Raw genomic sequence first — 72,089 nt, forward strand, 5'->3', positions numbered from 1 at the left:
AACAGGAAAAGTAAGAAAATCTCTGCCTCACCGACAAATAGAGTTCAGCCATAGAGGGCAGAACTCTTCCTCGAACGTGACAAGAGGCTGAGTAACACAAGGAAAAACACAACTTCTCAGACTCATCGGAGATTTTAAAATAATTTTGTTGGATTTTTAATTGCTTTCTAGGAAGAAGGTAAGCCTTAATAAAGTATATTCGTAGAACTTTCCAGTTTTACAAGATTCATATCTGAACACAGATTCTAGAAATAATAGCAGTCCTGTCAGGGAATGAAGCTGTGTCACATGGTCTCTGGTTTGTCCAAAAATAAAATTAAGGCAAATAAGAGGGATGACTAATTAACACTTGCACAATAATGACTAGTAATAATTTGCAAAAGTACCTGTTCCTAATCATAATCTTATGACAAACTTCAGATTTAAGAGAGTACCTTTAAATGTCATTGACTAAATTCAGATAATGAAAATGTACGTTAAATGATCTTATAATCTGTTCACAGACATTCCATGAATAGAAACAGAATTTTAAATTAGATCAGTAAATGATGTGTTGTAAATTATTTGTTCAGCTGTATTTATTATTCACCCAGTATGGCTCATTATCAAAGTTGTTGATTTTTTTTTCTTTTTTAATTTAGGAAGACTATTTTGTTGTCTTAACCATGCTTTAGAGCAATTTTAATTATTTAAAAAAAAATACGATTAGAATTTTTCTGGAAAAAATCGTAAAGCAAATAAATCAACCTTTCTCCTATTTTTACCATGTCCACCAACATGATCTATTTGATTTGAGAGTAACATGTAAGATAATTTTCAAAGTTTGAGTAATAATAACAGTAATAGAATTGAATTATTTAATTACTGCACATGGACAGCATCCAGGTTTAACTTCTAGAGATTTTTATTGCCATACAAATTTATTCCTTAGTCACTCATGATTGGTTTTTTTTAATCGTTTTCGGATGTTTCTCTTGTGGTTTGCTCCTGATGTCTAGGTAATAGTCGTCAGTGTTAATTATAACATCCAGCCTGGACTTCAGGCATTTGTATGGCTTCCTATTGGCAGATTTTGTCTCTCAAATGAAACTGAGTTTTGAGTGGTAGAACTGGCCTGTATGGAAATCATTATGAACCTTAGGCATTTGGACTAAATACCAGAGTTCATTGTGAATGGTATCAAGAGTACTAGTGGATGATTTGTTAAGAGTGGGAAGTCTGAGGAACATTGGTCAGCCCCTGAGCTTGAACTGGAATCTGGTTTTGGCAGTCCTGTGGTTTTCAATCATACTGCTGAGTGTGTCTGCTCATCAGGGTAATTTTATTACTTACCTAGTAGTCCATATCATTACAATGTTTTATGAGCTAATACCTTTTTTTCTGGTTTTATTAGGTCAAATACAGGCACATCACTTTCTCTGTGGCTTAACTTTTTGATGGGTTGTAAATGTCAAGAATAAATCAAAAAAAAAGCCACTGTTATTATCTTTTCCACTTGATATTGCATACATTACTTTTAAAAGTGTTATTGCTTTTCTCAGAATAGATGTTTTAACATCATCACCTTTTCAAGCTCCTCCTTTTAATCTCATTAGGGTCTTAGCAATGCTAATTCTGCCACCATCCAGAAATACTGCATCTTTCTTGAACAATTGCAGAATTCAGAATAAACAGTCACTGTCCTAGGCCTCTATTAAGGAGGAGAGGAGACTTGTATTTCTGTTATATAGATCTTTTTTTACAGACATTGAATGAACTATCATGAAAGAACCTGCAAAAACAGGATTAGTAGGTCTGTCCATGAGTGCGGTGTATGGCTGCCATCTAAGACCCACCTGAGGAGAGAGTGGAAGAAAATGCCTGTGGGTTTGGTTTTTGTTCTGTGGTGCCCAGGTGTGTGTATGTGTTTCTGAAAGATAAGGGCAGCAATTTCCAAAGTCTGCCTCATATCAACAGCCTGCTGGTGGGGTTTTAACAGGAGATTGCCTACATGTATTAAATATGCTGAACCTCTTTAAATCCCAGTGTTGGTTTGTTGGTTTTTTTTTTTTTTTTTTTTTTTTTTTTTAAGAAATGGATCAGTTTTACCAATAGCATATATATTTTGACATATTTGAGCTAAATTAATCCAGTACTTCCTTGACAAACCATGAAATTCAGTTAAAATATGTGATGTAAGAGGACATATTCCTACGTTTTTTGTAAAATAATGAGAAAAGGAGAAGAGGAGGATCAGAGGAGAGGTATACAATCTAGAAATCTGCAGAACAAGTTGTTTCATGGTTTGCTACATTCGTAATTATTATTAATGTAGGTATTCTTTGTTTATTCACAGATATATTTATTCTGGTTTTTGAAACTTTTTTTGTTCTTGACTTAGAAGTATTTCATGATAATTCATAGAGTAACTTAATATAGCACAAAAATATTTCCATTTATACATTCTAACCTTTCGGGCTTTCAGTTTTGTTGAATAATCCTGTGATCTTGCACTGCAGAAATGCAGAAGGAAAGTGCCTAATTTATCTTCACTATACTGTAATTTATTTTGTATACATTCATCAAGTCTTGTCTTCTAAATTTACAGTGCAGATCTTTTCATTTCTGTCATATAGAAGTTCTTTCGTGTCCCTAATCATTTTTATGCCTGCCTCTGAATCTGTTTAATTTCTTGCGGTTTTATTTTTATTTTTTCTGTTGAAATAAATTATGCTCTTAATAATGCTTAGAATATGCAAAATTCTCACTAGGCTGTAAGTTATAAACTATCATGTATTGCTGTTTTCAAAATTGTCTTTGGAGACTTACAAGAACACTGTATTTCTTCTTTTTCAGCTCTTTGTCCTTTTTGCTTCCAGTTCTTTCATGTTATTAGTCTTACTCTGAATTTGAAAATTGGAAAACAAAGGCCCTGCAATATTTGAAAAGCTCTTTAGTTTTAAAGATCTTGCACATGAATGGTTCACATAGAATTCTAAAAGATGTTCCCATGGGTCTTTTTTTTTTTTAATCAAATGCTAATTTGATTATTCCTATATGTGTACAGCAGCTGATTGTTGGGACTTATGCTCATATATTTTCAGATGCTAACCAGTTGTGTTTTTAATAGGACATCTATTTCAGTAGTACCACCTTTGGAAAATTATTCTTGAAATGAAATACCTCTGACACATAAAAATTACGTTATTTGTTTGAGAAATCCTCAAAGTCCGTGGATCACTCCCATCTACATGAAAGACAGTGGAGTAAAAATCTCAAAAAGTGGAATTTATGTTAGTTGACCAAATGACACGGAGAGCAGCCAAATGGAAAAGCAAGCCGAGACACTCATCAGAAGAGAAATAAAACGAAAAGAAAATTTGAATATTCAGAAGTGTAGAAGGCATTAAAAGCCGTGACAGGAAGGCTGATAACTCATTGGGATGAATTGGTTTGTGAGAAAAGAAGAAAGATTTTGAAAAAGACTTGTGGAAAGTGGTAGGTGGAGAGGCTAAACAATGAAGTAGCTGAAGAAAAATATTCAGCAGCCTTGACTACTGCTGGTGAGCGCTAAAATCCATAACTGAAGAGCTCTACTGCAAACAAACTTGAAAATCCATGCACACTTTTTCTGTCTTCTAGCCCACAACAATTAAGCCTATATGACTGATGGATTTTTTTTACATAAACAGTGTTTAAAAAAGAAAAGGAAGGGTGGTGAAGGATGTCCACATGAGAGAACAACCAGATATTCTGTCAGTTGCCCTACAGTTCACTGCGTACAGCTGCTTTCTTGTAGAATACTTCTGTCATCAGCATGAGCAATTCCTTGCCATCAGAAATTGTGATTGGTTTTTAGTGTCGTGAGCAAAAGTTTAAAAGGAAAAGAAACTTTATAAATTATTGTTAATTATAAAAAAAAAAAAAAAGATTAGTCACTGAGAAGTGGTTGAGCTGGAATAGAAGGATTCGATGTTGGAAATAACCTTTTTAGAAACATAAGGGAAAAAAAGTAATTAAATATCATAAATCTGTCTCAATCATGCCTTTTGCCCTCAGTAAAAGTTGTTCTTGTTGAAAGCTCCTGACAGATATAGTACAAAATGATTCTTTGCTTTTATTATGGATAGCCTATCTGGATGGAGTTGTGCAAGATTTGATGGAAGATTGCTGTTACACGTCACAACACTAAATATGTGGTATTTAGTGCTTCTTGTCTTGCCAAATTTCCTTGTTAGAGACCTGACAAACAGCACTTGTGTTCGTTGTTTGTTCTGTGAAACCAGTAAAGTTTCCTCAGTGTGTGCAATTAAAAAAAAAAAAAAAAGAAGGCCTAACATGTCACCAGTTGCTGTCAGGATGTATATATGTTCAGTCACGCTGGTGCATCTAATTCTTTTGTTATTCAAATTGTTATTGTACCTAGGAATTTCAGACATTGTTCAGCACCATCTCATTACAATGGACAAACTTAGAACAAAAAAGCTCTTCTCCAAATAGACTGTGGTATAATACAAGAAAGAAGGCATGGTTCTATAAGTATCTTGCATTTGCATACGCCAAGCAGATCTGCCAAAGGAAGCAATCACATGCGTCCCCTGCCTCCAGCCGTTAGTTTCTGTCCATTTGCTACCCTGTCCTTTCAGCTGGCATGACTATTTGAATGGTGGCACAGTGAGCTGAATCAAGGAACTGGTTTAGTTGAAAGGTAACCTAGCAGCAGGAAAGTGTTCAAATTTCAGCACCCGGTTCTGTTTATTCTCCACGGGAAGCAAAATCAAATTAATCACAGAAAAGTGCAACTACGCTAATTCTCAGCATGTTTAATGAACTTGTTCTTAAAGATCCTAAGATGAAGTTATTGATGTTTTCAAAGGTAAACTATTCCATTTCTTACTCATTGTTCTATTAGTAGGTTTTTTTGTATGTCTGATTTTATTTTTCTTTGCTGCATTATTAACTTTTTATTCTTGTTCTACTTACTATGAAAGTAGATAAAAAATTATTCCCTTTCTCCTTCTTTCTTGTCTCTAGTATTTGAAGACTTGTATTTGCTCTCCTCTGTCTCTTTCCAAGCCTAAGCAGTCCCAATTTGCTTATACCTTCCATTTTGCCTACTTTTTCTAGCCTCTGAGTACTCTTCTTACAGTTCTCCACTGAACCTTTTTCTTGAAAAAAATGTCCAAAGCTGTACACGATTCCAGCTGAGTACACACCGATTTTGAGGAAAAGGTCAATAACATCAGAAAGCAGAACAGGAAACCTGGTTCATTTTAATCGCTAGAGAGTAATCCTTTCCTTCCTTGTGAAAACCCCTTGTCTAGCTTTAAGGTGTTATCTATTCTTTTCTTCCACATTTTTGAGTCTTTGATAGGACCACTAGCATTCTCAATTGTCTTATATAATATATCATACTTCGCATTGAAAATCAAGCCAAATTTAATTTATAAAACTTAAGTGTTCATGTTGGAAAAATCTCAGCTCCAAAATATGGATCCCAGTCCGTCTCTTTACAATAATATGAAAATATATGATACAGTAAATGCTCATTTCAAAGTGAAGTTGAAGTTGAGAACAGTTTAAAAGCCGTTGCTGTATTGTTGGCAGTATTACTAGTGTACAGCACAGGAACCAGCTAGAAAAAAAGTTTTACAGTTTATTTTCCATTTTACCTCTCTTTTGTACCCATTTGTTTTCCATTATGCTATAAAATGGTGTTAACGCAGCATAAAACTCTGTTAATGCAGCATAAAATGCTATAATGAAATACAATGCCTGAGATTCTGGAAACAAAATTATAAACCAAACATCCCCTGTATACCTGCTTTAAATTCAGTCATAAAATAATAATAATCTGAAATTGTTGTCAAGATATTTCTTATAACCATTCCCATATTCTGTTTTTTGCAGTTGAAAACAAATAAGCCAAGATAAAAGTCACTTTGAGTAGCTTCACTGGTGATTCTTTTCTATTTATGTATTTTTCAAAACATTCTTTTTTTAGGTACAGCTACTGCAAGTGTTGGGATTGAAATGGAAAATGTATTGTCCTATATATCTAAAGATCCTTGAGTAGAATATTATTAGCTTTTTCTTGAATTTTGTAAGGACTTCATGTTATCTGGGTGGAGATTTTCTCTGGATTAACTTTCTCTGGGCTTAACTTTCTTATATTTGAACAACTAACATTAGAGAAGCTCTGCTGGAGATCGTACAAGTATGCAGTGGCATGAAATACCCAGAATCGGGCAGTCCTCTGTATTTCGTAGAGAAGGTTCACTAAGGAAAGTCTGTGTTTTAAAAAGAAATTGTATCGTCAGCATTTAAACTGTTTTTTAATCTCTGTAGTCACTGATGTTTCTAAAACCGGTAAATTGTTCTCTTAAAAAAACAGCTAACATAGATGCCTGCACAATACTATTCACTGCAGTATCTAAGCATCGTGCAGGACCCAAGAGGCCCAAAAATATGAGGACAAAAGCCTATTCTGAAAGCTTGCACAATGCAGTTCAGGAAGTAGGAATTTGTCTCTGTAAATTCATGACCATATCATTTTAAGAAATTGTTTCAAAGTCTTAACTTGAGACACCTGCATTAACAGAGTTTGCAGAGATATATGAAACACCAAGGGTGTATTTACGGAAAGACGGCCCTGAAAAGTGGAGCATTAATCTAAGAGCCAGAGATCTCCTCATCGTCAGGGAAGCCCTGCACACAACGTGAGCAGGGAGCCAACTGCTATACAGATGAAAAGGAACTCAGTGGTGCATGAATGACTTGTGAATTGAACTCACTGTGAATTTGATGTTAAATCCACTGTGTAAGTGTAGGAAATGTGGTGCACTGGATTTGCTAATTGCCTGTTATCTCCGCAGTTAATTAGCTGATCACCTATGTAATTCCAAAATTCGAAAATAACAACAGAATATAAAGTGGCAATATCTGATTCAGGAAAAAACAATAACAGGCATCTAGTTATAGCTCCTGAATAAAATCTCCTTTGTGACAAATCCAAAGGCTTTTTCAATAAAATAGCCACAGACACTAATGGTGCCTCTCTAGCTGAGGCCCAAAATCAGTATTCAATCCAATTGTTAAGGACAAGCAAACTGCACTTTCTCAGTTGCCCAGTCTTTGGGAGTCCTCTCCTGGTTGCCCTCCAGATTCTGCTTTTTAATTTTTTTTAATTTTAGAATGACTTTTGCAGTTCCTGCCATGTTACACTTTTATCCTGACCCCCTTGACATTTCCAAATGGCTTTGTACATGGTCTCTCCCTCTGCTGCAAATCTCAGGGGGATCTTGGTCACAAACATGAACTCAACTTGCGTCCCTGTGATGATCTGTTGCCCATGATGCCACTCTCTACTTTATCACTGGAAACTACAGTGCCAATCTACTATTTGCATCTCAATCATCCATAAAACATTGATTTCCGCCCCCAACAACTGCCATTGCCTTTGTCATGATGAAGACCAAAACCTATATACAAATTCATATTAGTGCAACACTAGCCTAAGTACAATCTTTGTTCATGAAAGTGATCAATATTGCCTCACCTTCCATCTTTCTGTATATATATATATCTATTGTCTCAAGTGTATGTATCTTTTCTTATGTGTATGTGTGTTTATGCACAGCACGCCTATGATAAACAGTGATTGCTGCCTGTTGTGGAGTAGGGCATGCTGTATGTGCTGGCACAGCCCGCAACACCAGTTTCTAATTTTGATCCTCATCTAGAAAGGGTCCATTAAACTATGAGGCTATTACTTTTTAAAAAAGTCTTAGTCACTAAGGAATGTTTGTATATTGAATGGATTCATTTATTTTTAGATCAGTCACAGTGCAGGAATGAATAGAAATATCCCATGTCACTACCGCAGCTAAACATTTTGAAATGTCAAACCATAGCCTGGGGCTGTTAGAGCAAATAATAAATAATATATCTGCTTTCCTTGAAGTGGCATGCTGTATACAATTTTGGTGACTTGTCCAGTACTTGATAATAAAGAAGGCAAGGATTGTGAGTATTTGGTAATAGTGTGAAGTACAGAAAAATCCAAATAGTAATTCACTTACTAACAGATTTAAAAAATTTGATTACGTATTGGTTTTCCTCTGGATCATCCTTAAGAAAAAGCAGTTGGAAATTGATTTTCAAACTTATGAAATACCTAAAGCAATTTATGAAATAATTTCAGTATCACAGTAAAGAGAAATGTAGTTTTAGCTTCACCCTTTCTAATTTTGCATTTATTCATTTTAAGCAAGGAGCAATGTATCATGGAAGCATAGACTGTGTAGTACAATATTAGAAGATTCTATCCTGTGGAAGGAGAATAATTAACATAATTCAGATAACTAATCTAAATACATCTGAATATAACTCATCTAATTAATGTATGAGTTAGAACAAATCACGTTCTTCTACATTCATGAAAAATATATATGAAAAATATATATAAAAAATATATCTGTTCTGGTTGTTTTAGTTTTTACAAAGGCATAAATCTCATGGCAAAAGTTGTTGCAATAGGAATAGTATGTCTCTGTGTGTGTATTTCACAAACTGTTCTGTTTTTCCCAGAGACTAATATAGTACCTACTCCTATCCTTTTTTAAATTTTCTCTCCCCTCTCCCTCCCCAAAGGTAAAATAGAAATCTGTATTTTTCTGGTACACATTTAGTGGACAATTGAAAAAATGGAAAATTTGAGTGGTAAAGACTTATTTTTATTCTCCCAAGAGAGGTATGGTTTTTACCCAAGTTTGAAATGGGCTGAAGCATTTAACTTCTAAAACAGACCTAATACTCTGCTCAATTTGCATTCTTGTTAAGCCTGATTAGAAGCAGAGGGTGTTAAAAATCATGAATAAGAGTTTGACCTTATTTAGGTCAACAGCACTAAATTCAATGAAGCACAGATTTGTGTAGCATATGGAATATTATGTTAAAGAAGAGCCTAATGATGTTGTTTAGTTGATGACAAAGGATCCTTATCCACCAAGACCTGCATAATGCATTTACAAAGTAATGTGAAGGAATGAACACTTTATGTAATAGAATTATTTAGGTAGGAGGCTTCGGTGTAGATCCAGACGCCATTTTGTCGGGATTTCAGTAAGGCTCTAGATCTGTGAGATCAGATTCAGTTCACAGATCTAAAGGTCTGCATGCAAGTGGACCAGATTTCTAGGAGCACAGGATTTCTAGATTTCTAGGTCATTACAATCATGAGTACGAGTAACTATTTATTTGAATTTGTCCACATAGTTGTCATCGTTCTTCCTCAAATACCATCATGAACTTTTACTCTTCAGTAATTGTTCCAGTAGTGAGCAATGGACTCTCCCTGTTGAGTGGATTGAGAATGTTAAATTTGGTCTCCATGTCTTTTCTGTCCAATATCAGACTGAAGCCCTTTGGCTGGAGGGGAGGAAACGAAGGGAGAGACTGGGCTTGCCTTGAGTGCCCTGATACAAATACTAAACTTCCCAGACATATTTTTCCATACCTGATTTAACAGTGCAATAGCCCAGTATGTATGATTTTCATCTTTCATCTGACAGGCAAGTTACAGAGGCTCCAGAGACAGAAGAAGTTTTTAATTAACCTCTTTGACTGGACATGTGGTATCTAGGCAGCTATAACTCACAGCATTTGAAACAAGTTAGGCTTTGCAGAAGGTTAAGGCAACACTCCCATGTAGTAAGGTATTGAATCAGCATATTGCTTTACTTTTAATCTTTCCATCCTGATTTATGATGCGGATGCTTTGTCTCCCAGGAGATGCCAGATACCACAGATTTTCAGCTGTGAGAGTGTAGGTGCCCCCTGCTAGTTCTGTTTGATTTTAATACTAACTGCACTGCCACGGGTGCTGGCAATAATTGTTAAGTTCACTGCTTCATCTTTATTTCATTTCTCTGTGTTACCTCACCTATCTGTTAACATCTGATAGTCTGAGCAAGGTCCTGATGCTGGGAAGCACAGACACCCCTTCTAGCCTCTTTGACTTCCATGGGAATAAAAGACATTCATTGTCTTTAGCAGAAATGGCTACTAAACTAGCATGAAAGAGCACTCTGCTTCACTCAGAGCTTCCCTCTGAGTCCTAAAGCAGGGTTCGTACCTTCACTTAGAGAAACAGAATAAAAGGGGAGATTTTAGTCTTCAAAAAATTTCATTCTCTTATGAAATTTTGTATCAACTGTGATTGAAACAGGTTCCTTTGATGTTCTACTTTCCCAACTACGTTCTTTGAAACTGGCATCCAAAACAATGACTTTAGGCTAAGGTGTTGGTAGGACAGAGAATAGTACATTATCTAAGACATATTTTGATAGTTTACAAACAAAAAAAAATTTCATCAGCCTGGCAGAGAGAAAATACACATTGAGGATGACAAAATGTCATCTTTTGGGTCGCTGCATGTTACAGAATTTGAACAGCGTTTTCAGGTTATGTAGCACTGACATTTGTCAAATTGGCAATTTTGTGTGAGTTCACAGAGATCGACATAGTATTACAGGGCACATTTAAAAGATTGAGAGTTCATGAATAGAATTTCAAAGCACAAGCAGTAGAGAACACTTTTATGAACACTTTCAAAGATTATCGTAGTCTCAGTAGCCCTTTTTCTGTGAAAAAGTGAAACAAAGAGGTGGGTAGAAATATAAACTAAATCTTAAATTTCTCTTTGTATCCCAAATGAACAAACTGTAAAGTGCATGAAGACGAATACACTAAACACTTGTTCTTCAAAACACCTAGATTTCAAGTGAAATTAAAGGTATCTTAGGCAACGCCTTACATTGTTCATTTACTTTTTCATATTTTCAAATGAGATCTACCATCAAGCCTGTGATTCAAATGAAATCACTCATCGTGTAATCATTTAATCTCCTTACACTATACTGACAGATAACAGGTTTGCGTTGTGTAGCTTTTTACTCTGTTTGTGTAAAAAACCCAAATATTAAAACCAGCTAGCTGATTAGCTTTCTCTGCTGTGAGTAGGAAGAGGCATTATGAGATTTGCCGATAGTGATGGGCCTTTTCTACAGGGAGCAGTTTCTGTAAACCTTTGCTGAAGGGGATAAATTCAGTTCAGTTACTTTAAGAATTAAAAATGAATTAAAATAAAAAGATCTGTATAAACAATCCATAACACTTTGGATACTGCTTATTAAAACAGAAAGAGGATAGTGGATTATAATCAGTAAACAGAAGAGGAACATTCACATAGCTCAGATGTACAAGAAGAGAAAATACGAAAGAGGCCAACTTTGTCTTGACATGCCTGGAAACCAGATCTTAAGGTTTTCTTCAGTCATTTCCTTTGATTCCTCAGGAACTGCTCTCAATTTATTGGTATGAAATTTATTTTTGCAGGAACTATGGGTTTTTCTTCTGATTGGTGAACTAGATGTTACAGAGCTTCGTTCTCTCATACACTTTCCTTAGAATTCTGTTTCAAAACAGTATTTCCAAAGGGATTTCAGTCAAACTGTCCATGACCTCAGGCCACCCAGCTGATCGATGTGGCTTTTTGGGAGTAGGGTGGTCTCTAGGAGAGCCTGTGCCTCATCGGGCAGGGGTGAAAAGGTGGTATCCCAGCCCAGCTGCCTGGCCCAGTCTGGTATCTACGAAGTGCTGGCAGATAAGCCTAGCACCTGCCTTCCACCACTTCTTGTATGTCAGTGCTGCGAGGCCAGAAAATCCTGGCCTAGGGCTAATGCTTCTTTTGAGCCAGTACTGTTTTGCTGTACCTCTGTAGCCGCTGCTTCCCATAGCCTAAAAACAGTTCACATGGTTGCACAACCTTGAGTCACAAGCCAGAGGGCATGAGCCAGGTCTCTGCATGCCAAGAGGAGAAAAAGCAATTCTAACGATGACTCCTTAAGTGGATAAGGTCACTAAACATTACAGTCCTTTGGCACTGGGAGAAAAAAAAACCTTCCTAAGTGACAGGGTTGTGATGTATTTTTAAGCAAGGTGTGGAAAAGCATGCTATCTGGGAAACGCTGTATTTCAGAAGTGATAAAAAAATGTTTAAATGTCGGAGAAAAGATTTGTGAACTAATTAGCCACAGCTGAAATACTCAGAAGGGGAGCAGAGCAAATATGACTTGTTTATGTAGAATACTGATTGCATGTTGCCAAAACCATAGAGCAATATATCTATTATTTCAGTTTAGCTTATTTTTTCTGTGATGTTAAGCAGATTTTCAAAAGATAATGTTAGGTTTAAAAGTGTTCAAAACCTATGAGGAAGACCTCATTTTCAAAAAAATCAAGTTTACATTTAGGTACTAAAGCAAGTGTTCTTTTTCTTTATTATTAGCATTTTTGTTATAATCTAGTCATGTGATTACTGTTACTGTGTTGTCTTGGAATGACTTGAAAAGACAGCCTGTAACTGGCAATAGCTTTGCTAGCCTTAAGAGCTCATGTCAAACTTTATTGTACTGAAATTCTCTTCCTGAAGCTGTAGGCTTTTTGTGAATATAATTTCACTAACTTCTTGATAGTTGATGTTTTCATCCTTTTGGTTCTACTATTTATTTTTCCCTATGAAGGCATACACACATGCTCGTTATAGTAGGACTAATGCACTATATTCTTATTACCGAAGACTGCTGGATGTCCATGACTGATGCACAGAGAGTAGATTGCGTATTTACAGAGGCACTAAAGCTGAGCATCCTGTACAGTACTTCATATTGTTCCTTACCAGTGAGTTAATAATATCTCTTATGAAACACAAGGCAATCCTTTGTTCAGCACTGACACTGATAAATGTGGTTTTCAGTTGTTTTGGTCATTTCCTCATTTGGTCTCTACTCCTTAGGGAACAAACAGTTAAAATTATTGCCAGCCTTTCCTTCTGATGATATTGGCTCATTGTTTGTTTGCCACCACCATTTGGTCAGGATGGAACTACTGGGAAAAATAACCTTCCTGAAAATGCAGAGTGCTGCCAGCTTTGAAGAGAAATGATACACGGTGGATATTTGCTGTTTAGTGTTTGCATTTCTAGGGTCTTTTAGAAAGGACAATTTTTTCTACTGCTGTTCACGTAGCTGGCATATTGCTGGATGTGAACCGCGGTGTTATCAAACATGTCTAATGCAGCCAGTGACATTCAAAAATCTGATGAATCCATGACCTGATTCTGCAAGGTGTCTACATGAAATAATTTCAAAGCCCACTGATATTAAATAGGGGTAAAGCTGAATGTGTTTTTGTCAGGTTCATTCAGCGTTGTAGGTTGCTCTAACATTATTTTAACACGGGCACAGGACCTTCAATAACCATCCAGTGTGTTTCAGACTTTCTTTAGTCTTTTCCATTAATTACTTGCATAATTACTTGCAACAAAAAATAGCTGGAGATATCTCCAAACAGGTGATTTTAAATAAGGCCTTTTTTGGTGTTCAAATAAAATATGCCTGCTGGCACATTTTGGAAATATGAACCATTGAAACAAGTGAGATACAAATACAGGCTGGGCAGAGAATGGATTGAGAGCAGCGCTGCAGATGAACTTCTCATGTTGATGAGAAGCTCAACGTGAGCTGGCAACGTGTGCTCGCAGCCCAGAAAGCCAGCCATACCCTGGGCTGCATTAAAAGAAGCATGGCCAGCAGGTTGAGGGAGGTGATTCTACCTCTCTGCTCCGCTCTGGTGAGATCCCACCTGGAGTACTGCATCCAGCTCTGGTTCCCCCAAGATAAGAAGGACATGGACCTGTTGGAGCGAGCCCAGAGGGCCATGGAGATGATCAGAGGGCTGGAGCACCTCTCCTATGAAGACAGGCTGAGAGGGTTGGGGTTGTTCAGCCTGGAAAAGACTCAGGGGCGACCTTACAGCCACCTTCCAGTACTTAAAGGGAGCCTACAGGAAAGATGGTCAGGGACTCTTTATCAGGAAGTGTAGCGATAAGATGAAGACGAGGGGTAACAGTTTTAGGATTCTGATGCCAGAATTTTATCACGAATCTTAGGTTACTTGGTATTCTTCAAGTCCAAGCCTCTGGAGACCCTGCCTAGAAGAAGCCTAGTTTTATTATTAAAAATAAAAATAAAAAAAAAAAATTGGTGAAGAAAAGCTGAAAAATGTGAAATCTACGTGCTCAACAGATGGCAAATCGGAAACATACAAGGATATATAAATATAGACATTGATCAATCTAGTTTTACACAGCATCAAAGAGTTTTGGGGGCCTGACTTGCCGTATTTTGAGCTGAAAATCCATGGCAACTAGCATAGGAATTATATGTGATAATCCTTTTCTTATTTTTTTTCTCCAGAAATTTTGTGTCAATTTGTTTTGAACTAATTAGGCCTTTAACAAATTGCTATTACAAAGTGGGAACTTACTGATGAGCTTGAAGTGCAAAATGAAGTAACTTTATTTAAGAAATAAAAGCAACTGACTTCCACGTTGCAGAGAAAATAGTTGTTGAACCAGCATATTCTGTGGACAGGTCAAGGTACTCTGTCATTTTGCTGTCACATCCACACTGTTGGAAGACCACAGTCTCTGAGGCACCACAGACTCCCTTCATACTGTGATCCTCCTCCATACCACCTGGTATTTCCTCTGCTGCCTGGTTCTTTGCTGATCTAACAACTAAAGAATGACCCCCTTCTCTGCCACAAATTTTTCTTCAGCCGGGAGGTAATCTGTCTGCCTCCCAAGTATCCAAAACAAAAAGTGTCCAAACATCTTTAGTGTGCTGAATCTCAGCTGTGATAAATGTCACATAGAACCAAAGTATGACCTGTAGACCTCTGGGCATCCAAAAGCCTGCAATAGTTGGTCAATAGGGTTTTCAGTAAAAGCTTACTAATAAAAGTTCATAGATATTATGAAGACGATTTTAACTAAAACATTTAAGAATCTTAACGAGTTTAAACTGCATTTCCTCAGGGTTCTCTGTGATAAATACCATTTGGGGGAGCTGTTTCACTGCAGCTCTGCCAGACTTGCAGCTCCTCTTTGTCCGATTTATGAGCGTAGCAACAGAGGGAAAAGGGCAGGTCATAAACCTGTCTGTGACAAAAGGCAACAATTAAGCTTGACAAACTAGTAGAAAAGAACAGATTAACTCTAGAAAAGAATAAACTGAGGGGAAAAAAGCCCCAGAAGATTAGCACAGTCAGGAGAATGCGCAATTAAGCTGGGCACTTCAACATTTCTTGTATGTCTTCTGGAGCTGACTGAGAAGGGAAGATGCCACTACCAAAGAGATCTAGCTTTTCTAGAGAGCACAGATTGAAGGAAAGGCAAATATGGATCTAGGAAAAAGGATTAGGAACTAACAAATACTTTCCCTTCTCTCCATTTTCCCCAGCTGTATGAGTCTGGGTAAATAAATAAAGTTAAATCTGTTTCATGGCAGGATTTCAGTTTATATTCATAGACTAAGAAATATTTCAGTAACAGAAACCTCTTGCACCTTCCCTTGTTACCACAGTGTGGTGTGGGAAGCTCCATTTCAGAGCAGTTGTGTTTGCTTTTTCTTTTCTGTCTGAAATTTCACAGACAGAAAAAAATCTTTCTTGGTCATACTCCTAAATTTGCTCTCACTCCAGCACTGTCTGGTATTTATATTCTCTACCATCGCATATTTATGGACAGTTGTTATATCCCTTCTCAGCTTTCCTTTTACTGGGCTAAAAATTTTCATTTAGCTTTTTATTTAAGATACGACTTTCATTTCCTCTCATGATCCATCTCTAATGATTTTTTTTCTTGAATTTCATGCCATTATTATTATTATTACACTGATCATTGAGGTAGCCTGTTTTTTTTCCTGTGTGGTATGCCAGTCTCTTCTAAAACAGGTAGTGCTGTCCAAATTTTTTTTTTTAAAAGGGTGTTGAAAATCATGTATTTCATCCGTCCCATTATTTAAAATGAAAATTCACTGAAAATCTCACTCAGTCACAGTATTTTCTCTGAAGTGTAGTGGTTGTTATCAGTTCTTTAGGAGTTTCTCATCCGTCGTTACTACTTTTTGTCTTTTCCAACTCTATTAGTTTTCCACATGACAGTACCAATTACACACTGAAGTCCAATTAGATGAGATTTCTTGTATTTCTCTTATTTAGGAAATTTAGTTCTCAGGTTTGCTAAGACCTTTAATGTCTAGCCCTATTTTCTTTACCTTCCATATCCATAGTTGCTTTTGACATAAAATTTTGCTGTAATGCCTTGCGCATTATTGATCTGATATCAACAGTTTGGAACATTTGGATCGAGTAATTCACTTCTGAATTATGGGTTGTGGTTTGTTTTTTTTATTTTCTTTTAATGTGTGCTACTGTTACTATTCACTAGATATTAAAAACAAACCCTAGACTCTCTTATCTGAAAAATCTTTGTAAGAATGCTTTCAGTGTTAGGTTTTTGTTTGGACTTGATGTTCTTAAAGGACCTAAAATTCTATGGTTCCATAATGATTTTGTGTGTCTTATATGGAACAACTAGTGGGGGGAGATCATTGATCCCAACTAATTTTGGCTCATTAAGCTGTTTGAGTTTTTCTTCAGTTTCATTGCAGTGGATGCAAACCGCATCCTGGGCTGGATCAATAGAAGCATGGCCTGCAGGTCGAGGGAGGTGATTCTGTGCCTCTACGCCGCTCTTGTGAGATCCCATCTGGAGTACTGTGTGCAGATTTGGAGTCCTCAGCACAAGAAGGACATGGACCTGTTGGAACGGGTCCAGAGGAGAGCCACAAAGATGATGAGAGGGCTGGAGCACCTCTCCTATGAGGACAGGCTGAGAGAGTTGGGGTTGTTCAGCCTGGAGAAGAGAAGGCTCCAGGGAGACCTTATAGCGGCCTTCCAGTACCTGAAGGGGGCCTACAGGAAAGGTGGGGAGGGACTCTTTATCAGGGAGTGGAGCAATAGGATGAGGGGTAACCATTTTAATCTGAAAGAGGGTAGATTTAGATTAGACATTAGGATGAAATTCTTTACTGTGAGGGTGGTGAGGCACTGGAACAGGTTGCCCAGAAAAGTTGTGGATGCCCCATCCCTGGAAGTGTTCAAGGCGAGGCTGGATGGGGCTTTGAGCAGCCTGGTCTAGTGGGAGGTGTCCCTGCCCATGGCAGGGGGGTTGGAAACAGATGATCTTTAATGTCGCTTCCAACCCAAACCATTCTATGATTCTATGATTTTATGATTCTATAATTCTGTCTTCCTAGTGCCCTTCTCTTTGACCCTAGCTCAAAACCACTTAATTTTGAAAATCCTTATATATTAATTTGGTTTTGTACCCACATTAACGTCATCTTTAATCTCTACCCAGAACTTTCTTCATAGTAATCTTACCTTTTAAAATTATTTTTTTCTTCTGTATACCTGAAGAATCTTAAATTATTTGTTTTAATATCATTTCCCAAGTCTTACTCACTTGCCTTTTATCTTTCTATTTCTTGATTCCTAAAGCATAATTTCCCTTGCTGATCAGATTGGTTGGGTTTTTTTCTGCCTACATATAAATTCTTCCTGTGAGAAGTACTGATTCAGTTAGGCCCTTTTTCAGAAGATTTTTTTGTCCTGTTTTTTTCCTGTCATTTCCCCTGTGTAGATTGCTGAAAATTTTAGTATCTTGGACTGGAAGGAGTTCCGGGCCTCTACCACATTCTGGAGTCCTCAGGTTTACTTCTTTTGCTACCTTTTTGATATTCAGCCTTTTGATATAGAGAAATTAGGATTCAGAATATAGCTGAGACTTCTAAGTATACCATAATGAATAATAAGTGGTGACAGACAAATCAAAATAAAAGCTAATTGACTTTACTCTTCAGATGTTCTTTTCCTGTAATAACTACAAGCAAAAGTTTGAAATTAAATTTAATATGAAAGGCAAAAATAGTTCTTCCACAGGTTATTATTTTTTATATTTTTGGCTTACAAATTTATAAGCTGAGAATATTCACTTCAAATTTTTGTTGCACTTGTTTCAAGTAACAAAAAAAAGGCTCTCAATTGTTTGTTATTGTCCTTGGGGGTGGGGAGGCAGCAAACTTTTGAATTATTAAATATTTCATTACAAATTTGGTAGTTTTTACCACAGTTAAACACCCTGAACTGTCATATGTCTCTGCTGAGGCAGTTGCCAGCAACAGATAATTCTTAGGCAGTGGCAGAGAGGAATTATTAAACTAAACAGCAAGTCCTTTAAATGATTAAAAAGTGAACTTGACTGTCTCCAAATGGAGACCTGGCCTATTTCTTTGGCTGCAGGGATGATTAAAGGTGGAGTAACACCACCTTTTCTTTATGAGGCTGTAAAGGGACAAAGAACAACGAAAATTCAGCTGTTTTAGGGAGACATGCATAAATTCTCTTTACTTTATGGATTGTCTTAATAGAAGGATACAGATAGGTCAGGTATCTTGGAATATTCTCATTCCTCATTCCTCACCAGTGTGAACAGGGAACATGTTGTTCTGCTTTACTGAGGCTAACCACCTGTTTATTTGTTCAGATGTTGAAAGAATAATGGTCTCTCTGAAATCATTAAGTAGCTAAACCTACAGTAGAGCAAGCATTTTTCTGTTTAATAGTGGATTCAGGGTTAAGTTCATGAGCTTATGCTGGCAGAAGCATCTTCTATAGATGTTACTCATTGGCCCATTGGACATATTTGTCCTCTTTTCTCTATGATTGCAATTAGAAAGTTCATAAATCAACATTTTTTTACTTTTTTTTCTACATGATTTCAGAGAAGAAAGTTGTTAATGAGCAAACTTTCAATTTGCAAAAAAGCTGATGGTCAAATCTCTGATGCAGTCTGATGTGTCTTCCTGTCTAAATCTGCAAAGCAGCTGTAGAAGTAACTTGGCTTGGGTAAAGCCTGCTGAGTATTTACATGATTACGTAAAGCACTTTAAATCAAAATTTACAAGCAATCAGAAGACTTAAAAAAAAAAGCAGTTAAGAAGTACAGCATAACATCCTTCTCCAATTTCCCCTCATTAACTACTTCATTTTTATGCATTCTGAACAGTTCCTGATCTTAAGTCAAAATGTGTCCATGATCACATCCAAAGTGAACTCTTTCACAGTCTACATAATACTTTGCTAGATTAATTGCTCAGTTTCTATGACTCAGGAACATCTTCCAATCAAAGCAATTTTAGAAATAAGATTATTTTGTTTTTGCCGTGATTAATTCAAATAAGTTTAAGTGAAATGCATATCCTTTGCTTTTCACTGTAAATGTTGAAGGGTATTGGATCCATAGTCTTATTTCAGTCTTAAAGTAAAACAATTTGCATAGACATTAATAAATTTGCATGAATTATTTTTCCATGACAATCTGTCAAGTAATTTGAAAAGAGTCATAAATGATGACAATCAGTTTCATAATTGCAATTTATGTTAATGACTTCTCTATGGCTCCAACTCTTTTCTGCTTTATGGATAAATTCAAATGTACTCATACTGTAGTAATGTTTCTATTGTCTTAGTTTAATCAAAAGTAGACACTTTAAGAGAATAAAATAGATAAAAAATTATTATTTTGAAAATGAAAAGTTCATAATTCCCAACCTTATAAAATTGCAAATGCCTACAAATAACTTGAGCTATCTTGCTGGATTCTTGCTAATCTTATAAAGACAAACCATGTAATATTCTTTCTTTTTAATTTCCTGTTTGTAGATTTGTTGATATTTTTGTAGATAATTTTGTGTGTGTTTTCTTGGGAGCATTTAAGCTTGTGTATTTTATTCTATACATCTTGAAGTTATGAGCACAAATCTCCTTTTTTAATAGGAGAATGGTGAATAATGAAAATATCATTAAATCTTATTTTTAATCCAGATTTTGTTTCCCTTAAACCATATCAAACATAAGAGAAAATTAATAGAAAATGAGTCTGTGATTCATGTATCATGGTCCTATCTCAGAAGGTAAGGGTTATAGTGCATCAGGACAGGACACTTTCTCTTCATCCATTGAAAACTCAGAAAACCCTGTGGAAGAGGTTTGGGCTTCTGCCTCTGTTTGTTTGACATTGAAGTAATCATTGTCAAAGTTAAACCTTAGCTCACTGAATGTGTTACATCTTTACCAAGTCCGCATGTAGTGAAAAACATTAATGAAAATAAGACAAGCTCAAAGTCCAGGTATAATTTCCATGAGCTTTTATTTCACCCTGGGCTTTCTTTTTTTTTAATATATGTAGTCTTAACAAAAATGTGAATCAGCACATTATGTTCCTGTGCAATAAAATCTACAAATTCCAAGATTTTTTCCAAGCCCATTCCAGCCATCCCTGCAACAACCCCACCACAGGAGACGGCTGAGCCCATCAGCCACAGGTGGGACACCACTGGGACAATGTATGTAAGAAGGGGCAGAAAAGGCAGAGGAGAAGGGAACAAAAAGAGTGAGAAACAGCAGAGGGAACATCAAAGTCAGAGGAGGAGGAGGAGAAGTTTCTCCATGGCAGAGAAGATACTACCCTGCAGCCCTCAGAAGAGACCATGGTGGAGCAGGCATTTCCCTGCAGCTTGTGGAGAGGACCATGCCAGACCAGATGTCCACACTACAGCCTGTGGAGAATCTGATGCTGGAGCAGATGGATATGCCTGAAGGAATTGTGGCCCACACAGAGCCCATGCTGGAGCAGGGGAAAAATATGAGGAGAAAGGACAAGCAGAGAGAACCTTCTACGTACTGACTGTAACACCCTTCCACCATGAGCCCAAGCACCACTCAGGGAAGGGGATTAGGGAATCGGGAGTGAAGGAATGAAGTTGAGACTTGGAAAGGGAGGAAAGAAAGGTGCTGCTTTAATGTTTGTCTTTTTTGTTTCCCACTACTGGAAAATACTTATTTTAATTGGCAATAAATTAAGTGAATTTTCCCCCAGTCTGTTTTGCCCATGATGGTGATTGGTAAACAATCTCCCTGTCTTTGTCTTGACTTAAGATCATTTTCATTCCTTTTCTTACTTTTTCTCTGTCACAATGGGAAGGGTGAGAGGAGCGAGCAAGCGGGTGGGTGGGAGTTTGTCTGTTGGCCAAGGCTAACCCACCGTGCCAAGCTTTTAGCATTATTTTTTTCTCCACGCATTTTATTAAGGGGTCTTGCTAACTATAGGTTTATAAAATAAGCATATTCTCAACTGAAACAACAATTCAATAAGATTCTTATTCTGGAGTTAAGTATACCCATATACAGTTAATATTTGAATATATAGCTTGTAGAATACAGAGACCTTAGACCTAAAGGATAAAGTGATGTAACAGTTGTCCTGCTTTCTCGGTCTTCAGGCATCTGTGTTTTCTTTGCTTCAGTCAGAGTTGCAGTGTTCTCTGAACACAGATGTCATCGTAACTTTTTCCATAATTTATCACAGGCACACAAGGCACTATAGAAATTCTAGGTAAATATAATGGGAAGATTATGTAATGCCTTGCTTGAAACCAACAGCCCACATGTTAATTTAAGGAAATAGTCTATTCCCTTAAAAATCAACCATTTCTAAAGTTGGTAGCTATTGGCTCGGATTTCGTTATAGTAGCTATTGGCTTGGATTTGTTTTTTTTTTGGGGAAAAATGCCCTTACGAAAGGATGTAATGTCAGTTCATAAAAAACATATTCTTAAATCTCCTTTGAAAGCATTTATAACTCCAGCTTCCTCTCAGTCTCATTTGATTTTCAAAATTGGTGACATTCATTTATTATTCCTTTGATGGTGTTATTTAAGAATAAAATCGTGAATTTTCAAGCATTACATTTAAGGAAATGTGATTGAAGTACTTCTCTACTATAAAATACTCATGTCTTCTATTCCATAGAACGCTTTCCTATATCCTTTCTGAGTAATATTTGTATGCTTCACTGCTCTTCCTCCCATCCTTACTTTTCCTCTCTACCTCATGTAAATGAATTGGAGGATTTTGGGATACTTGGAAACCAGAATTCTGTCAAAAATAATTCCTTCTTCATTAAGATAAAGCTGGAAGTCTGCCACAGCACTGCCAGAGATAGAGATTTCAATTTTCTGGTAGGCTGAAGCATAAAAGAGAAGAAAATAAAATGCATTCTAAAATTCACCTTTTCTTTTCAACTGAATTAATTATAATACACTGTATCTGTTGTGCTGCAAATGCTACGCTACAGAAGTCACAGTGGGGCTGCTAAACCTTGTCCAGCTCTGAAGATATTGGCAGCTGGTTTGCTATGTGTTTTCCTATTAATCAATTTGAATCGTCTGTGAGACTGAAAGGATGCTGGATGTTGCCTTCTTATTTAGCTTATTTGCTACTAAGAAACTGTGATATATTCAGTTTACTTACCATTTGGTACAGTAAGGTTAATGTATTGCTAGGCAACTGAAGAATTGCCTCCTTGTCACTTCCTTTGATTGCCCAACTTCAATATATAGTTATGGGAAAGAGTCTGCATCATTAGTCAACCCAAACTGCAGTAGTCGAATCAGGCGCATTTGGAGTTTGTAAGCTAAAGTTAAATAGAGATTCTAGACCATAGTTGATGCTTTTTCAAAAGTACATTTATTTGATGAAAGCAATAAAGTTCAAAATGATAATGATCTGATTAAATTGTAACGGTACTCGGCTAAGAGTTTGCATTATGAATTTATTTCAGGGAGTGACCGACTCTCACAGCAGACCAGTGTGCAGTAGAATTTGACTACGTTAAGTCTAAGTTCTGCTGTCCCTCCATGTACATCTAGGACATTTCCACCTGTCCAACAGATATGGATTTACAGAGAGCAAACTGAGTTTGGCAAGAAATTATTTTCAGGTGACTCCTCATTTACTATCTTGTTTTCCTGGATCTTTGGCCAGCATACAACTATAACTAACTTTACACATATATAGAGCTGTACTGTTAATGATGGGAATACTTTAAATTCATAAAGCTAAGCAGTTACAGTCTCCTACTGTGTAATATTGTCTAATATATAAGCAGAACATTAGATGGGATGGAAAATGCTATTATATGTGTATCAATTATTATCTGAAAAAAAAACCCTAGCTTTGCATTTTTTATCGTTATAACTGCAAAATATTTATGTAGCCAGCATGGATCATAGGAAGCCACTTCCAGACAAGTTACAGGCAAAATAATTTCTGAGAATAGTCTATGTATACACAGATACTGTCTTACTGACATGTATTACCTGTGTTGGTAGGAAGTCGTGGACTGGGGGGTGTATCTATTGGAATAACATTTTCAGAAAGGAATGTATTTTCTTGTTCATCACTAAATTTATTTAATAGGTTTTGCATCATTTGTTTCATCAATACTTGCTTTATGTGGAGGCACAAGTTGTATACTGCGCACACAAAATAGAATGTGTAATGCACACAGTGCTTTCTTTTAGACAGTTTGGTCTTAATGTGTGTAGCATTTATCTCCTAACCTTTGGAGACACAAATAGCAAAGCTGCCAATCAGCCTGTTTTCAGTACAGTACGCTTTGTCTTTAGTGACAATGAGTTACTAAAATTGTGTTAATGCAAGACTCGAATATATTTTGTTTTGCCTACGGGTTACGGTTGTTTTCTCTCATATTTATGGATTCAGACTTCTAGGTATGCACAGAGGAGGGCATACATACATATGTAGAACATGTATATTTCCTGACTGAATCAGGGATTAAGGGTTTGGTCATACCGAGTCAAGAAAATCTTTCCATTCAGTTAAATGTACGTTGTGTAAGGCTGCTGGTTTTTTGGGTATCTGCATGCATTTGTAGGGAAGAGAGATAGAATGACTAACTGTGAAATCATTGAAGCTTTAGAACAAGGGAACAATTACATTAGTCTAGACAGGGAATTTACTTGGCTTCCCTATTCCAATAAATCACTCCTTTATAATGCTTAGTGCAATGGATGAGATCACACAGGCAATACTGCATTCAAAGCCATGAGTTTGCCTAGCACAAACTTATAGATTACAGAGTTTGATTTATGAGAGTATTAAGAGCAAGAAAAAGTAGAGAGCTATCTACAAATATCAAAAGAGGATCTTGATTTTGTGTTGAGAACAATTATTCGAGGTGCAAAAAGGAAACAAAAGGCACAAAATAAAATTAAGAAAAAAGAACACAAAGAGGGGGAAAGAAATCAGAAACTCTACTACAGAAAGCAGTGGTAGCCTCCCTTCTTAAGACTTTTAAAACTAGACAGGGTACAAAATTCTAGAAAAGTGTGGAATCAAAAATGTAAAGAAAATGGACTTATTTGGTTGGGTTTTTTTCCCCTTAAAATCGTATTAGTAATTTTTTAAAATTATTTTTTAATGCGAGAGAACAATACTACATTAGATGCATAGGGCAGACATACTCTGCTCAATTTACCATTTCTCTCACTTAGTACATTCTCTCTTACTTCATAACAATGCTCCTTCAATTAAAAAAAAAAAAATGCCAGGGATTTAAATAAAAAGAACAAGTAAAATATGTCAGAATTTAAAGGACTGGTTTGAGTAACCGAGATTAGATGGGTCTGGAAATTTTTTAAGCTAAAATCCAGACTGCACCTCACAGGCTAATTCTAGCCTTGTCCTTTGGGCTAAATGACCATTAGTGATTGGAGCAGTAGATATGCTCCTGAACTCTTTCTTCACTAGAAGTGTCATTGGTATGGCATCCAGTTTGTACCCCCCCAAGGTCTCTGTGCCAAGTAAACCAAGGCACGATAAATGGGGACTCACGTAAAAAGGACAGTCGTGATCTGAACTAAAATCCTGACTTAATGCTTACTCTGTCAGCGGCTCAAACAGATGCCTTTAAGCCTTTACTAGCTTTGTTTGCAATCTCAGATTTCTAAAGTGCTATAGATAGCTCTCATTTGTAGACAATCATGAATGGAAAGTGTCATTCAAGCTTGTTTTGTCAGTTTCCTTATAGTCTAAATAAATATGCAAACTTTTCTTTAGCATTTCTTACTTTATGAGACTGGGCTTCATATTTAGGACAGAAGGAAAGAGCTTTTGAGGACAATGCATGAGAGCAACACAGGAGACGGTGAAGAGAGAAACAAAGAGGATATCTTAGGTTGTGGATTGTAAAATTAAAATCTGAATTCTAATTGTGAATTTTGACATAGTCTCAGAAACACTGACACTCTTCAACATACGTTTGTCCTAACTGTGGCCAATTGCAGCAGCAACACCTTATAGTTTAGAGGTCCTGATGATTTCTACTTTATACCCTGTGGCTTGTCTCATTTTCAAGTGAGGGTTTTAGCAAGGTGATCATGTTTTAGCTCTATGCAGTATAGAACAGTCAAAATAGTTTGTCGTTGAATGGATGGCTGTGACAGAGTGGTTGAAACCACTTGGATGAGACAACATGCAACCCACCTTCATTAAATAGTGCCCAAGGGGAGTGAGCTGGAGAGTTTGGTTAAGTTGTATGGTTTTGGCATGTCTCCAACGACTGGGGCAAAAACACAACTTGGAAAGGACAGATAGTGTGTAAATCCCCTCATTTGCCCCACCTTATGGCAGCAAATATATGCAAAACTCATACAGTGCTTCGCTCCTCAACATTCGAGTTCTACTCTGAGAGTGAGATACTCTGCAAATACAAAGTCGCGCAGGGAAAAGTAAAGGGAAGAGAAAAAGGCTTTGATTTGTCCTATTATCCACTTTTTCTTAACTTTTTCTGCTGTCATTGGGTGGTTTTCATTTGGATCTTTGGTGGATATCATTTGGATCTTTTAAAAGATCAGATGGTGTGCAGAAACATTATTGGCAAGAAATCAGACAGTAGAGCAAGTCTATGTTATGCAAAGTGTTTGCCTGTGATTTTCACACATATCTGTGTTAAGATCTTATGACGGTTCTTCTTCAAAGGCTTTCTTCCTCTGCAGAGACTTCAGATAGACTTTGCAGTTCCCTTCACATGCTGTGTTGTTTTTTTAGACAAGTTATGTGTTTTTTTATTCTGGGTCACAAGTATCTAAGAACAATAGAAGGATCATAGGATCATAGAATGATTTGGGTTAGAAGGGGCCTTCAAAGATCATCTAGTCCTACCACCCTGCAGGGGGAGGATAAAATGAAACCCTGATTAAAAATATAGGGAAAAATTATTGTTTCCTTTTAGTCGGAGAAAATTGTGGGCAAAGAAGATTTTGAGGGAAGTTTAATTATTCATTTTATGTATATTAGGGACAGAAGGTACATATATATTATATAAATATTATAATATATCTAGATAACTATGTGTAGACACAAAGGACAGAAAATAGAAGAATTTCCCCTTTTTCTGATCGAGCTTGTTTCCAAGTTTCTACTTCCACTTGAACTAATAAATACCTTGATATTTGAGCAATGAAGAGAAAATCTTAGCATTTTGACCTAAGAAACAAACCCAAGCATTAGCTATATTTTGAGCTGATATCTAGCGGAACATGACCGAACAGTACTTACAGTGGGTCCAGGGCTCCCTCTATACAAAATGCAGGAGATCCAGAGCACATTTGAGCTGCTGACAACCCCACTTGAAGTACTACTTTGAAGCTATAGCACCAGTTCTACCCAATATATAAATTAAAGCTTCTGTTTCAAATCAAATCAAATGCTGTTGTCCCTTCCCTCTTAACATGGGAACTGTTTAAATTAAAAAGTAAAGAGCTATATCCTATCGTTCCTTCGACCTGCCATAGATCATAGATTGCCTGGCATTTGAGGGATACCACAAGAAAGCAGAGATTTATTATTTTTTTTTTCAAACTTATGGAAGCTCCTTGTTAAACTATTGGCAGTGTGTCATTGCTCAAATGAAGATTATACGGCAGAGAAGGGTATCTAGGTTCATGTATAGATGCATTCTGAAAGCTGTGACAGCAATTTTGACAGGAAGAAAGGATTCTTTATTGTTCGTTTTTGAAGTACAATAGCATTTTCATCTCTTCGGATACATGCTTCTGTTTATATTTTGAACTAAACGCACCAGTGATCTACATTTCCTCATTAAGATCCAATGCTTAAGAATTACTGAGAAAGTATTAACAATAAGCCTCCATATGGAAGTATAAATAATTCACACGTTGTGTGTTTTGTTCCATCTCTCAGGGAATATAAACTTGGCAACAATCAAGGTGAGTGTCATCATTAATTATAGTTAAAATGCTGAAGTAGAGATACTTTTCCTGACAAAGCAATGCACGTAGCCAAACTTTAAAAGAAGTTTATGAAGGGACTGAATGGAAATTAAAATTATAACACTTATGTAGTTAGTTATGTAGTTACTGAACACTCAATCAGACATAAAAACACAGTTGCTGCAAACACTAGAGATAATTTTTATATGGCATGATACTTTTGCGGGATTCAAAAAGGCATCTGTACAAGCATCACGCATTTTAAAATCATGAGTGCTGTCACTTCCAGAATATATGCTGGAAATATTTGTTCACTACTGTGACTCTGTCCTCACTCTCCATGCTCAGCCAGACAGATTTTTCTAGAAGATGCTAAGTGTTTAAAAGGAACTCAGAACATTTCAAAATATTTTCAAAGTGTGTACAAGGGCATTCTGCAGTGTTGTTTAGCTCTGCTCTAGGTTTTGAAGTCTTAATTCAGCACTCAAAAAAAATGCCAAGGTTTTTTTCTTCTATTTGTTTGCCTTTCTTGCTTTTTGTTCTTTGCTTTTTCTTTTTTTTTTTTTTTAGAATGTGCGTACAACTTTGCTGAGTTTGCATAGCAGTTGCCAGGCACTTCCCTGTCATGCAATTTGTGGTCCCTGGACCATAATATAATTTCAGGATAATTGTTCCTGGCACCCTATATCTGACCATTTTTCCCTCTCTGCAAGTAGGTTACGTAACTGTGCTGCAGTTGCTCAAGTGTTTTGCACAAATAAAAGATAAGGGATGGTTTTTTTTTCTTTGTCTCTTCCGTCCTACTGAAGTGTCTTTGTCACCAAGCAGATGCTTCATTATTATGGCAACTACACTACCAAAGCGCACAAAGACATTAAGCACATCTGCGTGCATCTTCGTTCTGGATGCTCTAAGTAGATGCGAAGCCTTTAGCAATCCCAAGAGCTGATTAGGACATTCATTACACTCCTCCCCCACCTCATCTTAACTGATGAAACACGTTGTTTGGTTGTTTAATGCAGAGCCAAAGACTTGGACCTAAGTAAAACCTAATCCTGACAGTGCCATAGGGATATAAGACAGACACTCAGGTAGGCAGATAAAATTATGATAGGATTCATGCTGAGCTTGTATATCAACAAACTCACAGCCATCAGAGCCCAAGCAGATGGTTTTTTTTGTTGTTTCTCTTTACTTCTAGGAAGAAGTAAACTTAAACAACTGGAATTTTCTCTCTCTCTTTTTTTTTTTTTTATCTTTTCTTCTACAAACGTAGTCTACTTAAAAGATGAAAACCCTTTGATTTTCTTTATTTAACCCAATATCATTTGAACATTGTCATAAGTTTTAAGACTAGAGGGGACTGTAGTTTAGTAATACTTGGTCAGTAGATCCAAGTGGTAGTCTGAGGGCTTGGGTGGCCAAAGACATTAAATCTCATGCTCTTAAATAGGTAGTGCATTCTGAGGAAAATAAATTTGATTGATTGTGATGAATTAATATGAGCTAAATGCATGATTTAATTTATTGGGGTTTTTTTAAGTCTCATCAGTACAGTGAGACGATAGGAAGCATGATCTCCACAGCTGCTCTTCTCATTTTCTATATTCTATGATTCTATGACTTCTCTTGCAACCACAAGACCTCACTGATGTGAAGCAGGATGCTGTTGAGTATTCAATGAATCTTCCTTGTTTCAGCTGCTTCTGGGTCTTAGTAGCTAGAGGATAATATTATAAGACCTGACTCAGTCCAACTGAGGAGCCACTGATAAAAGACAGCCTCTCCTGCTCTTAAGCTACTATCAGAGCTACAGAAAAGGAAATATATCTCAAAGTCCACAATTAGCAATAGTTCTTTCTTTTGCTTTTCTCATCTGTGTTAGAATTAGAATGGTAAGAACCCGTTGGGAGCAGTACAGTAGCTGCTGGTGACTGGAAATCCCTGACAGACTTTCTGGGCAGAGGGCGGAAAAGGAGATGAGAGATGAGGTTTCCAACTCTGTGTTCTTGGGACACCCTTTTATGGAAGAGCATTTCCAACCAGGGGACCTGAATGGGGCTTTTCTAGTGTTTTCTGAAAACTGAAGTGGGAAATAAAAAACAAAAAACAACAACCCACAGGACAAAAAAAACCCCAAACCTGCTGCAAACCCCTTAGTTTTTGTTTGTGCTTGGATATGTTGGATGTTTGATCAGCTTCTCTGATCTGCCAGGACTACATGTGTGGCGTTGAATGTTTACAAGGCACCATGACCTTACAGTGTCTGGAGGCAGCAGGCAGATACAATAAGTACCTCAGTGAGGGATTTGACCATGGGTTTGCAGAAGGGTATCTTCTCCCTGGAGACTGGTGAAGGGGGTTGATCGTGAAGAGGATGACTAGGATAAGGGACACTTTTTTTTTTCCTCTCTAGACTCTACAGATAAATGAACTTACAGACACTCTTTTACTGGAGCAGTGTAGATGCAGGTTTATTTTCCCTGTAATATCAGCCCTCAAGCAGAAGTTGAATGAGAGGAGCATTTAGGCTGGGGAGTCTGGACACTTCTGGCTTAGATGCAATATGTTGTCATGGAATTTTACCCAGGCATTGCCAAACATTCAGTTAAATGATGTTACGTTAATGCCTGTAAAGGTGGTGGCAGTATGGCTCCACAGATCTTTTAGCTTTTAAAACAGTTCAGCTTAAAATGAGTCTGTTTTCTCCAATCCACTCTGTTTTTTTAGTTATTCCTTTGCTTTCACTAGTAACAAACATTGCATCCTTAACAGTTTGGTTTGTTTCTGAAATATTATATATGCCCATGTAACAACAGGTGACTTTTATAGGAACTAGCCCAAAGTTAGTTTCTATTTTGTCGAGGGACACTTTAAAACTCCCCATGATGGTTTTCTGGATTCAGTTATAATGCCTGTTATTGCTCTATAATGAGTGAAAAGATCTACAGGCACTACTATCACCGGAAAGTTTTGCATAAAGCACCAAACTGGTTATTCAGGATAGGTTTTAGTAATTACTGAATAACCTCTATTGCTCTAGTCAGAGCTGAAAGCTCTGGACCTCACCTGTTCAGAATTTATTGGTAAACTCACAAGCTAGTTCTTTTTCATTCTTTGTTCCACTTTGCTTGAAGAGCTGTTCAATGCCTTTAGAGCAGAACATGAAGTGATATTCTATTGAACTTGAACCTCAAAGCTGATGCAGTGATTATATGAAAGCAAGCATAGGGAGATGAGAGCAGATGATTTTGATAGTCAAAGGAGGGTGTTTTTTTAAAAAAAGCCTCTGTTTTTTTTTTTCAAACTGTGTGCTTTATTTCTTTGCTGTAATCCAAGCAGAGAATGATGAGGGGAAAAAAAAACCCCACCAACAAATGCAGCTGAGCGATTTACTCATGCTTTCTATAGAATAAAAGTTTGCAAAACCCAGTAAGGAATCATGATGCACTCCTGTAGCATTTTAACCATTCACACAATATCTTTGAACACATCCTTTTTGCTTTTCCTTCTGTCTTTTTTCAGTAGAAATGGCCACTTGAAGTATTTCCATTACTAAAATCAAGCAGTGACACTGAGATTATGCACTGTATTTCAAGATTTCGTACTCACTTTGATGTACGGAAGAGCTCAGAACTATGTGAAATAGCCGGGAACAAGAGGGACTGACAAAAGTAGCCTCTGGCGTGGCTATTCATTATTAAAATTCAGAGCTGGTATATACTACTTTTCTGTAAGATAGCTTTGGATCCGAGTAAAAGCATCTTCCTGAAAAATCCTTTTTGAACAGAAACTTCAGTGTCTTTTTCTCCGTTTTTTTCAGTCATTATCTCCTTTATCAAGACTCTTGAAATATCAGAGGATCATTGTATAGAAAAAAATAAAAAAGATGTGGTTTCAGATAATACTGAAAGCACATCTTCAGATCGTTTCTTAAATAAAAGTTCCTTTGTGCTATGATCAAAAGTCTTATGCACTCATCATATGAAACACCCTAATCAGAGAGCTTGTGTTGTCATATATTTTACAATCACATCTATATAATATTTTTGGTGGACAGTGTTAGATATTTTTAAAGCTAGAAATACTTCAAGGTGTTTTACAGTATCTTTTCTGTGTGATTTGCAGATTTCTCACTTAATTATGGTTTTGTTAGATAAGACAGAATTTTAAACAGACATCTTTTGATCTAGAAGATAAAAAGCTCCACATCAAAAAACTTTAACATTGTGAAGTTGAGTGGACTACAAAAGTCATGCAAAAATCATTTATTGCATTACTTTGATATACCGTATTACTATGTTTCCTTGTTTTGCATTTTTAATTTCAACAGTTAATGTATTTTTATACTGTCATCTATAAATGAAGGAAGTACAGTATCATCAAACTATTTTGCAGAAGAAACAGTACTGTGAAATTGTGTGTTGTATGACTGATACCCTAACTTTATTGTTTCATGGGAACCAGTCTTCTATACCATATTGATCTACAAGTTTTTATTCACTTCTATCCTTATGTAATGGTTTAAGTGTGCTTGCTAGCTAGGGATAGAACCACTGTGGCATGAAAGCAATTAATAACAGAACCTCAGAGGACAGGCATTTTGTTCTAGCATGAATGAATTATAGGGATTTCTCCTCATAGTTAACGTTATGGGCACAAGTAAGTTCTTCAGACTGCCTCTTTGTATTTTTCCGTTTGTAACTAAGAACACGAGTATGATACAGTATGGCAAAAGTCCAGACATTATTAAGCACCAACTTAGTCACCAAAGGGAGTTCCAGAAAGTATTCTTGTGAGGAAAGAAATTTAGGCCGATACTTCCCTGTGACTTTAGAAGGCTACCTGCAAGAAAAACTGCATGCTAAACATCTTCTTCAGATGAAGAAAGATTACGTGTTTCTTCGCAGACTCTCAAGTCTGACTTCTATGTGTGTTCCCCTTTCTGAGGGCACCCAAATCCTCCGTGCCACCTCAAACTTCACAAGAGCCCTCTGCAACTGCAAAAGGGCTTTTTACTCCTAAAGCCTTTCTTGTTCTCCCAGGAATTTAATGTTGCCAGTGATAATTATTGTCTATGCTACAAGACAGCCTTAGCTCGTAGGTTGTAAAATACGTTCGTCTATAAAGTGAAGGAAGGTACCCAGACCTCGTTTGAAACAGATGTACATGCTGCAAGCACCACAGCTCAGAATAATAAGGGTGATAAAAAATAATAATTTGTTACTCTATACAGAAACGTTATAACTTTATGTACAGATTTTTCAGCTTAAATGCATGCTTTAGATTCCTAATATCACAAGCATTTATTCCATCTGTTCTTATGGAAGTAGCTGATTGTTTTCAATCGAGCTGCAGCATTTCTATCTATTCATTGCAGCATTTGATTGCAAAAAGCTTCCTGTGCTGAGGAAAATGTCTGCAGTACGCCAGTCAGAACCTATCTCATTGTGCAGCACAATATGCTTTCAAAAAGTTGATATAAAGTGTGCATTCATCACTACCCTGTCAAAACAATTAAGCCACTACCCAGAAATCCCATTTAGCGAAATATTCTCTCGTAATATCTAATATTCAGAGTCAATGCAAGTCATCAATCCTGCATCATCTTCCAGTCCAATCTTCTAGTCAGAGGACTACATCTATATCAGTTATCAAAAATGAAGTGTTCTTAAACAGAGACAGAGGTATGGTAGTAAGAATTCCAGACTGTGAACCAAAATAATTTTGCTGTTCTTTGACATACATACAGCTGGATCAAGGTAGAAAGCCGTTTTGGCAGAACCCGTACATCTTACAGAATGTCATAAAGTTATTTAAGTAGTTAATTTATATAATTGATTTATTGAAGGAGAAACTTAATAACTTGCATTATGGAACCATGCATTAATGCTTTTATAGACCTATAATCAAAATAAGGCCAATGAATAAGAAACCTTTGAATAGGAGTCTTCAGATAAGGAATCTACTCTTTTCGCTTAGAAAAAGCTCAAACAGTGTCATTCAGTTTGATGAAGAAACAGCTCTGTACATTCCTGAGTAATGCTTTTAGGTTTGATAGAATCCACCTAAAAGCAGGAGATACTTTGATGATGTCAGTTATAATTTATCCACTTATGGTTTAGGGTTTTTTAATTAGCACACATCTAAGGTATTTAGATTTTCAAATAAAACATGCTGATATTTATGTGGGCGTCTGGTACTGTTTTTTGTAGAAATAACTGAAGACCAAATAATATTGCCCCTCTCAGGATTCTTTATAAATGTCTTTTTCTTTCTGATCCTACCACTCTGAACAGGAATAATCCTTTTTCCTGGGATTATTCTCATTCACTTCCATTCAAAATGAAAGAAGATAATTTTCAGGGCTCTTACAGCAAATGTTAAGACTTTTACCACCATGAAACATGAATTGCAAAGGTAGGAGCTTTATCAATCTTTGTTAGACTGTAGGCTTTATCTTAGTTACACTGAACTTTTTTTTGTTTTCTAGTGAAAATAGTTTGTTTTAATTCAGATGAGCCAAATTATATTTTTTTGGTTGACCTAATCAGCTATTTTTTCCTTTTGACTGTAAAAGTTTTTAGAGGGCTTTCATCTGTACCTGTATAATATTACCAGTGGGGAAACACACAAGCACTTGAGCAGCAGAACACATTGAAACTGTGGGGTTTACATGGAGAGGGCTGGAAGAACCCAGACGAGTGAAGGAAACCTTCATAGCAGACGGTTACAAGATGGAGATGACTGCCAATTTATCCCTGCCTAGCACTTAGAAATATCCACCTCTGGTATTTTGGGGTCAAATTTTGAAAATGGTGAGGGATCTGACCTAGAATCTCATAATATTTCATTATAAGAAACTTTACTAATGTACCCGTTTAGTTCACTTTGACTGATTAAACTTAGATTTATCTTCTTTCGAAACCTCAGTATTGAATTCAACGTCTTGCTTATTAATAGTAATATGAAAATTCTCTGAAATCAAGATGAATTTCTATAATTAGATTAATGTGTTGCTTTCTACCTGGTGATTCACTGAGAAGGAAAAACAGAGTTTTGAGTGTTTTAAGGAAGTAATAAAATAAACACATAAGAAGAAAATTGAATAACAGCGAAAAAAAAAATCAATATGACTAAAATTATAACAATGAGGTGTTCTCTTTTAGAGTTTTATATAGATTCAACATGTTGGATTATATTATACGGAATGGAACAATAGAGAAAGCTGCATTAGAGCATTTATTAATAAAAATCCAGTATGAAACAAATTATATGAGTGCAGTCAGACTCCTAAATACTGAAATGATACTATTTCTACTTACATAATTTTGCCCACTAACCCTTCATAAATTATCCATGGAATATATACTTAAGGCTATTTGACATCAGATATAAAAGCCTAATTTTTGGCTCTTAAATCTAGAGAAGATTGCCTCTTAATCCCTGTGGGAGGAGCTGGGAAAATTTCCAAGACAATTTTTGTGACTTTGATTAAAAAGTATCAATTAACTAACATACAAATAAGTCTTCCATACTTCCAGGGCTTAATCCTCCCTATCTTCATACACTACCTTCCTTCTCATATGTGTGAAGTACCTAGACTACACGATTACAACATTTTTAGTCTGACATAATAAAATAAACAATCATCCCCTTCTTCTTTTTAAGTTCCAGGCAAAAGATATAAAATGCCCATTCCCTGGCAGCACTTTGAGAATGTTAAAAATGATTCATATGGTCGGAGATGCCAGAAAAGCAACCTTTTCATTGATTTACCAATGAAAGTGAAATAAACTATTTCCAAACTCTATAGCTGGAAATGGAAGATTGCCAGAAAATGACAGGATTGCAAAAATTCATCATGACAGGCCAGTGAGAAAAAATATTTTGTGTATTGTATAAAAGTTGCAGAATAAATTTATAAAATCAGAAAGATTTTATGAACAAATTATAGGTCCAATATCACCTGTGTGTGGTAACACAGTTTATGACATTTATGCGCCAGAGAAAAGAAGAAATTAAAAATTCACTTTAAATTCTAGAGAACTGAAGACCTTCAGAGTGCTTGGAATGTGCTCTCTTCCAAAAACCCTATTTGTGTAATGCAGAAATCCATGGACCAGGTTGTAGGATTCTCCCACTGAATCTGATACTTTAAAGAAGATGCTAAATTGGAATTCTGGAATGCCCCTCCTTTGCAAAGACCCTTTCTCAACTACAGAAGGGTGACCAGGCTTTGAACTCAGGAAAAAGAGGGGCTATGACTCTGAGCTTATACTTCAAGTAAAAAAAATGCATGACTGGCTCAAAACCTGAAATCTGCATTGAAGGATCAATAAGTGCTTCTATATTAAACAGATAATCAATGTTAAAAATTGTACGCCTCTGATTTCTGAAGTGTGATGATTCAAACACGCTAAGAATCTCAAGAGGAATAACCTGTGCACAACGCATTTTATTTATTCAAATCGATTTTCCTTAGATCCAAAGAATAATTCAAAGGTAAAATTTAAGCATAGAGAAAGTGATATCTGTAGGTTCCTTCCAGACCTATTTCCATATAATTATGAGGGAAGATCTCATATGGCTTGATCCTCCAAAATCTCTCTCGTGTTAAAATATGGGAAAAAATATTGGAGGACTTTATTTTGGCCATCACAGGTGTCTTCCTTTGGCACTTGTTAGTCATAGTGCAGAAGTAGTCCATAAAATTATTACAGTTAGAGCTACAAATGACAAACATTTCTGGGGAAAAAGTAAGTACTGATGACACAGTCACACCGGGAGGAATTAAAGCACTTTAAAATCAATATATTTACTTAGGGCTTATATTTATTTATATATGCCCATGGTTCAGCAATGTGTTTCTATCTCTTTGTGAAGATTCCCACTGAGACCAATAGAACTGTTTATTTGATATGCAACTGGCACATAATTCAGTGTTTTAATAAAGTAGATCTTATGATAGGCTAGCAGAGAGTGGAAGTTGCTTAGTTAGGAACTAGGAAAATTTTAAAAGGAATAATTATTTTAACATGTTCAGAGCAACTGAAACATTGAAATAAGAAGGTGTTGAACATGCCCTGCTGAAGAAAACCAAAGGGGAGACTATAAAAAGTTGACAAGTCTTAATTCAACAGTTTTAAACTGAAAAATTTTATTCATTTTGAAATAAGGCTTTGATTTAAAATTATTTCTATTTAATAAAGGTAAGGTTAATACATCTTCCACCAAAAAAGTCTAAAAAAAAGATTGCATCAAGAAAAATAATAATAAAAATAAAAGATAATTGAAATGTTTGTCAAGATGTGCTTTTATGCCTGAAATCTATTTAAAATCTTGTGGTAGCAATATTAAATCTTTAAAGGAGACTGTCATGTTATAATTTTTAAAGCGAGATTATTTAGAAATGTATCATTATTCGAAAAAACACTTCATATAATAACAATATTTTAAATTTATTTTAAAAAGGGGAGAGAGACGACTGCCTGGATTTTCAAAGTAAATATAAGCTGCCGATGAATGCCTTGATTATGCAGAAAGGTAAATGTTCAGTACGTTTTACACATTGTCACTGCTTTTGAATTAATAGGGACAACTCAGACACATGAAGTTATACTGATACCTAGTTGTCATGTTGTCAGGTGGACTCTAGCATTATACAGGAGATCAATTAATAATACCACAACAGCTTAAACAACACGCAGAATGAGGAGGGAATATTAAGTCACCCTAGTTATACTATAAATTTAATAGGTGTTCCATGCAGAAAAGTAATTTTCAATTTGAAAGTGGCCCTTTAAAAATATCAACAAAATAGAGCTTGTTGTATTTTTAATTTTTCATATGAAACTCAAGACCTCCTTTACTTATATGCAAAATCTTGATTAGGAGTCTGTTTCATTTATGAAAATAGGTAACTTCAGAACCAACTTAAACATACTAGTAGGTGTTATATAACATTGTGTTAGCACCATAACTTTCTATCTATTGGGCAATATTTTGTTTGTTTCTGCTACTGTCCTGAAAACTTAAGAAATTTAAGAGCACGGTGACATGAAGGAAGAAGTTAAGGTCTACCAACTCATATACTCTTTTAATTAATTGTACCTTTAGCTTGTGTTTAATTTTGTCTTTTTAAAGAGAAATGTGTAATTAATTCCTTCTTAATTAAAATGAGAAAACATCATCTCCCTAACATTTCAATGTTTTACCTTAATAAAGAGCTTTTACTTAGAAAAGATTAAAAAATAATGAATTTGCATGAATACTAATAAAATACATTGGAGTGATAAGAAATACCCATCAGTTGTCAGATTATTGCTAAGGTAAACAAAATCGCTTTCATAAGAAAGAAATCTTAGGGGAGAAAAAAAAGAACATCTGTTTTGAAGCTTTGATAATCCAAAATGCCATCCAGCACTGAGCAGCCTTCAGGTGAAATTTGAATACTTTGATGATATGGATATATTAACAAAGTAGTTTAGACCAGTAGTAACAAAGCTCTAGAACAAAGCAGTGGTCCTGAGAAGCTGATATTCACACTGTAGGTGTTTTAGGGATTTATTTATACTTCCCAGTAGCTTTAATCTCATCATATGGACTAAACATCCATTTGCAGTTGGAGAGCAACTTCTAGTTTAGTTTCATATGAAAGCAATCTAGTTCAATTGCCTTGAGATCATTTCAACATGCAAACCGGGTAAGAGGGGATAGCTGGGACTCTCATTCCTGATCCAGACTAAGCCCATAATGCAGATGAACCCTAAGGTGGTGTCAACAGCGCATTGTGATTCTGGGCAGTGCTGCAGTTCTGTCACGAAGCCCCTGATCAAGCTGGTTTAATGAATACTGTTGATTTGGTTTGCAGAGATCTTTTGGTTCATGCCAGCTGGATTCCTTTTGGAGGAAATGGAACTATCACCAGATGTGCTCTAAAGGAGACTTAAGGGTCTGAACCAATTTGGCCTTTGGACAGCATGGAGGAAAATTTCAACCAGAACACAAGACTAAAACTATCCCAAAATAGGAGTGTAGATACTGTCGATATATAAGCTTCAGTATTTACCTTCTTCAGTATATGGATCATCTCCTCATATGTCAACTTATTAATATAGACACAATTGAATTCACAATGTGTCTATGAATGGTGATAGTAATTTATTCTTAAAAGAGTCTATAGTTTAATTTTATTATCAAAACCAGTCTCATCCTAAATTGGGATTACCCCAAAGGCCTTTGAAGAGTTTTTTATGGTATCCTAAAGGGATAGAGAGAGATTTGTCACCAAAGAGAAGTCAATAGCTAGGAGCCAGAACACTTGCCTGGCGCTGAAAGAAGCCCAGTGTTCTGTGAGGTTACAGCTGGGATTCAGTAGGAGATGTTTACATACTAGTTCATCCAGTACCTCCCGCTCCAAGTTTAAGTTTTAGAAGTATTAGATTTAAATTTCTTGGAGTCCAATTAGAGTCACCAAGTTCCCCCTACTTACAGTTTTGTAGTGTTTTTCTTTATAACCTTGTCTATCGCTCCCGCTGGGCTCCAGGGGTCTGACAGTACAGAAGAGCTTTATTCTCCTTTCCTTTAAGCCAGGGTAGCTCAGTTTGGTTTTTGGCTTGTCTCTGAACAAAATTGTCTACTTTGACAATTTTTCACTTATTCTCTGCCCAGATCATAGATATTTTATTATCAGCGGATAAAAAAGAATGGCTGCTCAGCTGGAAATTTGGGAGATGGAGAAACTTGGGATCTACTGAGTTTTGTCTTTGTAATAAAAAGGATACAAGAAGAAGAAACTTTTGTGTGTCTGTGTCTGCCTTGCCTAACTTCTACACAGACCAAGAATTCAATGTATACCCTTTAGAGCTGTGTAGGAATTTATTTACAGTGCTTCCTATGTACAGCTTACAGCATGGTATAGTAAAACCTTTGGAATAGTTTTCTCTGGATTATGCTTGTACATTTATTTGGCGGATTAAGTATCACAAGAAATGGTTATACCGGGTGAAACACTACCGTTGATAATGTATGGTGTCTTTTATTTAAAAATGGGGAACAAAGCCTTTTGAATGCAGAAGATAATTTAAAGATTGGTGATAAATAATCACTATACATCCAAAACCAGAGCTGAGATGTTCCAGTTTTCAGGCCAATGTTCCAACTATAACATGTTAGTAGGTTTTGGCTGATATGCTACCCAGCTTCTCAGAAATAACAGTAGTCTGTATATGTAGAAATTTTAAGTGCTTTTGCCATAATACTGAAGTACTGTAAGGTATCAGAGCTTTCACCTTTTAAAAGCATGATGTGCATCATTTGTGCAAGAGAACTTTCATTGTCTGAGGTGCATTTGACATTAATGACCTAAACTGTGATGATCTCTTTTAGAGGCAAAAGGTGGGTTGGCTCTTAATGACTATATACTTTGCTACAAGTAGTGAAACCTTAGCCAGACTCTTTCTGGTCTATCTGAATATTTCATATAAAAATTCAGATTAAATTCTGAGGCTTGACATTACTGCTAAAAGCATTTTTGTTTTAGCAAGTTTTTCGTCTGACTGGTACAGAGAAAATATGGGGGAATAAACAGAAAGACACATAGGAAGACACAATGTGAAAACTAGTGCTCTAGACCAATCTCTGAACCAATACTTCATGACAACTTTCTTCACACGCTTGTCTTCTTATTTGTGGCAAATATAGTGAAATATCTTCTAAGATGCCTCTAACTGAAAAGAAGACTGCAAAATCATGCAAAGAATTTTCCTTGGTATTTTCCCGTTGGCCTTAATGGGTATTGTAAATATGCATATTGGGTAACACCAAAAAAAAGAGGGTATATTAATCTTGGACCTCAGTTCAATCTGTTAGTGCAACTTGGGGCTTTGTATATGTGCCAAAAATATTACAGCAATTCACAATTACAGCTACGTAATGACCTAGATAGTGACAGGTGGATCGCATTAGTGTGTTCACCAGCTAGAGCAGATGTTCCCTGTCGACTTACCACTCATTAGAATAATTTATATGTATATGGGTTTGGAGCTTTCAAACTGATGATACTATAGGTATATGCTGGTAAATCCTATTGCATTACAGTTATAGTATCTCTGAATACTACAGTGACTAAGAATTACACAGTGTTGCCAACTATTGTGGTTTTCTCATAGTATGAGAAGAAATTTCCTTAGTCAAAAGGACTATTTTCCTTTTTTTTTTTTTTAAATTAAAATGTTGAAATGCTTTTCTTTCAAGTAAAAATTAAAATAGACAACTGATCTTATTTTAAACTAGATCTCCAGGTGAGAAAGGGCTCCTGTTATTTTACCCAGAAATCTTACTCTCCTTATAGTGAAATAGTAGAATGTTTATCCCTGCACAAAAAAAATCTTTTCCTTCAATAAAAAAAAGGTAAAGATATTTCCGTACCATTCTGTAGGGCTTGGGAATTACAGCATGCTTAGTCAGAGAACAACAGTTGCGGGAAGCAGACGTGCCTACTTTGGCCTATGGTCGAGACACCAGAAAGCAGTCAAAAAGAGAGGTTTCCAGATCAGAGACTTTCCTGATGTAAGGTGGCAGCCACTCGCAGAGCCCCTGCTGTCCTGCAGATGGCTGAGGCAGCCGTACCCACCAACAGCAGCCAGGTCCCAGCTCTGGTCTCTTCCCTGCTGTGGAGGACTACGCCGCCATGGGCAGTCCTGCTAGGTTCGTATAAAGGCATCTCGTTTTTGCTGGCACATTAATTCTTACACACTGGTCTCACGGAAAGTTGCACCAATGGCTATTTTATAAACCTGCATGCTGGACCATTAGCAGAAAATAGAAGGCATTTACCATCAAAGTTATTGATGGCAATAGCCTTTTTCTAAAAGCAGAAATGCTCATCTTGCTGCATACATGGTTGCTTGTCTATTTGGTTAATGTCAGTTCACATGATTTGCAGCCTCTGTTTTAGTTCATGCTTTTCAAACCGAGAGAAATTACTATCCCATTTTTTTAAATTGGAAAAAACAGTGATAACTTTCACTGATACAGAAGTGCTTACAGGTATTTTGTGTGTCTATACGTGACTGAAATAAATCTGGCAATTTTCTTAATCTGGAGTACATGAAACTATAAACATATTGTTAGGTACATAGGCTGGCACTCTAGAGCATTATAAGAAAACAGCAGATGTTAAATTATCATAGACCCAGAGAGATTATGAGTTACACGTCCCTAGGAAGTTTATACAGATGAATCTACAGGGCTCCATAGTAAATTGAGCTCATTTAACACTTCAAAAATATTCAATATGTTGTTTAGTTCTTAGAGAAACTGACTTTGAAGATATAATAACATTAAAAGTGAAATCAGTGATTTCTATAATTCCAAAGATTATTGTTAAGGGAAAAAAAAAATAAAGCCCTCTGTCTTTACATAACACTGCAAGACCAAGCAGAAAAAATCATAGTCGGTCTCCATCTTCCATTTTGAGTTCTGCAGAGGCTTGTGCTTCTAAGAGCATCCCAGCTGCAGCCTTTGCAAAGGCAGAGCTGTCAGAGATCTGCAGAGGTCAGTGAAAGCAAATGCCAAAGTGTGTGCCCCAGCCACCTGAAGATAATGGGTCTACGGCCTTTTGTCACCTCCTCCGAGCTGAGACAAAATTTTATATACCAAAAGAAAATGCACAAACAGTGTACCAGATAAAGTCAATAGCAATAGTTTCCATGTTTTCAGTGATCTTGAGTTATCTAGGAGACTGATTTTGATCTGTTTTCTCAGTTTTTCAGGGTATTTTCCTGTCCTTCCAACCCTGGCTCCTCAGAAACAGCTTTGTTTCAACAATTACTCAGCAACCTGTTACTCCTCTCCAAAAGGCCTGGCCTAATTACAAATAAGTCCAGGTGCCTCTTTCCATTCCTTCCAGATGACAACAATGAACTTGTTGTTTAGAGGAGCTGAAATAACTGTGTGTTAGCTAGTAGATGAGTGACCGTATGCCTTTGAGGCACAGTAAAGGTGCAGTGATTGGTTCACAAGCAAGTTACCATGCATTTCTTGTGTATTCTTTCTGTGGAATAGCTCCAAATGAGTAAGAGCTCCATTAGAGTACATAAGGACTTATGAGATGAAAATGATTCACAGATCAGGACTTAGCCATATTCACCGTGATAAGATAGTTCACTATTGTTTTAGTACTTGGTTGTGGACCACAGAAGGCAAGGAACAGGCATGGTGACTGCCATCTGGGAGATCTGGATATTTTAATAGAAATGCTTGGATGCTTATGTTTGTTCCAGAGACTGGGGATTGATTACTTTGCTTCACGTCATCCTTATAACAGAGTTTTTTGAGGTGATGCAAGGCCAATCAGAAGAGACAACAATTTATTGTCTAGCTAGCAGATGTACCACCTTTTTTTAAATGTCTAAGACTTCATAGCATGTAGCCAAGAAGTTAGTGACAACATTTAAAATAGGAACAGCTACTTTTCAAAATTGGAATTGGTCAGCTGCAGTTCATAAATTTATTTTCCTCTCACTTAGATCTTCAAGACAAAATAATTCCTTCCAAACCACCGATGTCTCCTCTTAATTTATTTCTTACTGAGATTCTCTGTTGTGGCCTGGGAGTTGTCCTGCTTACAGGACTACAAGAGACCAGTATGTAGAGCTACTGGGTCACAGCTGAGCCCACTGGTGGGATTTGAAGTGATTTGCTGAGGCACTTTTTTGATAGGGACAGATCACAGTGTTCATATAATGGTGGATTGGCACCCAACATCTGTCTTATTTAAACAGGAAAAAATCTCTTTACAAAAATCTTTGTAAACACACGGGGATTTTGTGTCTAATTACTTTATCAAGAACATACACAGGAAGCCCAGCTGGGAGACAGATAACATTTATGAATGAACAGGAGAAAATACATTGGGAACGAACTGGCAAATATTCAGGCACATGAGCAAAATCGGGATCTACAAAATCCTTATGAACCTGGAGCTCTTGATTTACTCACCATGGTTTCTAACTGAACACAGAGAATTTGATTTCCTTGACTCTTTTAAGATGGCACTACTGTAAATAAGTGCACTGGATTGAATTTAGCTCAATTACCATTTAATGATGACAAAGTTGTAGCCTACATTAAAGCCAACGATTATCACGTACATAATTTCTTTCCATGTGCTGGCAGAGGCTAGGTCTGGTACATCTACTAAATACTAGATATTGGCCCAAGAAAGGGCACACAGAAATCACCCTCAGACTTGCATAAAAATAATATAGCTGCTTCAAAGCCAATACATTTGTTAGCACAAGAATATGAGAAGTTTTTGTATGTGCAAAAACTGGAAGAGATGAGAGAGGGTTTAGTGTTCAACACTAGATCTGTCCCGTATTGGAATACAAAGGAGAAAAACTGGAATGAGAAAAACTGTATTTTATGCCAAAAAAAAGTCTTTTCAGAATTTACTTGTATAGGATAATCGTATAAAATGCTATATCATGTTTTATACATTCTGCGTTGATATTTCTGCCTTAGTTCACAGCAGTGTTTTGGAACAGGTAAGTTGTCACAGTGCTATAAAATGTATTGACCGTGTTTTGTAAGTACTTGTGTGCCATCTAATGTAATTTGTAGAACATGTTTGTTGCTTTTACCTTTTAGATGACACTCGGAAAAGTAAGTTTTCTGTTCAGTTTGGAGTGCCATGTACAGCCTGAGCTGGGTAAAAATCTACCACAACAAACTGACAAGCTAAAAAGGAAACAAACAAACAACCCCCCCTTTCCTGCTAACTTCTAGTCTAAATGTGATTAAACTGACTACTGCCCCCATCCACATTTACCCAAAATATGGCTCAGTAGTGTAGCACTTTTTCTGCCGTTTTTCCCCGATGTCTGTTTGCTCTTTATCCTTGACGGCATTTATTCCTTTCCTAAATTGGCCAAGGTTGGCCACCCTACTTGACATCCACTTCATCCTCAGGAGGACCTGGTGCTGAAACGTGTGAAGAGCGATTGTTGTTCAGAGCTCAGCGTACAGTGGATTAAATCGTAAAGACAGCCCTCCCAGGTGCACGACCTTCAGCAGGAGCGGCTGCTGCCAGCAGAACTCAATCTGTAGCAGCTCATTTACCAAGGGCTGGGGCATAACTCCTGTACGCGCATTGGCAGAATGATGGGAGAGGCTCACCTCAGGAGCTGGAAGGCTTGAGAAAGATGATGAGAAAGGAAAGAAAAGGGCCAGCACCTGCGAGAAAAGTATGTGGAAACTATGTGGCAGGGAAGTACTCAGAAGCAGAAGTCCTAGAATTTTAATCAAATCGGAGTTTTACTGGGTAAAATTTGTGAATGTTGAGTGTCCTAGTTCTAGGGGGAGACAAGCACTGTTTTACGTAGTCTGTCTAAGATTATCTTTCAAAAGCTAGGTTCTCATCACTCTTCATGAGTTCTTTTAATATAAATTGTATATTAAATGTAAATGCTTATGTATATTAATTAAATATGTTTCCAGGATGGCTTTTGACTGATAAGTTGCCTCATAGCTTGAGGAATACAATCAAAATCAGTCAAGTCAGTAACTCTTCATTTTGTTTTCATACCCAGGGGCCTGTTCTGGTAGCCTGTATGGTCAGCTTTGAAACGGGATCTTTGTCAGTGGGCAAGCTGTTGAGTTGATAATTATTGCAGCCTTGAAGTGAATATGATTCTTTTAACCTTTTTTTTTTCTTTGATTGTTGCAGTTTCTTTTCTTTTTTCTCTTTTCTCTTTTCTTCTTTTTTCTTTTTTTCTTTTTGTCTTTCTTCCTTTTTTCTTTTTTAACCCAATGATCTTAGCACACTCAATGGTTTTTAACAGTGCTTTACTTTATTTTGAGCATCAATGTATTGTGGATATGTTTTATTCATGTCTGAGTTATTTTCCTTCTGAAAATGTCAAAAACATTGTAGGCACTTCAAGCTTAGTGCATTCAGTGTACTACAAATTGAATCTTCCTCCCGCTATAATTATTACCATCTGGGTGTTTTTTCTCCTCCTAATTTATCTAGAAGCATAGAAGAAAAGACAGGCTGGTTTTATAAAGACATGACGTGTACATCTGTATATGCTTCCTTTTTCTTGCAGGTGCATAATACACAGGATCTATCACTGAACACAGACTTCCCATGTACTTATTTGACCTTCTTAGTTTCCCATCCTTTAAAAAATATTTAACATTTTGTCAAAATGTTGTGAGGCTAAGGATGCTTTGACATTAGGTTGAAGAGTTGCTCCCAAATCTATAATAGTCTGTCCTAAATCTTGAAATAGGTTGTGCAGTTGGAGGGAAGATCTTTACTCAGTGTGTGCTTCAAGCAGCTGGCACTATTAAGCAAATCACTGTTTTAAGTGACTTTCTTACCTTGCTTTTAACTTGTGGACAGTATTATAACATGCTGAGTTTTTCTTATTTACTCCACAGAGAAACCACTTCTCTTGCCCCCCATGATTTTTAGGTACATTTTGTCCCTTTTCCCCCAAAGGTAAGTATAACAGAAAGACAATGTGAAGAGTTTATAATTATAATCGTATAGTGGATATCTATTAATTTTTTTTTATTTCAGCATCTCTTTCCAGACGTATGATACTTGTCAAAGTGGACAGCTGGCACTTGTCCCTAACGTGCCCATCCACACCTTTTCTTTTCTTGATTTTTATTCTAGATGTAAGAGGGGAAAAAAACGCAGGGAAGGACATACAAAAGACTGCGCTTCATATGCTGCTGATCAATAAATTCAATGTGCTAAGACAAGATTCTGCTCATATAAAACAGATTTTGTGGAAGCAGGCTCAGGTCCTCCATTTATACTGGTTTTCTATTGGCAAGCTGAATTTTTCTGCCTTCTACTGTGTATCGGAGGGCACACTGTGGTTGTTTGGAAACAACTGAAGAAATTGTCTTCTCCATTTTTTTTCTGCCAATTTGTGTGTGAATCACCCTGGTAATCTACAAAGCAAAATTAAAGGGGAGAAAATGAGAATATTTCTTTTACAGTTGAAAGACAGAAGGTAAAGAGTTTTCAGCCACATTCTGTTTTGAACAGATCCCTGATGTTTTCTCTAGGGACACTATAATTAAAGGCTATTACATAGTAAAGCGCTGTAGGCTGCTGGAGTGAGAAAGTCACAGAGACCATGCCATTATCTAGGTAAATGGGTAGGGTAGATTGTCCAGGTCAACACTTAATGGCTGTGGCAGCCATAGTGGGATTACTGGCAACGGCAATACCCCAGGCTGGGAGCTGCTGCTATACATAATATGGCTTTTCTGTTTGTAAGCATGCATTCAATCCACTTTTAAATTGCAGTTATCTGAACTGTAAAATTCACTCAAACACACTTTGAGTGAAGTCCTAAAAAAATGGGAAATACTATTACTGCAGCAATGCCTGATGATTTTCTTCCTAGGGTACTAACTTCGCCAGGGCTTCCCCAGATGGATGTGGATTTATGTATTTAAAAGTACAGCATTTTTTAGAACAATTCAAGAGAGCATCCTGTAATGAAAAATGTTATAGGGGACATCATTCAGTGAGAAAATGTAGAAAATCAGATGACATTTTCAATTATAAGTTCCTATTTTCAGTTTGCTTAATACTTTGTTCAGTTTTAAATATTTATGTTTTTTTCTATCTACTTATCTGTTTCAAGCTGAATAGTTTTAAAAATATCTTTGGATATAATTTCGCTGTTTCACTCAAGAAGGTTAGAGAAGACTGTTGTCTTGCCAACATGAAAGAGAAATCTAATGTTTTTAGGTCCCTAAGTCTCTTGACAACCTCCCATCCTGTGTAATAGGGTTTTGAAATATGTCAAAGAGGGGGTGGAGCAAGTTCAAGTTAGTGAAATGCCTTCAACTGGCATTGAAGCTTGCTCCAATTCCATTAGGCTATAAGACTTCGAAAAATCTTATTTCGTAAATATACCCTGCAGACTTTGAAAGGCTTAGGCAGCTATGTTCTCTAATTAGGTACTGCATCTTCAGTGAGTGTGTCTCTGCCAGGGCACTTGGGGCACTCCCGCCGTTGCCATTGCCATGCCATTCTCTTGTTATTTAACTACCCCGAAGCTGATCGCAGAAAGGTGTGCATCATCTCCTGATGGCACGCACTGAGGATGGAAACCTACTGCCATTGTTAACACCGTGCCGAGGCACTTCAGGTGGGTTGTTACACAGCCCTGTGGGATCATTAGTCACAGTGTTGGCAATTGTTTGCTCCGTACTCCTTGAAAGGGAAAACATCTAGACTTAGGACATTGTATAAAGAAAAGATACATAAAGAAGTGTTAACTCCGACAAATCGAATACATAATGTGAGGAAATGTGATTAAAAATAAAATCAAGACTGAATTTGCCTGGATAACCTTAAATTGCCCCTCACACAAATGCTTTATGATACCGTTTCAATTGCATACTTTCAAACTTCCACTTCATAAGATTTCTGTTTCTTTCAGCATGTATAATAAATAATGCTTGGAGATGAACTGTAGTTATATAAGAAATAAGACAAAAATCTGTCATTCCTCTGCCTCGTTTACTGCAGACATTAGATAGTACTTAGTGAATGTGCACCTGCAGGAAGATAACTAAATTAAGGTAAATACATTTCTACATTGTAAATTTTGTTCTGATTTAAACTGGAAAATAGAAGGTACTATTAGCTGTTATTCATGCAAAAAACTCTACTTATTAGAAACTGAGAAGTTTTAATTCTTGGCATGTAGATCTAGGAATCGACTCAGCTGAATGATTCTTGAAGGTTTTATTTTATTTTTCTGAAGTCAGCTTCTTCATTAATTATTAAAGAAAATTAAAGTTATGCCCACTGGGAAAGAAATTATGATTATGTGAATAAACATTAAATCCAGATTGTTTACGGATCAGCACTTAGGCACTTGTCTACCGTCTAGTATGTTGCAAGTTAGGTCTCCTTTGCACTAAAAGTAACTGATGGGAAAAGAAATGACTGCTAGAAATGAGGTGCAATTTTTAAACCGGAACATTAAAAAGACTATTGGGGAAAGTACCAGTCAGTGTGGGAATTCTTAGTTCAGAGATCACTTACAAAGCCAATGTTGCATGCCTACAAGTTATGAAAATTGGGCCCATTTTGTAATAAATGCCTAAGGTTGCACAAATTAAAACCAGAACCATACCATTGTGACTATAAGGGTAATATACCACATGGAAAGCAGTAGGTACAGTTATGGCCACCAGAACCATACAACTTATTTTTGAACTGGAACAAACCAATACTGAAGCGAATAGTCAGTGCGTAGCCAGTACGCATGGAAACATGCCTTTATTACCAATCCTAGCAAAAAGTGACAGAAGAACAGACAAAGAAGTAAACCACAGCTTGACATAGGGTATGAGAATGGTTGGTGGATGCAGTGATCACTGTACTGATTCAGTGAAGCATGAGGTGCCCTTAATGTGTAATGAACAATTTTACAAGAAGAACAATTTGTTAAGACAAGCGGATATGTTTTTTGGCCATCCCAATTTGCTGAGTCAAGTGGGCATGTGATACTGAAAATTTGGACTGTAAAAATAACATTTTTTAACTTTTAAAATGTTTTCGAAAATAGTAAACTGTGGTGCCTAAACACTAATTAAAGTTAAGCTACTTTAAAAGCTAGATTAAAGACTGCATTAAATTGTTTTCTAGGATGCAGTTGAGTGAAAATATGAACAGGACTGTATTTGTCATCTGCGGTTGTACAGAAACATTAGAAACTCTGAGGTTCCAAGAAACAGTACTAAGATAAATAAATCTTAGAATGATACTTTGTGACCTTGCATGGCAAATATTTCTACACAGCACCAATTTGAATCTTTTGAAAAGCAGGGATTTTCATGATGTCTCTATTTTTGCCAAAGGAAGTGGTAATTAAAGAACTTGAAACAATTAAATACCTTACTTAGGAATCTACTCGTATGAGACAGGAAGAGAAAGGTCGAACCCAATAGAAAGCAGAGAAGAGATGATGTATTCTTAGATTTACTGCATCTTTCTGAGGGCATTCAAAGAGAAAATATAAAATCGTGATGTGGTGGTTTATGAACACATTTTTTTTTTTAAAAAAAAAGGATAAATTTATACTTTTTAGTTCAAAATCAGTTCCATAGATGATGTGGATCTACTAGGCTTTCCTTGCAGGGCTCATTTCTCCAACACTCTCAGTTTGAGCCTAATGCAAAATTTTATGAATAGATTATTTTGCTGACACTTTGGCAGAAAACAGTGAAGAGTTCCCAGGGGAGAACATGGAGGTTGGGAGTTTCGGAGTAGCTTCTGGGAATGTGTGTGACAGTGATGAATGGGCTGATTAGATATCCCTAGACTTTTTAAAATCTCTGGTCCAACAGTTTCACTTGTTCTAGCTTCTATTTTAAACATTTATTTTCCAGGATAAAAGGCCTGATGTACGAGTGAGTTTGTAGTAAGAAGTAAATAAACCAAAGAATTACTCTAAATGAAAATCTTGTGCTCTAGAAATTGAGATAGACCTTTACTAATAAGATTGAGGGCTGTGCACAATAACTGGTTTGTATAAATTGAGAAGGGAAAGCACTCTTTTTCTGAGCTTGGCATCCCAGAGAAGGGAATAGTTCTGGGCTGACGGCAGTAGAGGGGAGCATAGCTACTCAGAATTATTACATCTTGGAATGAGGCATAATTTGGGGCACCACGGTACATAAAATCCATCCTGGATCCTCTATGCAAATCGATTGACTGTATTACTCTTATAGGGGTTCAATCAATTTGCAACAATGCATAAAAAAGCATCATCTCAGTGGTATCTGTTGCCCCACTGTCTGCACCCAAACTCCTTTCACACGAAAGCAAATCTGTTTGTTTGCTCATGTATGCATACAAAGGCTAAAGGAGAACTAGGTTCTTTTGAATAAACTAGATAGTAGACCATCAGAGGCTGACATTGCTAAATCAGCCGCTAAGAACTGCCAAAGAGATAAATATATATCTGTTCTTCAGAAAGCAGATAACTGAGCCTTTGGGAGAGTAGTCCATTTCCATCCAGAATTTGACATATCATGCACTCCCCTCAATAATTAGGTGTCTTGGCAGAGCTGACACCAAATATGAGAAGATACTAATTTTATCTTACCTAGTAGTTAGTTCTAGTCTTCTGTCCTATGGGGTGTGAACAACCATACAAGATGGAGCTGCAGTTCCCGTGTCATACAGTACTCCTTGTCTGGAAAGGAGCTATCGCTCAACACCTATCCTGAACTTCTGACATCTGTAAGGTGACATCTGAAGGATAAAAATAGCCTTTGGTTTATGCAGAAGGTGCAAATGAATGATTATTATGATATAATAATATTATATAGAGGCTCTATCATTCACAACAGGTATTGTAACCTGGTAACGTGGTATAATGTAACTCAGTAATGACAAATCATCCTCTGCTTCACAGTCTCTGCCTGTGTTCCGGATCAAGGCTCTTTGGTATTTTGCTTCAGCTTTTGGGGGAAAATTCAGGTTGGTTCCACTTAGGTTGACATTTGGCCAATATTTATTTTTTTAGGGATATGTTTAATTTATATTTAAGAAAAAAGCAAAGTGTAAGTAAATTTGTTTTTATTGGACATTACGTGGAATTAACCTATTCAAAATTGTTATCGGTTATACCACACTCAACTTACTTAGTCTCCTTTGCAGATGAACCTGAATAAGCGTGGATAGCCTTGACAGGATGCAGACATGCAGACTAATGAGGCAGACAACATGCTTTCCAGAACATTGCTAACCCGTGCTCCATGATCATCGCTTCAGCATTGCAAAGATTTGCAAGAAAGCACCGCAGATTTGGATACTGAATATGCAAGCTGTACATGCAATGGCCAACTGCCGTCCTCCCAACAATAAATTGGAGCTGTCACAGATGCAATTACTGTGTAAAAGTTAGAACGGAAGAGATGGAAGAAGTAGCTAAGGGGTTTTCTTCAGCCTTAAGAGACTTGGGAGCAGAAAGAATAGAATTGCTATTAAACTTTCTCTCTGATATTTAATGACTTGTACAAGCAGAAGCAAAGGATTTATTTTCTTATGTATAACAACAAGAAAATAATGGTAAAAGTATTCAGACTAGTTTTTGTTTATTCGTAGGAAACAAATCACTTGCCATTGTAAGTTTAGGAAAACGTGTTGCAAATAAAATGTTCACACTAAACTATCCATTTCATGAAAATTGGCTTTAAACGTATTTTTTTCTTTTTTAAATAACAGTGACTCTTGATTATAAAATGTAACTCCTTCATATTTTTTAAAGATAATAATGACCCCATCTGATTTAAGGTTAGATAGAGGCTACCTTTTGATTCTGATCTAATTGGGAATAAAGTAAACCTTCACAGTGGCTTTACTACGCTAGGAAACTAAACCATTCAATATGACAATAGGTAACATTTCTGATAGTGTTTTTCTTTTTTTCTTTCTCATATTTATCAACTCTCTGATACCTAATATGTAATATTTAAGTGTTGTCATGGTTGAGATACCAGGTATCACATAAACTTGCCACATCATGTTTATGGTCTCCATATAATGATTATAAACATTTCTTCATAAAGTTTTTTGTTAAAGATGTTTTATGAGTTTCACAGACAATGTCAAACTTTGGTCTGAAAAGTTTATTTTCCCTGCATATTCTCTAGAACCATCTGTTAAATCATCCTACATGTATTACCATTATTTTTTTTATGCTGCAGCAATATGGACAAATCTTATCTGAAATACTGAAATTGGAGAAGCTTTACTGTAATTTTTTTTCTTTATGCATACACTGAAACACACATTTTTGTCTCTGCTGGATTCAGCCTTTTCAATACAAGAAATGGCTCAGAATTTTGATTTACAGTCTATTAATAATAATATCCAGTGGGCTTGCTTAGCAAACTCTTTATACTTCTGCCATCAGCAATGTTACCTGAGATACTATAAGCAAGTCAAATTCAATTCATTTCTGATCTCTGTGGGTACGATCTCTGGCCAAGACAATTTTCTTTCTGGCAGAGGGAAGTGTCTATAGCTATTACAAGGTTGGTTAACCTATATAATGTGTGGTAAAAATGAGAAACTTTCTCTGTATCCAGCTGGTTATTAATAAAGAACAAATCCTCTTACGCTGTCAGCAACACTTTGCTAGAATCAAAGTCAAATTGGTGACTGACCATCTGTCTCTGCGCATACGTATTTCACACAGTTCATGCCTTACTGGTCCATCAGATCTCACCTTGAATCAGAATAATTAACCACGTCAAGCCAATTTGACCTAGCCAAAACCACCAAGACTTCTAATGTTGACCTCAATGTAGCTGTGTTGGTCCTGGTTTCAAATAGTAGTTTCTGTTACCTTGGATCACTCTGTTCATTTTTATTTCGAGTATGTAAAAAAATATATTTATTCAGGTTCGTAAGATGCTGTCACAACTTTACCATATGAAATTTACGTTTTACATTATGCAGTGAGACTTGTTTTCAAGCTGTTGACAGTGCACTATATACCCTTAGAGCAGTTTTCCGTGCCTGGCTTCACTTCAGTACAGAGAAGATTTTATTCAGATGGAGGTTTTCAACCATTGATTTGAAGTATGGAATAAAAAATGGACCTTTCTTAGAGAGATAAGTAAGTGCTTTATTTGCTTACAACTTTCGTCCAATAGCATGTAATGCATGGCAGAAGAAGTATTGTCAGGCTCTCAGGGATGCTTACACAACACAACAGTAAAGTTTGCTTTCTTTGGCTCACAACCACAGTCTCAGCTGGTTTACAATGCAAGACCTCTGCAAACTTCAGTGAGCTTACGTCAGGAAATCAGTTTGTTATCAGTCTTATCCCACCTAGTCAAGGAAATAATTTTTTTTTATGAAAATAAAAGTAAAGAGAATTATGGATAAGAGCAGGAGAGGATTTTGTGTTTAATGTGTTGAATGACAGAAAGCTGTAAGTAAATAGAATTAGTGAGACTGATTTTCGTATACTGTGTCAATTGAAGCTGGAACTCCTATGCTTGGATACCAGTTTTCTCAATCAACTTGTCACTAAAATACTCCATCTAAATTAAGCAGAATTATAAGCAGTAAATATAAATGATATTCCCCCCTTTTTTCTGAAGATAACTTAAAATGGGATTAAAGCATACGATAAACTGCATAAAAGAGGAAAGATGGAATCTGTTCTCCAGGCCCACAGTAGACAAGACCAGTTATAATAGGCTTAAATTCTGTGAGGAATATTCAGATTAAATATTAAAAAGCACTTTCTTATGGTAAAGATACTGAAGCAGTAGAATAGATTGTTTGAATTCACCACCACGGGTGATCTTTGAGGAGAGAGTAGAGAGATTTCCAGCCTGCCAGAATCAACTGGGTAAGAATGCACACAAACCACCAATTCTCTGAAAATGCCAACATTTAGAGCTGTACCCAGACCCAAATGTCAAATATCTAGATGGTGGTGGGGGGAGCGGGTATGTGTCTGGATAATGAGTGTTTTTCCTCCATTTTAGAGAAAAGGAACAAAATTGATTTTTAACCCCCTTCTAGAATCAGACTTCCCTTAAAAATACAGCTCTGAGTATATAAAAATCTATATGTCATTAAGCAATTAAAGTTTAAGGGAGACTCTGAGGCAGGCCAAAAAAAAAATAAAATAAAAGACTTTTGGTGCAGGTCTTGATCCACCTGCCCTATAGGCAAATTAAAAAACTCATTGTACCTTTAAAGTTCCTGATAAGGGGAAAAAAGAGCAGACAGACTCAGAGAATGGGAAATATGACTCCATTTGGAAGAGCTGCTTTCTATAAGAAAAAAAGGGTGCTGCTGTTGACTATGCTTTTTCTGATCTGTAACTAGTTGAGAATTTTTGTCTCAAGGCTGTCAGGATGTTACCTCTAAGCAGCACTAATTCCTACAGAAGTTATAAGGAAAAAAAGTCAGCATAGACAGAGATACTTTTTTGCTTTGTGAAGAACAATAATAATAAAAAAAGATTCATTCAACATAGACTTTTTCATGTTTCTTTTATCTCAAAGGCACATCAAAGGTAAGTTGAATTAATTTTATGGTAATTCAGACAAGACACCAACACTTACATTCACAGTAATCACAAACTGTTTGACCTTGGGCCACCTTCCATACATCAGGCGAGAGGGTTCAGAAGGACATTACGTGAAGGGGCTGGCACTAATAAAGACCATTCACGGCGCAGTCTAGCACGAGGCACCCTGGCTGTCAACAGAACAGTATGACAGCGTTCGGATCAAACAAGTAATCCAGTTAATGAGGCATATCTCAGGAACTTGCCGAGAACGTAAGCGTGTGAGTGATATGGGTACTTTGTCATGGATTAATAGAATATTAATCAAGGCAATGTACAATTTCATATACTGGTGACAGAAGGATTAGGCAGCATGGGAGCGTTAAAGCTTCAAGTACCTTTGGGAATGCAGGGTCTAGTTTCTTCGCTTTTGTTTGAAGTAAAATGAATAAATCCAAATATCCTGCAGTCAATGCCTATGATTTCAATTGGTTTCCTCAGGTATCTTTTGGAAACTTGGTTAAAGAGCATCACAAATCTTCTGTGAAAAGTTTCCAAAGGAACACCTACACGATCTAATTTTAAGCAAATTAAACCTGTGCAATAAAAGTCAGTCTCCTTCTGTCTTCATATTTTAGCCTCTTCAGGGATGGGCCATGGAACACTTCTGTGTTATCTAAACAGTGGTGAGCCTCGATAAACAATTAATGAGCTCACAGCCTGTTGTTTCTGTGGTGGTTGAAGCGTCTCAAGAAATAATGACAACTGGTTCTAAAAATTGCAAAAACAACTTTGATAAAATATACTAAGGTTATTTTAGTTCATTGGAGCTATCTAGGTAATTTTAAAATGTCATATAAAAAGTTATTGCCACGGTAATAATTGTGTTTTTCAGCAACTCATTCCCTTCAATAGTACATCAGAAATCTCTAATGAGACAACACATGCAGTCTCACAGACTGATTTTTTTGGCTGATAAACATAGAGAAGTGGAAATTCCAGGAGCAGTAGGACTTCCAGCAGTGAGGACGAATGCATTCATTGAAAACACTATAATTTGTAATGCAATTAATGTACTTTCAAAAGAAGTGATTGGTATTTCTAGGGCACAGATTGTGTGGTGAGATGGGGCCTAGGATTCTTTTTACACACTGGAACTCCCCATGCAAACACTTGGCATACCTATTAAAGTTAGGGCAGGCAAGCAGCATGGTATTTGGAGGCAGCATCAAGGAAATGGCAAAGATATGGATACAGTGTCATCTGTTACTTCCATAAACAGATAAGGGCTATCAGAGGTGCCCAACAAAAGAAAAAAGAAAGTGGACTTCTTTATTCTTTGAAAGCATACTGCCTGCCTGGTGAATCCCTACTCCTCCTTAAATACGTGCCTGAGGAAGAGGATATTCTTGATATTACTAAAATTTTTTGCTTTTCTGTTTTTTTTCAGGACAGGAAAAACACAAGGCTAAGATATGTCATAAAAGTTCCCCTAACAAATACCTCTCTTGGATTTATTGTTTGTTTATTTGTTGTATTTTTAAAAATGGAACTTCTGATTTACCTGCCATAGAATGGTTTGGGTTAGAAGAGACTGTAAAGATCATTTAGTCCCAACCCCACTACCATAGGCAGTGACACCTCCCACTAGACCAGGTTGTTCAAAGCCCTATCCAGCCTGGCCTTGAACACTTCCAGAGACATAGCATCCACAACTTCCCCAGACAACCTGCCACAATGTCTCACCACTCTCACAGTAAAGGGTTTCTTCCTTCTATCTACTCTAACTCTGCACTCTTTCAGGTGTAACCCATTAACCCCTCATCCTGTCCTATCACTACACTCCCTGATAAAGAGTCCCTCTCCCTTAAGTACTGGAAGGCTGCTGTAAGGTCTCCCTGGAGCTTTCACTTCTCTAGACTGAGAAGAGAAATGGTAATGAACAAGGGCAGCAAATCTAATGTGAACTTTAAGGTCAGTGATATGCTTTGTGACATCATCTGTATATTCATATTCCTTCTTTTTCTCCATGTCTCTGTTTTGTTATGCTTCTGCAGATCTCTTCCCATTTACTCTCCCTCTTGATTCAACTCCCTGAAGCAAGCTTCAGCTTCTGTTATAGATACCCACTGGGAGATTTTCCTATGCTAAATCTTGGAGCTGCAACTGGTGTATATACTCAGGGTACGTGGGCAAAAATGTTAGGCTCATACATATCAAGCCAAGGTTCAATATCTGTGAAGATTAGCCAAAGATTCTTAAGGAACTTGTGTAGTTCTCTGAAAACTGAGACTTAGTATCATGAACTGTTCTCTAGCCTTCTCTGCTTACATTTTGAATTGTTCTGAGCTATTTAAGAGATGGCATAAGGGAATTCAGTGTGAACCTGTTGTGCAATATCTAGTTTGGTTGAAATGGAACTACTCTGGTAAATATGGTGGATATTTCTTAGGGACAGAAAATCCAAGAAAATATTCCAAAACATCTGTTTCAGCCATTCAGGAGCTTTTTTCCACTTCAAAGTTGTTTATTTTAAAGTGGTATAACATTAAATAAAACTGAAAAAAACCACAAAAAAATACACTTTTTAAAGAAAAATACTTTTTAAGATGTTCCACTGTTAGCAAATTTCAGTTACTTTTTCTGCTTTGTATGAACCTTTATTTCAGGGTTCTATATCTTCTGTGAAATAGAGTCTATATCTGAACTGCTAGGTATTTTAACATTATTCACAATCATTTTCAAAGAGACTCAGAGCATTTTTATGGTATTTTTGAGAAAAGCTCAGTAACTGGTATTTAACACTGATCAGGCCTCCTGGCAGCTGGCTAGATCCAGGTTACTGGAATTCACTTACCATTATCGGTGGGCCTTGTGTTGACAGCTGGTTACATACCAGCAATGTTTTCCAGGTTGATTCAATTTAATCTTATCAGTAGTGTTACCTGCTACTAAAAATAGCTTTTGCCACTATCATTTGCCGTACTAGTTATAACAGTTTTAAGGCTGCTTTATACGTACTCATATTCACAGTGATGGATTCTTTTTCATTTTATTTATTTGAATACAATAGATCTAGACGAAGAAGTAAATTGTGATTTGTACAGCTTGTGAAGAAAAAGTTATGCTGCCTTGTGACTGAACCAAGTAGACCTTCGTAACAGATTCATGATAAAACTGAGAAATCAAGCAGCAGCACAGAAGTAAAAGCTGATGTATGGTCACCTATTAAGGTTACTACTAAAAATGCTATAAATGTGTGAGATAAATTCCTAGAAAACTCTAAGCTATGATATGAATACATTTGAAGGATAAGCTGACTTAAAAAGTCTAATAAAGTACCTGGCCTGATGGGCAGATTTAAGAATTACCACTGAAGTGGAAAGAAATTGAAAAAGCAAACAAATTTAGAAGAAAATGGCCTAGAACTGTCTGTGGGTTTTTATCATTTTATTTATTATTCTACTGCATTTTGGTTTGCATCCTGTTTTCCATTCTTTCAGTTTTCCTGTTGTAAATAGCCTGTAAAGAGTTGGCAAGTAATTCTGATAAATCCAAGCATCTTCCTGAGACGTTACCTACCTTATTTGCTCTTTGTTTGCAATCTGGAGCTTCTCTCCTTTGCTTTAGGCAGAGAGCGCTCCCTTGTCTGCCATGTCTTTCTGTAATTGTTAGCTGGTGTCAGTGTTGCTCAGATGCCTCTCCAGGATTCATGTTCAGTCCATCCAGTGACTGACAAAGTCTCATGCTAGATCCTGCAGCTGCATATACTTATGTCACCCTAAATTCTGGGGGCTTAAAAGAAAATAGGATAGCTCTGCTAGTCACGCAGAGGGGGCTTGTTTGGTTTTGATTAAGTGCAGAATGAATAAGAAGGCTGCACTGAAGAACATGAGGAAAACAAATGCCAATCAGGTGACAGAGTGGATGGCTCAAAGGGTTGTAAGGGAGGGCCACTACAGAAATTATTTAAGTTAAATTTGAATGTTCCCAATAATTATCCTGACTTCAGTCTCCCAGATCCTAAAGTCAGTTTCAGGTGTAACATGCAAATACAGTGGTCATGAAAAGGGACGGATACAGAATAGCTCATAGAGAACTGAGGAAGGATCCAAAACATGCTATTATTTATTTTTAGCACAGAGTGTAAGTATGGATTTCTCTGGAAACTTATCAGAAATTGCTCTTGGAGAAGATCTTAGGAGGAAACACGTCAGTCCTCTGGCTCCCTACTAATCACATCTGTGAGCACAGAGAAACCAAGCTAATCATGCAGATTACCCTGACTAATGCTTTGTTTTTTTTTTCTCTGGGACTACATACATGGCAGCCTAATAAGGTTCAACATCAGCTGTCAGAAAACTCCTAGGGAAATGCTCCTTATGTGCCAAGAAGAAGGTATTGTATATGTTATTGCTGATGACTGCTGCCATTGCAAAATGTGCAAGCTAGTGGCTCCTCAGCACCTGCGACAGCTTTTGCCAGTTGAAAAGTACAGTGCATCCTTGAAAGACTAAAAATCCTCTAAAAAGAAGTAGGTGGCATTCTTTATCGAAAAGATCTGGCTGTGTTTTTTGAAGGTCTTCTCAGCCAATAAAAATCCTATGGATTCTTTTGGCAGATTTTAAATCTGTCTTCCTTTGGATTCAGGGAGAAGAAAGGTATGGGTATATTACTCCTGGCAGACAGACAGAATTAAGTTCTCTGGAGAGAGGAATTGAGACAGACTATCTGTAAAGGTAGTCTTATTTCCTATACTTTAATACAATCCCACATACAGTTCTGAAGAAATGTGACTCTCTGGGTCTACCTGTGTCACATTGTGGGGCACAGATTTGATCCACTTGGTGACAGCAGTGAATATAGCACCACACACACTTAGAGGTAATGAAGGATCCTTTTTAGAGTGTAGGTGTTTATAATAACAGAAGAAAAAATTTTCTGCCAATTCTGCTACCAACCGATCTCTTCATGTTCTGACTGTTCAGCATTTAAGTCAGTATGGTGGTTTCCCTGGTCCGTGCATTTGGTCTTGACTCTAGTGCAGCTCAAAGAGACCATTTAACTTCTTTTTGCCAGCGATCGATGAGCAAAACCAAATGAGATTTTGGTCTTCGTAACCTGTGTGAACCTTAAACTGTGAACAGTGTTTCTGCACCTTCCTGTCAGTCTGTTTTCACTTCTTGGGTGGTGGTTCTTTGATGTGTTTAAAGGATTGCTTCCCCAGCGGAGGAAAAGAGAACACAATCATACTGCCCAAGTGCAGAGGGAAACACGGTAGTCACGCTGCCCAGTTTGATGCTAATGGCATCGGCTTTTAGGGTTGCAGGTGGGCGGTCTAGGAAGGGAGAAAATTACAGGGGGAAGAGAACAAAAAGCAAAAGGTGCAGGCTGAGTTACTTGTCAATAGAGATGTCTGCTTATTTGGCTATAGACATTAAAACTTTGAGCACCCCAAATGGTTCTGATGAACTACAGAGACAGTGGGAAATCGGGTCTGACACTAAACGTAGCAGGAGCCAGGACCATGCTGCCTAGTACTCTCCTTGTCCTCATTTCCTCTTCAGTAGTTATTTCTTAACAGAAAAGATAAGATACTATTTTCATGGTAACATTATATTATACTAACTGTATATTGCATATTATTGCTTCATGGTAATATTGTATTACACTATTATATGTCACAATAACATCCCGAGCAGGAAAAACGAAGCGCACAGAATTCAAACAATTGCTGTAGCAACCTTGCATTTTCTAAATTGATTCTGACTGATATTCTCCTTATACTTTCAAAAAGTGAAATATTTTGGATCTTGAAATATTAGAATTGTCATATGATGCTCGTGGCAGGGGCTGGGGGACGAATGAAAGCTCTCCTAGCAGGAAGGGAACTGGTAATTCTTGTACTTGACCCCCAGTTTTAAAAGTTCAGCACTTAAATAAAGCTGAACCTCTCTGAACACAGCACTGGCATAAAAGAAGCTCAGAGGACATTGGAAGAGACTCTTTGGCAGCAGTGTATTGTAGATAAATTCATTTGGCATAGTATGGATGGGGTGTTTGTATGTTATAGTTGCAACTGTCCTCCTTCTTCAAGGAAATGGCTTTGAAGAAGGCATTTAATGATGTTTTGCAATCATCCATTGTGGCTGTTGAAAGAAAGTTATAGTGTTTAAGCATCATAATTCATGAAAATGTAGAAGACTATTGTATTCCTGGAAATCACTGTTTGTCTCTATCCATCGGTCACAGAAAAAAAAACCCAAACAAAAAACCAAGAAAGACAATATTATGTCCTTATACACAGCTCAGGAATTTAATTTCTAAATTATTTTTTGCATGTTTTTTTTGCTCCCATTGTAAGGACAGTATTGACCTGTACTCTTCCTATGCATTGGTTTTGTCTGTTCTCTCATAACTTTCTCAGCGAGCTTTAAAAGAAGCAGCAGCTCTTGTGAGATGTAGCATTAGCTGAGTTTTTTGCTGTAGTCTGCTTTCACACAGACATGTTGTTGAGTCCAGTGACAGCTGAGTGTGTGATACACGGGCTGGGCTCTGGGCTGTTCTGAAGAACCAGTGGTCTTTGCAATCCCTGTCTTGCACCATAATCTGCTGTTTGGTGAAATACCATGCATGAGGAGGAGCGTATATAATTCTCTTCACAAATTATCTGATCCAGGTTCTGTTGAAATGAATAGAAATATTTCAAAGGTAATTAGATCAACAGTTTATTTTCTAGAATTTTCCTACAGCTTTGCTAATGCTATCAGATCTGATAGCATGTCCTCTCTTACTATAATAGATAACAGAGAAATGTAATTCTTCTGTTTGCACTGGAACTAAGTGGGGTCTTATCTACTTTACTAATCAGGGATCTTTGTGACCTTTGAGTGAACTATAACGAAAACTATTTGCATGACTTGGATTTTCTAATATTTTCCAATGAGGAAAAATTGGATTGGTTTTGACCTAGTATCAAAATACAGGCTGTTGCCATGTTCACCCATCATCTATTTTATTATTCCTTTAAATAAATGATGGATTAATTTTGTCTGTGATAATATATACCATCATTTTAAGAATATTTCCTGTAATTTTTAATATCTCCATTCAATAATATATCAAGGCTGGGGTTTTGAGGGCTGATCTTTGGTCTAGAAAGTAAAAAAATTCCACAGTTTTCTCCTGAAGGCAAGAGTTTTGTTTTTTTTCTTTTTCCTTCTTCCCCTCCCTGTAATCTGTAGTGGTGGTCTGCCACTTCCCTTATGTATTGAGACATTTACCACTCAGATTCATAGAAAAACCCCACCTAGTTTAGAACCTAGCCCATTTTCCTAGCACTTTAAAGAAGTTGTCAGGCTCATAATGGCTCAACAAAGAGGCCAGCGGCAGCTGGGCAGCAGGGCACAGCATGGAGCAAGCAGGAGATGTGGAAGCACACCATGTCAAACCACTTGAGTAGGAGACGCGACAGGAAGGAAGCCTGGAAACCCCACCGAGCATTGCCAACTATCCTACGGATCAGTGGCTTTCAGCCTGTGATCCACAGACTCTGGGGAGTTACCATGACTTTTAAATGACTTGCGAAGTTGACTGAGAGGAATAATTTTGCTGCTACGCAGCCGCCTGCGTAAGATGAACTTTCTAAACCTGACCCTCATAGATTAAAAAAGTTCTTTAGAACCCACGAATCAGAAAGGTTGAAAATGGATCTATACATAATAGATCATACATAATAACTTACAGGTGGAAGACTGCGGCAGGCATCTGAAGTGAGGAACTTTTATTCCTACTTTCATACAGTACAAATTTGAGTTCAGGTGATATCACAGTTGCAGTAAGAATTATTATTTATGAAGGATTTTGGTGGATAATCTTTCAGAATCTGTTACTTGATTTTGATTGTTCAGTCACACACATAGTGTAGTGCAGACCCTAAATTGAGGTTTGAGCTCAAAACTCGTTAAAGTTGAACTGCAGCATACAGTGTATCATTTGGAAGATGTGACAATATATTCAATAATAGGCAGCAGGTGGTGTTAAAAATGTAGTCTTTCCTTTTGAGGGCTGAAAATAAAACCGACGTATAAAGTTGACAGGTGGTGATTATGTCTGGGAAACCACAGAGATCATGGGATTTCATTAATTTTGGCAAACAGTTCATAGCAGGCAATTTATATAAAAATTCTACCTCTTTTTGTTTATTAATATTCCAATTCCCTAAGTTCATTCTTGAACAAAAATGCTCAAGTGTTCACTAAATCCACCAAATAATTAAACAACTAAGGTCTTATCCAAAGCCTTCTGTAGTCCATAAAAATAATTCCATTACTTTAATATGTCCTGAATACACTGTAATTGCCAGCATAACTCTCTATCTTGTGTAGTCCTATTTTAAGTCAGTGAGCCTCTTGGCACACATACATCTTTTCATACTCGGGAGAATGGAATTCAGAAATAGACTCCACCTAAATAATTCTACAAATAATTCTTTGTCTCTGAGGGAACTGAGCATTTTCTTCCCCTTGTGATGCTCAGCAGTCACAACTTTAACTAGACCTTAAAGTCATTTGGTACGTGGTTATTCCTTGACTGAAGGGGCGTAATAGTCCAAATGTTCATATTAGCAAATTCAAAATTAACATCTGTGGTTGCTCTCTATAATACACTTAATGTTTGCTGTGTCTGCAAGTAATCCTTCCAGTAAACTCAATCCTTATATAGAGCAAAAGGAAAACAACTAAAAACCCAGCATAAACACCATCTAAACCAAATGCAGTAGGTATTTCTGCCAAAACATGTCAACAGAACTTGCTCACCTTTAAAAAGCTTTTTTTTTTTTCTGGCAGCTCCATTACTGGTCATGATCATGATTGAAAATGTGTAGAAAAAAATATAAAGCCTATGGAAACAATATAAGAAGAATTAACTTTGCATCTGCTTTCAGACTTTAAATACTCTTCCACTAGCTTTTGTGTCCTGTTAGCTTCAAGAATACAGGTATATAGAAGTGGCTTGTAAAAAGTTAAGCTCATCAAACAATTGCTAGAGAAGTGAGAAACCACTTTGATCGTCTCATCTATTTGTCCAGAGATGATTTTAGGATAAGAATCTGTGGTCAGACCTTCAGAAGAGCCTAATGATGTTAGAGGAGGTTCTGCAGAGCTACGTGGAACTGGATTGACTTTTCATCTGGTTCAGAAAACTTCCTGCTAGATGATTTTGAAACTCTCCCTAGGTATCTGTCTGTATACCAGTACCTGAAACTCTGCTCATCTGCTCCCATCCCTGAAGCTATTGAATATCGGTAGGCAGAGGATGAGAGCTGCAGGAGCAGACCCCAGTGAGATTTGCTACAGTTGTACTTCAGAGAAAAGCTGTTTTAAGTCATCTGTGATCTGTGGGTCATACTGCAATTGTGGCTGATGGTGAAACAGAGCTTATGGCTTTGTCAGCCAGACTGGACTTACCCAACTCAGCACCACTTTTTAATGGACTGTGTCTGATTTCATCTGGCAGGTTGTTACCAGTGACTTCAACTCTGTCCAACTGTGTTAAAACCCCTGCTGCCCTTCAGGGGCTGTTTTCACAGGGTTAAAAGCAAAATAATACATTTAATGCATCTCATTTCAGCACTTGCTGTTAAGATTTTTCTAATTCTTATGTTTAAATGAATAAATAAAGATGAAATTATAGGATTTGGGTTGTTCTGCCAGGCAGTGTTTCTGTAGAATAGCATGATTTTGCAGACTCATTTTCTATAATGGAATGTTTGTCCTCCTACCATTATCTGTAAGTAAAAAAAAAAAAATCTTTCAAAAATTTGCTACAAACTTACAACACAAGGCTGTTCCGATATGCAGTGCGAAATTGCTGTAAAATCAGGTAATATGTGCTAACTACATTTCTTCAACTTGTATAAAATCTAAGCTTACCGCATATACTTATCTAAGACATACGGTTTCTCAAATACTGCATTTACTTCTTTAAGGCAGGGAAAATAGTTCTTTTGGGCAGATGTTTCATGAGTTGATTCTAAAAACTGCTATTGAACTAGGTGGTAAACACTGTGGACTCTGTATGCAGTGCTGTGTATGTTAATTTTACTGGAAAATATATAGGAAATTAATTTCTCTCTTTAGGACTCACTGTTTTTACTGTACAAGATTGAGCCACTGAAGTGTAAATTCAAAGGATATTACCCTGGCTTTGAGAAATCTCAGCCTGGTCTAATCAGTAGGATTCTCATTAGCAGCTTCATTCATGTCTGTGTAGGTACTAATTGTGCAGTCTTTGTTTTGTACATGGTGCATTTTCTTTCAGTCAGAATGTCTGAACCTAGGAGTGCAAAATTAATTTTCTCATTTCAGACAACAATATTAATATTTCAATCAAATGCCTGTTTTTGATTTGCAGTTTCTAACTACGTTGTCTTGTAAGGAGTGATGTGTGTGTTCACACAGCATTCCAGGATGAGGCTCCCTAGGCACATGGATCTCTCTGCAACATTTCATTTTTGACAGTCTTTAATGTGATGGTCGTACAGGTTGTTGTGAAGAGCCTGGTGTATGCCCCATGCGTAGGCTTGGCTCTTTCACAAAGAAACCTAAGATATTTTTCCCACAAAGAGTGATCTTTGGGGTGCAGCAGTAGCTGGGTGCCCGACTGTGGGTCCTCTATTAGACATGGTGTTTAGGAAGTGACCATTTTGCACTGTGACAACCAGGTGACTTTAAGAGCTCTTACATTAAACATTACGAAATTGAGGCTTTAGCCCTTTTGGCTTTAATCATCAATACTGCTATGCCAAATTGGTCCATAGCAGAATGAGTTACTGAATCAATGAGGTTCATTAATCTCTGTGTTTTTCCATGGTAGTAGTCCTATCACTTACTATAATACCATAAATCTTCCCTGGAAGGCATAAATATTTTCAGTTTACATTATCAGTGTAGCCTATTGACTTAGGTCTTTGTCCAGGCTTCTTAATGGAAAACCCAGAGAAACAGTAATTCCTCTTTATTTCTTCTTTACTGTTCGTTATCTTGTAGGATTGAATGGTGATACACGAAATACTATTTTCTAAGGTGACTCTTGGAAGGCATGGCAATACATTTTTCACAAATAGCTTGAGAGCAGCACTGAAGGGACAAAGTTAAGGATATCTAAACAGGCAACAGTTGGTATTTGTTTTTGGCAGAAGAGGAGAGTGGCATATAAATTGATTGACTAAACTGAAAGAAAAGACAGATTTAAAAGCAATAAAGGTAAAACTAAATACTCTCATAGATAAGTTGCATAAAGACAAATTGGAAGGACAGGACAGTCATCTGTACAGAGTGACCAGAGGTGAGTTTTAGAAATGGTATCTCTGTTTTGATGTAAGTTGGAACCTCCTTTACTGTTGTTAGTCCACTGTTTCTTTGTGTACATAGTGTTCGCCAGAGGGCTGCAACCTGATCTTTTTTCTACCTTGTCTGTAAATTCTCTTAATAAAAGTATTACATCCTAAAGGGACCAAGATATGGAGAGTATTTAAAGTTGGTCATGAGCAAAAGGAAACTGAATGGTTTAGGTCTGAATATTTTTAGTGGGGTAGGGAAAGGACATGAAACCACCTACCCGTTGTTGGGAGTCACAAATGACTCGGCATCAGAGGAGAAAGTCATTACAGAACAAAGCAGGCTGTAAAGGACAACGAAGGAGTTCTGAAATACATTTTGAGATATTTGTAGATAACAGAAATGCAGGATATTTTGGCAGGGATCTGACTCTACCTTCTGCTCAAGAAAGAAGCAAGAGCATACAAACTCTGGTTTTGGATACTCAATAGCTTAGGTCCCACACACAAAAAAAATAAAAGTGGTTGTACTCTGAATTAGTAAAGTAAAGCATAATTGCAGAGGACAGAATAAAAGAAAGACAAGTACATTTTGACAATGACTCAGGTATCACAGTAGGTAAACTTACAGGAGAGAGATGTGAATGCGGAAAGCAGGTGAAAAACCAAGAACACAGTTATCCTTTCAGACCTAAGAACATTACAATTGAAGCTCAGTGAAAAGAGACAAGTATACTTGAAAAGATGGCTCATTCTTATGAACTGAATTTTCATAATTTTCCATAGTAGGAAAAGAAATCTTTTCAAGTTGTTTTCTATAGCCTTAAGTAGTCAGGACTTTTATTTTCCCTTTTACTTATAATTTTAAAATTTGGTCTCTAAAATCAGTTCATCACGTCTTCCATTATCTACCAATCTCAGTACATTAGGAAACTTTTTTATAATATCTCCTATCAAGTACATACTTGCTATTAATTCATGACTGTGCAAAAAATCGTTAAACTTTCAGGTAGAAATAGATAACAAATATAAATAAAATTCCAAATTCTAAATTACTTTAAGCCTTCAGTTTGAATCTAAACAGCACTTAAGAGGAACCCCTTTTTTCTTTTTTCTCAAGTATTTTGGAGATTTCAGAACATTTTTTCCTGCTATTTCAGAACACTAAGTTAAAATCATCTTCATAAAATGAAAAAATCTAAATATAGTTCAGGTCAATTAAAACATTACTGATTAATAGCTTAAAATATTGGGTTTTTATGTTAACAATTCAGAATCTCTGTAAACATGTTTTATAATATATTTAATTTGTAAATAAAACCAATGTTCCAATTTAAATACCCTTGAGCCTTTATTGTATTTTCTCTAGTGAAAAGAGAAGAGAGGGAAACGGGAAGGGGAAGGGGAAGAGGAAAGGAAAGGATTGGATTCAAATTCTTTGTTTCTAATAGCTGTCAGGGAGAAAATACCATATCTATTGGATCACTAGTTTGTTCAATAGCAGTAATTTTTATTTTCCCTCATGTTAACTTTCCTAAGTGCTCTGTAACAAATTACATCAGAAATGCCACTTGTGTGTACATGTTCTGCTCACTGTGTGGCACTTATAACGCTCTCTTTGGTGGTTTGTATGAAATGACTTTCTCAGCTCTCTTCGGCATCAAAACACAAGTTGTTTGAAACACTGATGGGTAAGCAAAGACCATTACAGGGCAGCAGGAAAGAAAGAAGCGTCATTTAACACAGACTTTTTTTTGTTCAGCCTGAATTGTCACAAAAATATCTGCTTTCAAATGTTCCATGTAAGAGAACAGGAGTAAAAAAAAAAATAAAATTTTTAAACTACTTTACATGTTGTAAACACAAATATGCTTTCAAAATGTTAAACACATTCCTTCCTTTCTGTATACACAATATTTGCTAAGAATGTGCTCCTCCAACCCCCTTGCTGAAAAACCCCTGACAACTTTATGCAAATATGGCCTCATTTAATATAAAATGTCTGGCTTGTAGCCTAATACAGTGTGCAGAGAAATGGTAATCAAGTTGAATTATAATTTTTCAGACCTCAAGGTTAAAAAGAAATATTTCATCTGACCATATTTCATGTTTTAAATCTGCATTGAATATAAAACACATTGCAGTGCTACTGCATATATCCATGGTTTTGCCATCCCCAAAGTTTAATTATTTTTATGGAACACTGGTACGTTCTGTGCCCACTGTTTCTTACATTGCTCCTGGTGGATAGCCCTCTTGCAACTTGCATGAAACATCTTGAATTATGGTACTTTTAAAGATTATTTTATTTATGTGTTTTCTCCCTAAAATCCTGTGCACAGCTCTGGTTGAAAACTTTGAATCACACATTTCCATGAAAGAAATGCTTCTATTCAGCATGGCTTAAATAAGAGCAAATTCTGTCTGACAAATTTGGGGGCCCTCTATGGTGGCATTACATAAGTAAATGTCTCATAAGAATCTTGTCTGAACTAAGGGATGTGATCACGGAATAGTCAAAGCCCTTGATGACTTTTAGTTAAAATGCATAATTAAAATTTACATACACATAATGGATTCTTACCTTTTAAGCTTACTCCAGAACTTCCTCTCTTCAGGTACCTGGCAGTTTGGAGTCGGTGAAAGACAGACATCACCAATTTTCTGCCCATCTATCTTGTATATGTGGAGTTGGAAGAATATTATTTCCATGCATTAAATGGTAATCTGGATTGAGAACTATCAGAATAGGAACCAAATGTTTTTGGTTCAGGCCCAGTAGATACCTTCTCAAAAAAATAGCAATGTTTTTTTTTTGGATGGGGAAGGAAAGGGTTTATGATTGAAAATATTATTGGCCTCGGTTTCTTATTTTAAAGTAAATATTGAGAAATTAAGAACTTTCAAAATTTACTTTATTTACAGATGTCAGTTTCAATTATTTTTTGAAACTCCATTCTGAGAAAACAAAACAACATATGCCTATGGAAGGTGCTTTATTTCAGCTTTCTTTGCAGGGAAAGTGTAAATGCTTCATGAGCCCTGACTTCCTAGTGAGAATTATTCCATTGTGACTGACAGCACAAAGGGCAGCAATAGAAATAACTTTTTAAAAACATTTAAAATGAAAACAATGTCAGGGTACAGCTACAAACTAGTATCTGGGGACTGAATAGACAGGATTTCCTTTGATCCATTAGAGTCTGAAGTTTGTGTCCTTTTCTGTATACATTTATCATTGTTCCAAATATAAGAATTATGTGTTAAATTTCTGAGTTCTTGGTGTAGACAATGTATTTAGAAAACATTTCTGAGCATATGTGTATTTTTTTATATATTTCTTTCTGGAGGACATTTCAGTATAACATCTTCTGCTGCTAGACATGCCACATGTGCTCTTGTAAGATAAGAGAAACAAGAATTAATTAACATCTAAATGATGCCTATATTTTAATGCTAATTATGCTTAATTAATGTATGAATATTTTATCATACATCACCCAGTAGTTTCAATAATATACCTTTTTATATTTTATTGATCTGTCTATATATATATACTATTCCCCAACAGAGTTTTAAAAATATTATAATTTTACATTTAGATCATTTCCATGGTATTCTAGGAGGAACACTGCAGCTATTCACAGAAATACTAACTACACTAACTGCATTTTTTGATTGTTACTTTTTCTGGGTCTTTTAAGCATTCTCTTTATTTATTCATTAATTGTTAGGCATTTTGCTGTGTTTTCAGGGCAAACACACACTTTTGGACAGCTAGGTCAGATCCTGGAAAACTGCCAGAACGAAAGGAGAAAAAATGAATGGCCATTGTGGCAGGCCTCCGATAACCACATATAAAAGGACAATATTGTCAATACGTGTTAGTGTTGGTGCAAAAGCAACAGGCCAGAGAAGAGGGCTTTTCCACCAGCCTTCAGCTTTCAGTTCCTTTATTCAGACTCCCCTGCCCTCAGGGTTCAGAGTTATACCTTGCTGCTTGCATTTATGTATCCTTTAGAGTGTTTGGTCTGTGCTTTCCAAACACCTTTAATAAAAAGCCCAAACTAAACTAAAACAGCTGTCTCTTTTTTTTTTTTTTTTTTTTGTCCCCCGTGTACCTGTTTTTAAATGGAAGTTCAGAATATGTTAATGGAATTACATGGACTTAAATTCAATACATCCAAATATAGTCTTTGGCTTTAAAGGAGATGTCTATGTAAAAATGTTTTAAATGTGGGACTGATTCTCCTCTCCATTAATGCTAGAATGACTCACCACTTGTTGCATCACATAAATAAGATAAACTTAACATCTTTTGAAAGAATGGTCTAAATTATCTGAGGTACACACATACATGTTGCAGCAAGACACCTAAGACCTCTTTTTCTTACTAAGGATAATATACAATTTTTCATTGTCTTAAAAAAGAAAAAAACATCCCTTCGTGCACAAAGGAAATACATTGTCCTATTGTAACCACATGGACAGAGGTGCTCAATTATAATTTTCTTCACCTTTCCATTTTCTGTTCTGCCTATCTTTTCTGAATACTCTATAGCATAGACCTCACTTTCAGCTCTGAAGTAGTCATATCCTCAAAGAAACTCATGAACCACTGTGTATTTATTATATTACAGACTTGATGACAGGCATAAGTTTGCTGCTTTCTCTAGCATTTTTTTATGCAAGTATTCTAACTCATAACTTTGACTAATGTATGTATATGGATATAGACATATATATGTCACAGTTCTTAAACTCCTGCTTATTGCTCTATCTTAAATCAACTAATTTCTCTTATCTCTTCTATGTTAGCAATGACTTCTGGAATATCCTATAATGATTTTATAACTGCAAATAGTCCCATTCATTCTGAGGAGACCTTTTCTATGAATATTTACTGCTCGAAGGATTTTTCGATTGGAAAAAGAAAAGAAAACAATTTTATGGGAGTATGATAACTTGAGTGATTTTAATGGTAAAGCATCAGAAAGAATTGGTTTCATTTTGGTACTATCACAATATTAATTTCTTGGTGTTAGATTAGATTACGTATAGGTTTACATGTTACATACTCCTGTGAGAGTGGCTTCTTATGTATGAAAACATATCAAGGACGTCTTCATTTTTACCCACAGAACTTTTCTCATCAGCAATTAAAATCTCATATTTATCGAAGCAGAGGTCCAAAGACCAAACCCACCTGCGATATGTCCCTGCAGGACAATTTGATACCAGTTCTGTGACAATTTTTTCAGCTAGCTTTTTGATAGAGGGAAAAATGAACAATCTTGTGCGTTCTTTGTATTGACAGATAACTTTCAGGTTCTTGCCTCCAGCAGAAACAATGCACATCTGCCCTTTAAAATGATAACTGCTATCCTGCAGTGAACTTACTTGAGTCTGGTGCTATGTTCAATCTATTTACATTATCTGGATGGCATAATTTTCCATGTTCAAGCTGTGAAACCACTGTTATATTCTTGATTTATTGTATTCCATAGTTTATAATGCCTGCTGGTAGTAGTTTTCAGAGTTATGTTTAACAAGACTAAAAGAAACACGCAAGGGCAAACTGCACTAAATTTCATTTCCAAACAAAAATATTTCTATTTCTGGCTGAACAAATATTTTATTTCTGTTATTTGTTTCTTTGAGGGAGGAAAAGCTAAAAGTCCTTTTAGAAGTTAAACACCCTTAATGAAAAAATCATATTGCTGAGATCTTAATTTTTTCAGGCAAAAGCAATCCTTATGAATTATGATTTAAACATGTTTTAAAAAATAGAACTGTGGTCTCATCTGGAGCTTAGTAGAGACTGCAGTCTTATGAGTCATACCTTGGACATCCAATAAAGAAATTAGGAAGTTCTTCAATATTACTGGTTTTGTTGTTGTTTTTTTTCCATGCTGCTTTATAAACACAGGCTGAGTAAATAATCACTCTGTCCTTTTAAACACTGATGCTTTGTAATGCAGAAGAAGAAAAAAAAAACCAGTTATTGCAACTCTAGGAATGAGACAAATATTACTAAAGCTAACACTGTACAGAATTTTAATAACTTTCATGCATTTGCCTGTAGAATTTACAAAGAGGCCATAAACTTTTCTATTTGCACAAAAAATATTTAATATGGATAGATTTCTGGGATATGTATATCCTACTAAGATCTCACAGGCTGCACTGTGTTATTAGGAACTACTGTATAACTAAGAGGTTTAAGTATATGCTGTGTACAAATTAGGTGATGAAATAGGAAAACAAACAGCATTAAGGGAATGAAAAATTACATTCTGAGTTGGAGGAAGAATATTAAAAAACATTTTAAGTGTTGATGGACACGAAGTCTGGTGAAAATAATATAAAACTACTATAGAGTTTATGATATCAATGCAATCATAGGATTTATTACACTAATTTATTCTCAGTCATTTCTGTACAAAGACAGGTAATTTATGGCATCAGTAGTTTTGGGAGGAACTAGGTGCTGACTTAGTGGGATTAACCACAGTTATACATTTTTGAAGAAAATGTTGGCTG

The 72,089-nt window shown here is 36.5% G+C and overlaps 1 long non-coding RNA gene across 1 annotated transcript; it reads left to right on the forward strand.

Moving 5' to 3' along the window:
• The first annotated feature begins 4,651 nt into the window (after positions 1-4,651).
• Positions 4,652-54,105, forward strand: LOC134510728 (uncharacterized). The gene is made up of 4 exons (XR_010069699.1): positions 4,652-4,855; positions 22,631-22,789; positions 36,579-36,650; positions 50,827-54,105. It is a non-coding gene; the product is annotated as an uncharacterized LOC134510728 (long non-coding RNA).
• The last annotated feature ends 17,984 nt before the right edge of the window (positions 54,106-72,089 follow it).

Source organism: Chroicocephalus ridibundus, chromosome 2 (assembly GCF_963924245.1).
Source record: "Chroicocephalus ridibundus chromosome 2, bChrRid1.1, whole genome shotgun sequence".
NCBI lineage: Eukaryota > Metazoa > Chordata > Aves > Charadriiformes > Laridae > Chroicocephalus > Chroicocephalus ridibundus.